Here is a 72089-nt window from a genome sequence, read left to right on the forward strand (position 1 = left end):
GACCAGAGAATTTCAGATTTGGGATATTTTTCAGATTTGAGATTATTTGCACACACACGGGCTATCCTGTGTATCTTAGGATGAGCCCCAAGTATGAGCATAAAATTCCTTCATGTTAATTATGTACCTTATATACATAGCCTGAGGATAATCTTATACTACATGTTTAGTGCATCTGAGTTTCACACTGCAACCCATCACAAGAGGTCAGGTGTGGTGGAATCTTCCATTGTGACATCACCTTGGTGCTCAAATTGTTTTGGATTTTGGAGCATTTTGAACTTTAGAACTTTTTTTCTTTTTTTTTTTTTTTTTTTTTTTTTTTTTTTGGGATTGGGCATGCTCGACCTCTCCCTCACAGGGTCACTACTATAATTAAATGATAAGTAAGTCGAAGGAGTTTAGAATAGGACCTGAGAACGGTGAGCAGTGTGTAAGATTAGGTTAGGATGATTATTTCTGCTACATGTTAGTAAGATCTTGGGAGACAAATCCTGTCATGCTGTCAATTCTCTTTAGACTGAAGGAGTTCTCAGCACCTATTATTTTCAGCTTTTAGGCTATTGCTACAATTCTGAGACGAAAGCACAACAACAACAAAAACATATTTTGTGTCCTGTTACACACATTATTTGGAAATATGGAGATAAATATAGAAGACAGAGCTGAAAGAGTTGACAATGATTGCCTCTAGAGAACAAGACCAGGGGGTGGCGGCCCCGCGACAGACTGTGGCTTCTCATTATAAGCCCATTAGTACTGTTTGATTTTTAAAAACTAGATCCCTGCATTACTTTGATAAAATTAATTCTTAATTTTTAAAGAAGAAAACACTCTGACACTACAAAACAGAATTCTATGTGTGAATTAGCATCTATTTTGTTTTGATTGTTCTTCAAGGGTGCCATGAAAACTCTGGGGAAAGGATCGATAACACCCAAGGACACCACCAAATAGGACTGTAAAACCTAAGTAACTCTCCTTTTATCCTCCCTTTTATTCTCTCATAACCAAAAGGGAAAAGAATGTTCCATTTTTTAAAAAAGAAAATTCCCTAAAACTAAACTTTCAGATAGTAGATCAGTACGATATTTCTTGGTAGACTTCCAAGTTGCATCAGATTTACATAGTAATTTCTTTAGGCTGTTCACTGCTTCCTGAGTTACCTGCCAAGTCCCTGGTGCTGATTTTCCTGCATGAAAATGCGGGTGTGTTCTGTCCACTTCATGGTACAGCTTTGGGAGACTCGGTGAACTTATCCTGTATCAGGGAGCCCTCCATTTCAAGCATGGATGAACGAATCACTAATATTTCACCTCGGTATCCAGTTCACGAGCAAGATCATAGGACTGTGGGTGTGGAGAACACAGAGTTACAGGCAGTTCTCATCCTCCACCCTGTGTGTGTCAGCTAGAGGAATGATCCCACAGAACACAGGCCACATTGCCAGGGCAGTTAGCTGGGAAAGGATCCAGAAGCATCCATCATGTTTAAACATGGCACCACCTTCCCCTCTGAGCCACAGGCCCCACCACCAAGTCTCACATTGAAACAATCCATTCTTCCTTTGGGTGGAGAGCTCTTTTGCACCTTGCAGACCTTCTCTGTAATTTACACTATTTCCTACTCCACCTTTCAACCCTTCCTTTCCCATCTTGGTCTGTGGGTGTGAGGACCCCACAAGTGACCCTGTCTGATTCTTTTCCCAGAAGACCCCTCAGTGTTGTTGCCCAGATTCACACTTCTTGAATTCCCAGCTGGACACGTCAGGAAGGGGAGGTCTCAACACAGTGTGAATAAGTTCATCGTCAAAGGAGTGGTGCCAGTGGTAGGTGACATCATTATGTGAGTTGTTCATCTGTCTCCGTTGAGATAGAATTTACCTATAATACAATTCACCTAGTCAAGTGTGCAACTGGATGTTTTAATAGTTGCATATACTTGTGTTACAATCACCACTATCAATATAGAAAATACATCCATCACTCCAAAAAGTTTTATTGAGCTCCTTAAGACCACCATTTTTTGAGGTAAAGTATAGATTTGTTTTTATGGAAGTGGTCAGGAAAGATTTAGTTGGAGAAATTGAGATAGGAGGAGGGCTGGACTAGGAATGAGAGTAAAATAAGAATGGACAGAGAAGGAGAGAAGGACCCCAAGGGAAGAAGAGTGGATCTGAAGGGCAATGATCCCACCCACTGAACAGGGGAGTCATGCATGTCCGTGTCAGAGGTAGGCAAAGAAAACCAGGATCTCATCACATCACAGAGGGATCTTCGTGCATGGCTGGGATTTACCCTAGGTACAATTGGGACCTGTTGTACTGAACCTGAAGCAATCAAACAAAAGTACCTAAATGATGTATATTCGATACAAGTCTGGATTGCTTTCAGGGAGCTGTAATAGTAACCTCCAATTGGGAGAAGAACAAGATCAATAAAACCTGAGTGGGCAAGTACATCTTGGAGGAGGAGCAGGATTCTGGACACTGGAGCAGCGGCTGTTATTTCTCCTGACATCCCTGAAGGAGTTACTTTTCTAAAAGCCACTCCAACCCTCCCCCGCCACACACTCATTATCACTTCAAACCTTAGACCTCCTACCTACACAGGAAGCTAAGTGTATAAGGTCCCACACCTTCCTCTCCCGTTCACACGGGGGATCTTCACCCAAGACAGTTCCTGCCTCCCAGCCATGAAGCACGGAGCTCTGCGGCTCCAAGCCAAGGTAAAGCACCTGAGTTGGGTCAGATAGTTCATGAGGCAGCTGATGCTCTCTGCATCCACAAATAATGAACTCTTTTGAAAGGTAAGGGGCAATTCAGGGGGAAAATCAACAGCGCTCCCTCTCTTGCAACAAAAAGACACTGGAGGATTCAAGGCAGCAGGGCCACAGGCTAAGAACACACAACACGCTCTCTCAGACTCATGTTAAACACCTCCGGGAGGAAAAGATTCTCTTTATACCTTTGGTTTTCTCTGCACTTCGTCTCTTCACACTTGTCCGCAAAAGACCACTGGGAAAAGGGAATAAAGGGGAATTCTGTTAGCACATTTACCTCTGCAGGTAAATGCATTTACCTCCTGCTACAGGAGTTGGGCATCTTTAGCATGAAATATATTTGTATATCCTGTAAAAGCCTCTAAGGGTGCAGACCTTTTCATGGAAAGGGCAAAGAGTGGGACTTGCCCTTCCAGGATGGGCCTCATGACTAGCTGACCAAAGTCAGAGAGCAAGGTCAGTGAGCAGGGAGGATCAAGGGAGATCAGGGAAGAAAAGAAAATGGGGATGGGGGTGGGGAGCAAAGTCGGAGGAGATTCCTACACGGTTCAAATCAACCACCGTGTTAACTATTTGATGCTAGACAATGTTCTCCAGACTTGGGGTTCATTAGGACACAGAGAGACAAATATATGTTAGGGTTCTCCGGAAGCACACCCCAACTGGTATATATAGAAACATATACAAGAAGAGTCAAAGGTCTCACGATCTGCTCTACGAAAAGCCAGATAAACAGGTCAGAAAAGAGAACAACTCAGTCCAAGTCTGAAGCATTGAGAAGCGAGAGCTGTGGTGTCCAAGGGCAGAAGAGGCACGGCTCAGATCCAGGTAAGAGAAATCCCAGCCCTCCTCTGCCCTCCCATCCTGTTGGTCCCTCAGTGGACCTGAAAGGAGCCACACACACTGGTGAGGGTGGATTTTGTTCACTCACTGATTCAACTACTCATCTACCCAGAAGCACCCTCACAAACACACTCAGATATAATGTTTTAGTAGCTATCTGGGCACCTCTTAACCCAATCAAGTTGACATGCGAAATTAAAAAACTATCCCCACCAACCCACTATGGCCACCTTTGGAGATGTCAGCTTGGATCCCAGAACACAAGTGGGTCTTGCCCTGATCAAATCTGTAAGTACAAACCATTCCTACTGCCACCCTCTGTCCTCACCCAGATAGCACAAACCAAGCAAGTCAGGCTCTGGCTCTGAGAATTCCCCAAGCAACGTCACTCTCCAGTTCCCAGCTAACTTCTTCACTAAAACGTCAATTCTAGACACCCATCACGTGGTCCCCATCGCAAAGGAGAATCAAAAGATGTCAAGAAGGCAGGGAAATGGCAGTCATTAACAGCAACTTCCTTTTCCTAATCGGAGAAGTTAACGTCTTCATGTTGCAATGTATCCGTGTGGATATTGCTGAGCAATTTCAACACACAGAAAAGTGCAAAAATAGTAAGTCAGCGACTCTGTGCTCATCACGGAATTTAAATAGGTGTAACTTTTCACTATGTTTGAATCAGTTCTTTTTTTTTTCCAAAGAAGTGAAGCACGTCATAGGCTCTTCTCAAGGTTTGTTCCACAGTGTCAAAAAGAGACTGCCTTTGTGAATTTTAAATTATATAACGATGATAATAAATTATACATATATTTTTGTATTCTGATTTCTTTTAATTCAGATTTGGGATTTTACGGTTCATCTGTTCAGCTCCTGTCAATCAAAGTCACTCCTTTCATTCGCTACCCAGGGTGGGTATGTCTGCCACCCTCTGCTCTTGCATCCCCTTATGGAGAAGGAGTTACTTCATGCTTATGTTTCGTACTTAAAACTGCGTGCTGGAGAAAACTTTGTACTTTCTTCCTCATGAACAAAAATCAGCATTTCTGTTATTTAAAAAAAAACATTTCTGTTATTAAATGATCTAAAAGCCTGCATTATCTTTCTATCCTCTCTTCAAGGGAACAATCAAGGTGGCATGGGGTGTGGTTCCTTGGTAGAGCCTGATGGCCTGCCCATGCCCTGGGCTCACTCCTCAACATCACAAAAAGAAAAAGAAAAGAAAGAAAATGCAATTGAAAAGGATTATCATATGAAGATCTGAGCAAAAAGTACGCAGTCCAGCCACGTCTGTCCTCCCAGTGGCTCAGGAGGCTGAGGCAGGAGGATTTCAAGTTCAAAGCCAGCTTCATATACAGGGGAAATTATCAGGGTTTACCAAAGAATTTCATGAATAATCATATTCTAAACTTTTGTGATATTTATGGCATTCATTACGGCATTTGTTGACACTTTAGAGATGCATAATTTGTTGGATTTCTTGCCCCTTCTAAGTCCACACTTAATTCCTTATCCGATTTTGTGCTCTTTTCCTGAAAGAGGGATCCTCATTGAGTTCCACTTCCGGACTCCTGACACCTCACTGGTGTCTTCAGGGAACTCGTCTCTTTGGAGAAGTCAGATTGTGCTCAGCTCTTTTGCAGATGGTGAGATGAAAGGTGGATCTATTGGCCCCAGGTCACACAGCAAGTCAGTGATGGGGACAGGTCGGGCCCATAGTCCCTGGAGGGACCCCAAGTTCTCTCCTGGGATCACCTGTGTCCTGTGTTCTCCCCCATCCGATTCCCAACCAGGACCTCGAAGGACACAGCTGGGTGACCAATGGCTTCCATAGGGTCAACCTGAGCCTGCATCTCCCCCATTCTGTGCCCGTCCCCAGAGCTGTCTCTGCTGGTCTCTGAAGGGGAACAGCCTGGTGATTTCTCAGTCTGTTTCTCTCTTCCCTCCACGAGGCATTACCTTCCTTTTGCTCTCCCACCAAATGACCTTTCTGCTCTCGCCAGCCACAAAATGCCATGTTATCTCTCTCAAATGCAAATGTCACCTTGTCTTCCTTGCTCAAAGCATTTCCAAGGCTCCTGCAAGGCTGCAGAACAAAGCCAGAACTCTGTCCCTGTGGGGGCCACCTCATCCCCAGCCTCACCTTTGACTTCTCCCCGTCTACCCACTCCAGAATCTGCCAGTCAGACATGGCCCCCTGCCTTCTCCTGGAGTTTCAACCATTCTTCCCAAATGGGTTTTTCTAGGCCCCAGACCTGCGGATGGGGAAACGGAGTCTCTGAGAAGCTGAGTGACTTGCTCACGTGTCGTGAACACTTTGTGTTGATTCTTACACTGTGTTAATCCTCCCTTTCTTTCTTCCTGACAAAAATCTTAATCCTGTTAAACTGTCTGCACTGGACCCGTCCAGCCCCCGACTCCCAGCTCTAGGCATACATAGTCTTTTTCTATAAAAGCATACATAGTAAGTATTTTAATTAATTTACATTTTAACTGACAGATGATAATTGTACATATTAATAGCACCGAGTGGTAGTTTGGTACTTGTGTACACTGTGAAATCAAGGACTCAGAATCTATAGTTCATGCCTCATCTCCTGCCTTAATCAGTCCCCTGTGATGAGAACATCAAAATCCTCTTTCCTAGCCACCCTGAGTTACACAATACGATACCATTAACTATACTCACCTCCGCACAATTGTATACCAGACCTCGTTGCGCCTATGTAAAAAGAATGAAATCCTATTATCCACAGCCACACGGAGGGGCCTGGAGGTCAGCATGTGAGGTGAAATGGAACAGAAAAACACACACTTTGTGGTTTCGTTCCTCTGAAGAATCTAAAACAGCAAAGCTGAGCTCATGGAATATAAAATATAGAGAAGTGGTTCCTGGAGGGCAGGGGAGAAGAAGACAGGGAGAGACTGATGAGTGGGCACCAAGAGAGTCAAGATTTCAGGGTGGTAGTTTATCTGGCCTCTGTTGCAACCAATCAACTCCGACATCGTATCAAGAAAGTAACCAACAGACTGCATGAAGAACAGAGTGTGGCTGTGTTTCAGTAAAGCTTTATAGATGACCACAGCAATCTGAATCTCATAGGATCAAATGTGTCGTGATAAGATTTTATCTCACCCCAGTCACAATGGCAATTATCAATAACACAAACTATTATGGCTGCTCTTCACACTCTCTCCTACCTGGGTGTCTCTGAAACCAGCTGGCTTCTCTGACTTCCACACTCTTCCCAGCTTGCCCTAGTCTTGTCTCTCTTCACACCAAGAAGGCAGCTTCTCCCACGTTCTGAACGAAGGCGGCCAAGGGAGGACGGTGGCCCATCGTTATCATATTTCCCTCTGAGAGCAGTCAGATCTCTCCAGGTTTTATGTGAAACATCTCAACCTTAAATACTGATACTTGAAATTCTTATGAACCTGGGAGGGTAAACAAAACACACATGTTCCTCCTTAGGCCCAGAAGGCACCTGGTAAAGTGCTCTCTAATGATAAAGGTAGTTCACACTTATTCAGGGGTCACCATGCTCCGGACACCTAAGTGATTGTCAGAAGGACAACACACAGCGGTCCCACTACCGGCCAGATCCAAGCAAGTGGGGGGGGGGGGGTCTGGCTAGAGGGGGCCCTTAGGGTCACTTGCCTTGAATCTTCAGACATAGGGCGAAGAGAGGACCCAAGAGGGGCCAGAAATGAGGAGGAGCATTGACAAAGAGTACTTAATGACAGGTGACCATCGCTGGCTCTTCTGATAAAGGTGTAGGAGCGCCAGGCTTAAGCCTGGAAATATGAATCCACGGGGTAAGTTGGTTATTAGGTAGTTTGAGTTTGGCCGCTGAGGGTGTGCACATAATCACCTGAGCAGGACCCTCCCATTTTGGTTTTAGAGGGGGCTTTTCCCCTGGTGGGCAATAGTAAACAAGTAGACCAGGTGTTAAGGAGGTAGGGTTTTGAGAGAGACTGGGGTCAGGAAGGAGCCAGTCTTGATAGCGCCAGAGTTCAGAGCGTAGATGGAAGAGGAGGGGCAGGGCACAGGTTTCGGAGATGGGTAGGGGTTCTGTAGGCAGTCCGGGAGGAGCGAGGGGACGGCCATACATGACTTCATAAGGTGGGAGATTAGAAGGCTTCTTTGGCAAGGCTCTAATGTGCAATAAAGCCAAGGGGAGCACCTTTACCCAGTCCAGGCTTAATTCCATGGTGAGCTTGGTGAGGGTGTCTTTAAGGGACTGATTGGTCCTTTCAACCTTTCTGGAAGCCTGGGGACAGTAAGGGCAATGGAAATGCCAAGGGAGTGATAGCGCGTGAGCCAGTCCCTTCTGAACCATTGTCTAATTGGATAGAAGTGGGCATACCAAAAGGGGGGATTATGTGAGTAAGCAACAGATCAACTACGGTAGAGGCCCGTTTGTTAGAAGTGGGAAAGACTTCAACCCATCCTGAAAAAGTATCTACCAATACAAGAAGATATTTTATGTTTTTTACTTGGGGCATGTTGGTGAAATCAATCTGCCAGTCTGCAGCCAGAGTATGACCGCGGGCCTCATGAGAAGGGAAAGGTTTAGGTTTTAATGGAGTATTCATATTGGTTCTCTGGCAGATCTGACAAGCGGAAGGGATCTGTTGTAGGAGGGTCTTATCGCATGGGGAAAGGGTGAAAAAGGAGTGAAGGAAAGTAGTGAGACTGTGGAATAGAGTGAAGAAACTGGAAGAGTTGCTGGGGATCTTTGGGCCGATCCCTGGTGGTAACAAAGAGTCGCGGAGAGGAGGTAAAGCTCTGTAGGGCGGCTGATGGAGCCACTTGATAGGCCTTGGAATTCCCCATAGTAGTAAGGGAGGAGTCAGGTTGGTGGGCCTTGCAATGGATTATTCCCATTTGGGAAGGCAGCCTGGAGGCTCGTAGTAGGCCAGAAATAAGTGTGAAATTAATGACTGCTGTCCCTCTGGTGGTCAATATCCCCCTTTCTTTCCAAATGGCTGCGTGGGAGATCAGGATATGGAAGACATATTTGGAATCTGTATATAGGGAGAGGGTTTTTCCCTCCGATAGCTCACATGCCCTTGTGACAGCTATGAGTTCAGCTTTTTGGTTGGTGGTATTGGGTGGAAGAAGTTTTGCCTCTATGATAGATGAGAGGGAAATGACAGCATACCCCGCCACTTTAACCCCTTCGTGTATAAAGGAGCTACCATTTGAGAACCAGACGAGGTCCGAAGAGGGCAGGGTCCCTCAGAAATGGTGGTAGGGCAGGGTAAAATCATCTCTAATACCTCCAGGCACTTGTGGATGGGATCTTGTGAGGGAGAAGATGGGAGGAGGGCGGCAGGTTTAGAACCCTGGAAGGAGGAAGTGACTGTAGCCCCTTGTAAGTGAGGAAATGCTTCAGATGGTGAGGAGATGAGATGGTTAGCAAGGAGCCAAAGGTAAGCTTATGCGCTTCTTTCTGGAGGTCATGGGCCGCTGCTAGGGCTCTGAGGCATGGGGTCCAGCCCCTGATGGTGGGGTTGAGCTGTCTGGATAGGTAGGCCACTGGTGCAAATGTGGGGACATATTCCTGACCCAGAACGCCCAGACTTTGTCCCTGTTTTCCATGTACATAGAGGGTGAAGGGTCGAGAGGTCAGGGAGATGCAGGGCGGGTGCCCGGAGGAAGGACTTTTTAAGGATTATAAAGGGCTTCCCTACTGCTGAGGGTAGGGGTTCATCTTGGGGGCCCTTGGCCAGATTATATAGCAGCTGGCGAGGAGGGAAAAATTAGGAATCCAGGCCCTGAAGTACCCAGCCAAACCCAAGAAGGAGAGTATGTCATCTTTGGTCTTTGGTGTAGGTATAGACACAATAAGCTGTTTCCTGCTAATGTAATGGCCTTTTTCCCTTGAGAGATATGTGACTTCTTTACATGCTATTTGGGCCTTTTGTGGAGAGGCCTGATATCCATTTAAGGCCAAGAAATTAAGTAGGAGAACTGTGTCATCTGTTGAGTGCCCTTTGGACGGGCGACAGAGGAGAAGATCATCAACATATTGCAAGAGGGTGGATTTGGGGCACTGTGGGTGAAAAGATTGGAGGTCGGAGGCCAAGGTTTGACAAAGAGGGTGTGGACTATCTCGAAATCCCTGAGGAAGGACAGTCCAGGTTAGTTGTCAAGAATGTCTGGTGGTGGGATCTGTCCAGGTAAAGGCAAAAAGATCTTGTGATTCGGGGGCAAGGGGGATGGAGAAGAAAGCATCCTTTAAATCTATGACCAAGAAGTGGGTGGCAGAGTGGGGGACCTGAGACAGCAGGGTGTATGGGTTGGGAACCAAAGGATGTATGGGCCTAATGTCCTAAGCGATAGGACCCATTGGGGTTTTTTTACCGCTAGTATGGGAGTAAGGGGAATGAGCAGCACAGAGTACCCCTTGCTAAGAAGGTCCTGAATAATAGGTTGTAGGCCCAGAAGAGCTTTTGTGGACAGGGGGTACTGAGCCTGATTGGGGAAGGTGTTAGGATCTTTGAGATAAATGTTAACTGGTGGGCAGGAAACGGTGGAGGGGGTGAGGGTATCCCATACAATCGGGTCAACCAGGTCAGTATTGGGGCTGGGGATGTGGCTCAAGCGGTAGCGCGCTTGCCTGGCATGCGTGCGGCCCGGGTTCGATCCTCAGCACCACATACCAACAAAGATGTTGTGTCCGCCGAGAACTAAGAAATAAATATTAAAAATTCTCTCTCTCTCTCTCTCCCTCTCTCTCTCTCTCTCTTTAAAAAAAAAACAAAAACAGGTCAGTATGGTATTTCGTGTCAGCCTCACAAGTGGGGCAGAATGGCCAGTCTTCTGCCAAAAGGGCCAGAAAAGATGAACAGGCTGATTCTGGGGCCTGACTGATGCCAGGAGCCCGGATGTTGATTGTTGTATTGAATTTAGAGAATATCTCAGCCAAGCAAAGGAACTGGACACTGGGGCATAAGTAGGAACGTCTGAGAGGTTGGGAAGTTGTCTATGGAACAGAGTAATAGGGGAGTCTTTCTTGGATAGATGGTCTTTCCTCCTACCCCGACAATAGGAGAGGTGGACGGCACTGTTTGCCCCCAGAATTCTGTCAGGACTGAGAAGGTGGCCCCGGTGTCAAGGAGAAAGTCAACCTTGCATCTATCCACCTGAATCCTCACCCTGGGTTCCTGTCTATTGATCGTTACGGCCAGGGACAAGGACCCAAGGCTCTGTCAATCTTCGATTGCTATGCCCAGAAGGTCGGAGGGTTCCCTGGCCATAGGCCTCCTATGGGATCTAGGACAGTCAGAGCCCCAATGACCTTGTTGTTGACATTTAGGGCATGGAGTACGCGGAGTGCGTGGTATGGGGCATGCCTTGGCCCATTGTCCCTCCTTGCCACACCTGAAGTAGGCACCCCGGGTGGGGGGGGTGGTGATGGGTGGTGACCCAAGGAAGCACCCTGCAGGACCTGGGCGAGCATTTGAAATTGATTGTGTTTAGCCCTGTACTTGTGGCGCTCGATTTCTTCATCCCAATTGTGAAAAACCTTAAAGGCTACCACCAAGATCTCAGTCTTGGGGGTGGCAGGGCCTTGTTCAAGCCTTTTAGTTTGGCCCAGATGTTGGGGTAGCTCTGCGAGAGGAAATATGTCATAAGGACATGATGGCCATCTGGGATTTCAGGATCTAGGTTAGTATACTGCTGAAGGGCTTTCGTAAGCCAATCCAGAAATTCTGATGGGGTCTCCTCTCGCTTTTGAATAATCTCTTGTAATTTTTGGAAATTGACAGCCTTATGTGCCGAGTTTTTGAGCCCAGCAATAATAAATGTGGAGAATCGGTCCCTACTCTGTACGCCAGTTTGTGTATAATCCTAGTCGGGAGTTTGATCTGGGGCAGCAAGTGGTCCCGGAGGGTGATTGGGATTAACTCGGTGAGTTTCATCCACATGGGCTCTGGCAAGTTCCCAGACTCTGGTATGTTCCTCAAGAAGGAGAGTGTTAGCCAATAACATACATATATCATGGTGAGTGAGGTTATAAAATCCTGGAGGACCCATTGAAACTCTCTAATGTAAATGGTGGGATCTGTGGTGAATGAGCCCAACCTTCGCTCTAGTTGTGTGAGGTCATTCATAGAGAATGGGACATGTACCAGGATAATGCCCTCAGGTCCAGCAACCTCTCTTAAGGGGGCCATGGTTTGTGGGACTAGGGAGCGGGATCTAGTTTGGGGGGGACTAAAGGTGTCAGGGGGAGCAGGGGGAGCTGACAGGGGAGGTCGGTAGGGAGGGGGTTCATCTGCTGGATCAAAAGGAGGGTCAGTGGGGTCATTAAGGTAAGAGCATAGGTCGGGGTAAGAACGAAGAAGAGAAAAGGCCTCAATATAGGGGATCTCCTTCCACTTTTTCGAGCGCTTGCAGAAGTTAAACAGATCTCTGAGAATTGCGGGATCTAGGGATCCTCCTGGGGGCCATTTTCTTTGATTGTCCAATTGATAGTAAGGCCAGTCTTGGGTGCAGAATTTCATGAGAGTCTTGGGATTTATATCAGGAGTGAGGGATAGCTGATCCAGATTAGCCAGGAGGCATTTTAAGGGGGAGTCTGCAGGGAGGGAAGAAGAGGCCCCCTAATGGTCCTTAAGAAGGAAGTAGGAAGGTGGGAAGTGTCTGGACCAGAACAGAATTGGATGAGTCTCCTCACAGGTGTCCCTGCAAAGAGAGCTCAACTAATATGACTCTGGAGAGTCAGGGCCAGGAGGACGGCCGAGTCGTCACCTCAGAGTCTAGTTGGCAGGCCCAGAAAGGCCGGAAGTCATGGACCACCTGGCACCAGGATTTTTGGGTTTTTTTAGGTCAGAAGAGGGACAAGGGTGGTTAAAGAGAGAGAGAGAGAGAGAGAGAGAGAGAGAGAGAGGAGTACCTGTTCTTCCACCCCTCAGGACCTCCCACTCATAAACCAGGTTCCAGAGAGTCCATTGTGACCGTGAAGGTCGTGGTGGGGTGCGTTCTCCTCCAGATTGGGCGTCAGAGGTTTGCCGGACGGTCATGGTCAAAGCCCCTGCATAGCCTGTCTGAAGTTGGAGACCTATAGGGGAACTCATCTCTGAAGAGCCAGTGTTGTGTGAGTAGTAGCAGTGCTCGAAAGAGTGGACGAGGTCAGCAGGCCTTGAGAGAGGAGGCTCTCGAGCAGTGAGGCAATCCACCCTTCTGGGTTTCAGTACCAATGAAAGAACTAACAAGGCTCGTAGTCAGAGAAAATGCCCGTTTACTGAGGAACAGCTCTGCATATTTATAGAGCCGGGGGTGATTTGACAGTTATGACAGTTTAATGGTTGAAGGGTTTGACAGTTGGCATGGGGTGCTTTCTGATTGGTGGGTAAGGATCATGTGAGCCAGCAGGGCTAGTCTGATTGGTGGGTAAGGATCATGTGAGCCAACAGGGCTAGTCTGATTGGTGGGTAAGGATCATGTGAGCCAGCAGGGCTAGTCCGATTGGTTGGTAAGGATCATGTGAGTCAGCAGGGCTCACCATTGGAATGGGGAGGTTAGTCTTTGGAGCCAGGGCAACTCCCAACACAAACAACAATAAATGTAGGTGAGGATGTGGGGAAAAAGGTTCATTCCTACATTGCTGGTGGGACTGCAAATTGGTGAAACCAATCTAGACAGTGGTATGGAGGCTCCTTAGAAAACATGGAATGGAACCACCATTTGTCCCATCTCTTCCACTTCACCCTTTATACTCAATGGACTTAAAATCAGCCTACTACAGGGACACAGCCACATCAATGTTTATAGTAGCTCAATTCACAACAGCTAAACTATGGAACCAACCTAGGTGCCCTTCAACATATGCATGGATAAAGAAAATATGGTATATATACACAATGGAATATTACTCAGCCTTAAAGAAGGATCAAATTATGACATTTGCCAGTAATGGATGGAGCTGGAGAATATCATGCTAAATGAAATAAGCCAATCCCAGAAAAGCAAAGGCTGAGGGCTGGGGTTGTAGCTTAGTGGTACAGCACTTCCTTACATATGTGAGGCACTGGGTTTGATTCTCAGCACCACATACAAATTGAATAAAATAAAAGTCCACCAACAACTAAAAAATATTTAAAAAAAAAAAAAAAAGGATGAATGTTTCTCTAATATGCAGGTGCTAACTCACAATGGGTAGGAGATGGGGACTAGGGAAGAATAGAGTTACTTTAGATTAGGTAGATGGGAGTGAAAGGAGAGGGGGTGTATAGGAGTAGGAAAAGTAGTAGAATGAATCAGGCATTATTACCCGTATACATATGTAACAATATGACCAGTTTGATTCCACATCATGTATAACCAGAAGAATGAGAGATTATACTTCATTATATATGGTGTACAAAAGTACATTCTACTATCATGTATAACTAATTGAAACAAATTCAATATTTTTTTAAAAAATAAAAGTAATCATTATGAAAAAAAACTGTGTCATGAAATATTCTTCTTGTGATTATTTTCAACCACTTGAAATGTGAAGCCCATTTGCTTATGGCTCATTGTCCATAGAAAACAGGTGGGGACCTGCACTTGGTCCTCAGGTAGGAGTTTGCTGACCCTTAGCTGGAGTCATTCTGGACATGGTTTCTCCTGGTAATGCCAGGGGAGACATGGGACCAGAGGGGACCCAGTCACGCTCATGGGAAGAATCTGTAGTGTCCATTATGTGGTTCCAAGAAATCCCTTCTCTTCCCACTCAGGTTGACTAAGGAAGCCATTGACTCTAGTGTGGCTGGTGTCTCCTTGGTGACTAAAGATGGTAGGTCATCTGGCTGGTAGGTTCAGGAGGTGGAGTCCCATGGGCCTCCCTCGAGTCACTCAGTTGGGAAAAATGAGGCCCCAAACTCTTAATATTATTCAGGATCTCCAAAGACACAGACCCATAAGAAGATTCTGCGCACACGTGCACACACATGCACACACGTGCACACACACACACACATATACATAGAGTGCAGAAGGGGCACGGAGTTTGAGGAATCGGCTTGTGCAATTGTAGAGTTGGCGAGTTCACGTCCTGCAGAGGAGGCTGGCAGTTGGAGACCCCAAGAAGCGTCCATGCTGCAGTTTGAGAGCAAGAGTTGCTTTTGGCAGAATGACTTCTTCCTTGAAGGAGGTCAGTCTTTATCTGAAGGCCTCTGACTGAGTAGATGAGGCCCATCCATGTGGGGAAGGTGCTATGGTTTGAAAAGTCCATGTATTGGAATCATAATCCTTGAAGTCGGGGGCTTGTGGTAATTGGAGGTGAGGTCTTTGGGACTTGGTTAGGGTTAGATGGAGTTAGATGGATTCTACACTACATAGCCTCTTAGAATTAAGCTGCTCCAGGATCTTGGAGATGAGGAACAGCGAGGAGAGCGGCAGGTGCTTCTCAGCCCTCATCACACACACCCGAGGCCCCCAGGGAGTCTCACCGACCTCACACACAGCGGGGGCTGTCCACTCCCCCACAGTGGGGACTGGCACAGAGGGCCATCAGCTCTTGCAGCGGGGACTGGGGCAGAGGGCCATCAGCTCTTGGCCTTTGCGATACATCTCTGGAGAGCTCATTTTGAGATCAAGCGGGGCCTCCTGGATCTCAGGACTGGGGAGCTTTGTGGGAACACAGAGTGACCCCCGCCCTCCCTCCTGGTCCTTATGGAGAGGCTGAGGGAGGGCCTGAGCACCAAGCTGAGACCATCCCAAAGTTGACAGGAGGCGGTGACAGTTGTGCTTCTGATGCTTAGTACAGGGCTGAATCGGGATCTTGATCCCACAAGACCATTTACAATTATCCATTCCAATCAGCTGCCAAACCTAACCTGCTCAGTAACGGGTCTCAACCCACTATCTGGTCTTAAGAGTATTTCATTTTAAAGTTTAATTTTATCTATTTATTAGCTTCATTTTATTTATGTAAATAACACTGTCTGGCCATATTAGGAACCAGCCACTTTGGAGAATATCCCCCACATTTAACTGGAGAATGGGCGCGAAAGCTACATGGTCTTGTGCACAAAGCCAGCAGCGAGGGTACCTTGGACACCTTCGCCAAGTTCTGTGCAAAGCCTGGCGATGGATGCCACCTTTGCCCTCTGGTGGCTAAGCAGACCCTGGTGGCAATAAAGAAATGTCTCTTGGGATGATCCTGTCACAGGCCTGTCCTGTTTGTGTGATTGTAAAGTGAAAACACTCAGTGGCAGCAGAAGGGGCTTGGGCTGCAGTAAACATGGAGGCCCCACCTTTCCGCCCCCGCCCACGGCACTGAACAGGGCAGGTTCTCTCCCAAGGTCAGTCACTAAATCACTCGCCTGGGACAGTTTTCTGCTGCTTTTCTAAAGGGAATATTTAGTGAGAAGCTAGCCCATGCTTCTCTACCCACGACGAGATTATCACTAATGTCCCAGGGAGGGGACATAGCCACAGGGACCAGCCAGAAGGCCAGGACTGGGCAAGCAGAGAGCTGGAGGTCTCAGCTGCGTGGCTTCAAGGAGGACTTGGCCTGGGAGCTTTTGAGAAGGTGCTCTGCCTTCAGGGCCCCTTGGAAGTCACATCATGAGACACAAGCCAGGCCACAGCACCTGGGCTTACAGAGGACGAGTCTCCAGGAGGGGTCGACATCAGGGAGGGGCTCTAAGCGTCAGTGAGCACCAGACACGCAGTCGCGGGCTTTCACGGAATCGCTGCACTGCAGCCAGGAAGGTTTGCAATGCCCATTGCACAGACCAGAAAACTGAGGCCTAAAGACACCAAGGACCTCGTTCCAGTCCTCGAAATCTCAACGGGAACATGGGAGGAATCCGTCTCCTGTTTGACTTCCCAAGTCTCTTGGTCTTTGATCCGCGCAGGCTGCCCTCAGCAGGGAGCAGCACAGCAACTTGCCCCCTTCTGCACAGGGCCAGGCCCAGGGTTTACTTTACTCCTTAGTGAATGAATGAGGGAATGGAGGCAGGGAGGAGGGAGAGGGAGAGGAGTCCAGGAGGAGAGCAGGCAAGGCGCATGCTCAGTAAGAAGCACTCCACTGTGGGATTCCCAGAGGGGACACAGGTCCAGGGCCCTGAGGGCTGGGCACGGCTGCCAGGGTTGTGGGCCCCCACCCTCCCGCAGCCGGAACTAAAGTGTCCGCATGTCTCAGATGTCCCGGTGGTCAGCTCCCTCTGGGTGGACCCCAGGGAAGCAGGCCCTGCAGACTCGGAGCCCGGGCAGGGAAGAACCCAGAGTAGCCCAGCTCAGGAAAGGAAGGGACAGTCGGATGGACCGGCCTGGAATAAGAGGAGATGGGCCTCAGAATTCCCCAGAACCAGGGCCTGGTCCTCTCTCTTCCCCTGCATTTTATGTCAGCCACAGGCCCAGCCATCTGGATCTCTACCTGTGGTCTGAACCCAGATGCAACAGTTCCCCAAATGCTGGTGTCTGTTTCTATCCAGGACAGCTGAGGACAGACACACGCAGCCAGGTGTTTCAGGGAAGGAAACCAGGATCCTGCTTGGGTGGGCAGGTAAACTGCCACCATGGAGCAGGGACAGGGTGAGCACGGTGGAGGAACAGCATGGCAGCTCATTCCCCCACAGAAAGTCCTCAACCATCAGCTCCACAGAGCTCCACGTGGGACCCGCCTCCGCCTCCTCCACGTTGTCACCAACCTACAAAGCTTAGACGCCAGCCTAGCTTCTGTGACCTCTGGTCCCTTATGTGCCAGAGAGACGCCATCTTGAATGCAGGTGGGGTTGAGGGGAAACAGCTGTCACTGCCGGGGACACAGAGACAAAGAGAACAAAGATATCTCCAGTCAGAACGTCCCCCCATCGACATATTCCTCACCTCAGCCATCGAGCTGAAACTTCACGCCCTTTGATCAGCGTCCTCCCCTCCCTGGCCCGCTCCCCGCTCCCGCATCTGGTAACCACCTTTGTGCTCCGTTGGGTGGGACTGACTTCTTTAGATTCCACACACAAGCCAAGATCATGTCACATCTGTCTTCCCGTGCCTGGCTGATTTCACTTTCATGAGCACGTCCATCAGGACACCACATCACAGCCCATAGATATGCACGTCGCCATTTGTCAATTAAAAATGAATTTTTCAAAAGAAAAAAAAAGGGAAATTTATCCATTCACTGCCCTCTCCCCCCACCCCCCCCAAAAAAAAAACCCTAAATTGGCGATGATTTATATAAAGAGGAGAAGGCACCTCAGGGGTGGGGGAGCTGGAGGAGTCTGTGACAAGCTGGTTTCAGCCTGTTTCAAATGCACACAGTGCAGTGGTGCCCCCTGTCCACGGGGGCCACGTGCTGAGATCCCCCACGGACACCTGGAACCACAGACACACCAAGCCCGGGACACACTCTGGTTTTCCTGGGTCTACACATCCTAGGATTCCATTGATGGTTTAATTGATAAATCAGGCACAGTAAGAGATTAATAATAACAATGATACAATCGAAAGAGTACGACAATACGCCAGGGTGAGCCCTGTGAGCATGATCTCTCTCTGCAGAAAAAGGAAAATCTTCATTTCTTACTGTAGTTTGGTAACATTTACCGTGATATTTTCAGACCCTGGGTAATTGTGGCCAAGGAACGTGAAATGGCAGGTGAGGGAGGGCCACGTGGCCGGGCTCCCCATGCTGACCAGGCACGGTGCACCCACACCCGTGGACACACAAACGTCCCTGTGGGAAGAGCTCTGGACGGGGAAGGTGACAAACCTCTGTGGCTCCTGCCTCTGCCTGTGTGAGTCTGGGCACCTCCCCGTGGTGACCTGCTAGGTGTGGAAGGTCACTTTGGCTCACAGTTGTGGAGGTTGGGGTCCATGATCAGTTGGCCCCGCTGCCCCTGGGCCTAAGGGAGGCGGCACTTCATGACAGGAGCATCTGGCAAGACCATGTACCTCCTGGCCAGGAAGAAACCAGAAGTGAGAGAGAAGACGAGACCAGGCCCACCCACCCCCTTTGAGCGCACCCCGCAGTGACCTAAAGACCTCCCACCAGGCCAGCTCCTGAAGGTCCCACCATCTCCCAAGAGCACCAGGCTGGGGACCAAGACTTTACACATGGACTCTTGGGGGACACTCCTGATCCAACCACAGCATCACCCTTGGCGGTAGAACATCTCTGCTTCATTCATGTGACATTCTGTGGAGCAAACGAAGTATCCCAGATGACATCCACTCCAAGACACACAGGCAGATGCACTGTGAATTCTTGAGCACAGTGAGGAGGGCAGATTTGCCCCGAATGTCACCTGGGCTCTCAGGTTCCACCACTCATGGTGCTGGGAGGTGCAGTCCCCTCTGTTCTAGGGAGCCCGTCGCCCTCGGTGCTGTGCAGGAGGGGCCTGATGTGGAGGGGCCTAAACGGGAGAAGGAAAACTCAGGGGAAGAGGGAAGTGCCAGCTGCTGCAGGGGAGCTGGCCTCCTCTCCCACAAACAGCCCCCCGTGGAGCCCCAGACCCAGCGTCCTTGCTGAGACCCTGCGTCCAAAGCCGCGGGCTGTCCAGCATGGGGCTGGTGGGTTCCCAGCCAAGGTCCCTCCTGGCAAAGCCCCAGTCTGCTCAGGTATAAAGGCCACCTGAGAATCGCCTGGAGAATCAAGGCTGGAGGCTCCACAGCCAGGCCACAGGCCATCTCCATCCCAGAGAGCCACGTGGGACGCCACAGATCACCCCTCCATAGCGGGGTGCAGGACCCCAACCCTGGGCTCCGTCAACGGCTCCTGAATGCTGGATGCCCTTTCCCACTCTCACGGGGAGCAAAGGACAAAGAACCTCATGCTGACGTCACCACCTTCTAGATTGTTCTCAGGCATTTACACTGTGCCCTAGAGGCAAGGACATTTGCGGGACAGTCCCTGTCTTCTGTTTGGGGAGGCAAGTCTCAAAAGCTTGGAAGTTTCCCAAGGGAGGAGAGGTATTCCAACATGCCCCCGAAGCCCAGCACACGTGTCCACTGGGACTCACCAGACGGGGTGGAGGGACTCGGGGCAGGTGGATCTTCTTGTGAGCTCAGCACAGTCACAACACAGGAAGCCACTGGGGACCCTCCTGTCCCCTGTGTTCTGCAGGGCCCTGTGCAATGCCCGTGGCCACTTGGGCAGACCAGCCCGGGTGCCTCTCCTCCCTCCTCCGCAGCCCTGGGAGACCTGTGGCCCCGAGTTGCTCCCTTTCCACGCTCATCTCTACGGCTCCCTCGAGGCGAGCTTCGGAACGGGACAGGGCATCCGCGGGTCTCCTCTTTCCCAACCGGGGTCCCCATCTCCCTGGTGACACACAGGGGGCTGCCTTTTTCATTTGTTTCAATTGAGATAAAAGTCCCATAACAAAATCCACCACTTTCGAGCAGGCAGGGCACTAGCACTGAGCCCCTCACTGTCCCCACCCTCACCGCCATCTGGTCATGGGGCACTGTCATCTCTCCTCAGGGACCCCTGTCCATCCAGCAAGCACAGCCTGGTCCCCCTCTCCCAGGCCCTGGCAGCCCTCAGCCTGCTTCCTGTCGCGATGGACGCACCGTTCTGAGGCTTCATGTAAACAGGTCCGTCCGGCCGTGACAGTCCCGTCTGGCTTTCCCACGGAGCACGACGTCCAGCCCCCTCCTGCTGCAGCAGCTATTTTTATTTTCACCTACTGTGTTCACCTGCGAGGGCTGCCACACCGGACGGACACCTCCCATGGAGGAACACGCACTTTTTCCGGGGTCTGGAGGCCATAAGTCCAGAGTCCAGGGTGCGGCGAGACTGCCTTCGTCGGGCCTCCTCCGTGGCTTGTCGAGGGCCTCTTCTTCCTGCGTCCCCCACCTCGTCCTCCATTTCTACCTGGGTCCAGACTTCCCCTCTGCATGTGGACACCCTTCATGTTGGACCAGGGCTCACTGCAGCACCTCATTTTACTTGATAACTGTGTAAAAACCCCGTCTCCAAAGAAGCTTGCATTCTGAGCTATGAGGGCTCAGGACTTCAACACAGGAATGTTAGGGTCACACAAAGTGACCCATAACACATATTTTTCTACTAAAGATCAGAGGAAACAAGTAAAAGCTCCCGAGATATTGCCATCAGAGACAAGTCCAACAGCTCTGTACCCTCTAATTGCTTGAACTTGAACTTGATGGTTTTCAGAAGCCCACAACCCTGAGTGCTTCTCTGATCTCCTGTGTTCTTGAAGTCAGTCTCTGATCCCCTCCTTGTGGCAGATCACATTTTTCCCCCTGAAGTCCTCCTTCCCAGGAATTTCCTGACAAGACTCTTGGGTGCCATTTCCTTGCCCACAGATACCCTCCTCTGGAGGCTGCAGCTTAGCCAGGATGCCCATAGCAGCCTCTCAGTCCCAGGACCCTTGCACATGCCCCCCATCCTTGACCTCTCTGTTCCGTTCTCGCGACTAAAAGGCTCAGGGGTCACTCTAGTTAAACTGGGCTAACTGGGCTGCACGAAATAACCACACAAGAGACACAAATACCTTTTTCTTTGGGGTCGCTGTGACGGCTCCTCTGACCTTAAGGGTCCCCAGAAAGAGAGAGATCGAGAGCATGCGCTGGCCCCTTTTATTGAGGAGAAGCTATTCAAATGAGGCAAGGGGTCAGGTTTCAGGGGGCTGAGTCTAGCTTCATGATGTCCACTGTCAGCAGGTTGACTGACACCTGGGTAGGCCACACCCAAGGGCAGAGTAAGAGAAGGGGACACACACAAGGCACTTCCATGGAAGATTCTATCCTAAACAGGGCAAGGGGTTATATTACAAAGGAACAGGTGAGCACAGCTTCACCCATGGGGCTGTAGCAAGACACACCCATTTCTGTGACTGAGCGCCTCAGTACCCAGCTGGGGAGTGTAACTCAGTCACCCGTAAGGTTGGCCTCCCACACCCCTCCCTCCCAGATCTCAGGGACCTGACCTCTCATCAGATCCTACCATGAAATAACAAGTCTAATCAATTCCGTCAGTCCTGGCCACCGGGTGGGCCTCACAAAGCAACCTGAGGTTCCCTGGCTACAGAACATGATATTGACAGGGATCCTGAGACCAGAGATTGATGCCATCCCCCAGTCTCCACAGCTGGGATCCTCTGTGCAGAGAAAGATGTGGTAATGATGCAATCCCAAGTCTCTTTCTTTGCCCTTTCCCTTCTGCAAGCACTTGGATTCTGATCTACTAAAGGGTAAAGGGACACAGCACAGGAAGAGAGACCAGGGTCCCTCCCTGTAGGGCAACCTTGAGGCATGACGGGGGCAGAGCAGGTTCAGCTCGGTGGGCCTCAGTTTACCCATCTGCCCAATGGGGCCAGTTCCAGCCTGTGTCTGTCCCTCACGATCGTGCCACGTGTAAAGGCCAATGCAGAAATGACAGGGCTGCTTTCCATTATTTATTCATTTAACCCTGGAATAAATATCCAATCGAGGTTCGTGCTGGGATGAAGCCCCAGGGAATGTTCTCCGAGCCGCTTTGCCTTTTCTAACCTCATCCAAACAATTTTTCTTGTTTCCATGAAAGAAAACCCAACGCTTCATTTAGCAAATTAACCTCCAATGTTAGGAATGATTTCTTCACAGCCACAGGGAGGCTGTCGGGTCATGTCAAAGTACGGTTCAGCGGGGGAGGCCAAAAGCCAATCTATTGGAAAAGCAATCTGGATTTATCTGAAAACGAGATTTATCCTTGGGAGAGCAGGAGGCCGAGCCGGGGATTGGAGGGGGCTCACAGATCAATCCTCTTTCGCCCTCTAAACTGTGAGTCCGTGTTCCATCATTCCGAGTGCAGAGGGGCCAAAGCCTGTTCTAAGCAAAACAATAATCGTCTCCTCCGTAGGAAAACAGATGGGGAGGAAGGAGTATGCTAACCAGCGCCGTAATGGGCGACGGCCCGCGTGCACAAGACGCCCAAGCCTGCTTCCTTGCCGCTCCATATGCTACATTAACTTTAGCCTCCGAGTAAGATTTCTACTCAGACGTGAAATAATTGTTCTTCTAACAACATGTGACAACAGGGAAATGGCCGGTATTAATACTGACACGTTTAAATCCATCCTAATGTGCATTGTGAGTGATTTCCCTAAACAACGTGGCAAATCTTAAAGGTGCAATCTCTCCCCAGTCCGAAGCTGAATTTAATCTATGTTACAAATTAGAACTCCAGTGCTGGAGGAGTAATTGATGCTTCCCTGCATGGGGGAGCGCTGGACGTTTCCAATTATATTTATTACACAGGCTAAATGAAAGGAGAAGGTGCTTAGGGGAAGACTTGGAGAGGGAGAGAACTATTCTGGTTACTCCAACTGCTCTGAGAGCCTCCTCCTGCAGTCCTGCCATCTGGCTGGGCTGGAGATTGTCTGACGTGCCCCTGTCTGCAAGAGTTCTGCCAGCTGCAGACCTGTGCTCTCATTTGTAGCCTCATCCAAGCTGGGGATGGGATTCGTCTAAGCCAGGACATTTACACTCGTGCACTAAAATGCAAAGAGTTTCGAGAAGGCTTCCCGTTTGCAAAGATGTTTCCATACCACCCCCCCATTTCAACATCCCAACAGCCACGGGATACGCACCAGGCTTCCCAAACCACAGCAGGCGTCAGATTCTCTGCAAGGCTGTTCACGGGGCTTGCTGGATCTTACTTTCGGATTTCCCTGATGTGGAGGTCTGGAGTGGGGGCCCAGAATGTGCGTCTGATTCGCACCTCCACCCCCCAGTGATGTTATGAGGTGTCTGGGAATCACACTTGGAGAACCTTTCCCGCCCATCCTTAGGCAGGGGCCCTGCACATACCTGTTGCTTCATCTGCTGCCATTACATCAGGAAAGCCCTCTTCTGTTTCCCCCCGCCTGCAGATAGGTGGTGCTGGAACCTTCCTGCCCCTCCTCTGGGAGATGCACCCTCCCTACCGGCCTCAGCTCCCCCAGGGAGGCTGCTCTTGCACCTGGGCTCAGCACAGTCTTCTCGGGAATTTCCCCCTTCCTTCCTCTTCAGGGTCTCAGAAAATGGTGCAGCCAGGGCCGGGCGCCATGCTGTGCCACTCAGTGTCCAGCAAGGTCTCCCTGAACGTCCAGACACCCAGGAGAGCCGACACCAGGTCCCTCGCTGTGGTGAGGCCCGTCCCCATCTCAGCTGCCATGGACCCCAGACTACCTTATTCCCAGTCCACTGTGTGCGCGGCTGGCGCTGAGCCCGAGCAGCACTTTCCTCCCGTGCCTTCTGCCCTCTGGGGAATGATCTTGGCAGCCCAGTCGGAAATGTGCCAGACACTTTGGATTCCATCAAACGGGACTTTCCTCCTGATGTCAGTGTGAAGGGTGGACCGTGTTTCTGTCACTTCTGCTTCACCCTAGCTCCGGGCCAGCTGGGCGATTCCTAACCACCTGCAGTCCACCCCAAGTCCCTCTGCTTCCTCTCCGTGCTCTCCTCTCGCCAGTCTCCTTCTGGAACATGCAGAGGAGAGAGGTCCCCTAGACACACAGGATGCTCCAAGTGGCCCCCAAAACAGAGTGAATGTCTTTGCACACATGCACACACACACATGCACATACACTCACACATGTGCACACACACACATGCATGCAGACATGCACATACACACACTCACACATGCACATACCCGCACACACGCACATGCACATGCACACACACGCACACACACACTCCACATTCCTCTTCCACTGAAGCAGCCATGCTGCTCTCTGTTGCGTTATCTGGGCTCCTGGGTAGGATTTTGTGGGAAGTGAAGACAGCACAACCCCGCTGCTGTGTTACAGACGTGGAAAGTAGGGACTCCGAAATCTGGTGTCTACACAAAGGGACAACACCAGCAGGTGACGCCTGCTCTCTCCTCCCCTGGTCTCCTCATCCTCCTCATTCTCACTCCTAATATCCTTTAAATACACTATAGTGCTTAATAACTTGTTTTTACATAAACCATTGTTAATAACTCAAGGTAAAGCAACTCTGGAGGCAGGAGGATCCCTGGAGCCCAGGAGTTCAAGTTCAGCCCGGACAACACAGTAAGACCCCATCTCAAAAAAAAAAAAAAATCACTTGGAGAAAATTTAAAATTTTTAAGCATATGAAGTCCAGTATAATGAGCATTCCCCGATAGTGTCCTGGGCTAGTAGTGTTCCCTGTTCCCTGGTCACCTCCCACTAGAATCTCAGGAGCCACCTTCCCTTCCAGCTCTGTCTGCACCATAAAGTCTACATCACAATGCTCGGAGTAAATGCCTTCTATGGTTTTCCTTCCCTGATGGAGTCAGTTTGGCAAGACAGCATCCATGGTGATGTCAGCCCTTGGTAGACCCACCTTCTTGTTCTCCAAGGGCATGGCAGAGAAGAAGACTCAAGCCCGGGTTTGGGCCTCCAGCCTCCCTGGCTGGCTCTGGGACCTTCCTGGTTCAATTTTACGTGGATTTCCCAGTCCAGAAGATTTTGCAGCTGACAGGGCGCATCCCACCTGTCTTGGAGCATCCTCCACCATGGTGCTCAGGATTCAGCCCCCAAGCATCCCTGCAGCATGCCTCTCAGGGATCCTGCCCATCTCGGGTGTCACGGGAGAGCAGACCATCGGGTTCCTCCAAACGAACCATTGGCTGGCCTCTGGAATCACTCTGGCCCCGCATCCAGGGCCCCGGGCAGACCTCCTTTATGATGACCCAGTTCTCTCATCTCTGAAACCTGCTTCTTCAAAACACAGGAACCTCCTCTCTCAACCTGTGTGTTCAGCCCAGACCAACAAATCTCGAAGCCCAACCTGCCCCTCTATGGGGACCAGGTGGATCAAACCCCCTCACTCTGTAGTGATATCTCACTCTTCACAAGCCCACAAGAAAGAGGGTAAGCTGATCACCTTGTTGTGGGGACAGGCTCGGCCACCTCCCTGCCACCCTCTTGGTGGCATCCTGACAAGGAGAAAAAGAGATGATAAGTGCTGATGCCCAGCCCCTGCAGGGCCATGGTGGGGACAGGCAGATGGCAGGCGGGGCTCTGGCACCTGGTCCTGCTGCTGGGCTCCTTCTGCTCCACCTCCTCTGGAGACGGTGCTGCCCTCCTCTGAGCACAGCCCCCCGCTCTTCAGGCAGCAGCAGATTCTGGCTCCTCCTTAAGTTTTTGCTACAAGATCATTATTAAGAACCAATTGCCTCAAGTTCCATGATCCCCATCCTCTTTCCCAGACTGGGTGCCTTGAGTGAACTGGGTGCCTTGCTCCTCCTTCCCTGCTCTGGGCCCTGAACAGACACGTGGAAGGAGCGCCCCCCACACCTACAATGAGCGGGTATTTCAATCTCATCGTATTATCTAAAACACATTCAGGACGTTCCTACAAAGGTACAAAGGATTCTTACCCTGGAACAATGGCCAAGCCCTTTGGACTGTGCCACGTTCTGGATTTTTTCCTCTTTTTTCCTCATTCTCCCATCTGTGCATGGCTTGGTCCCTTTCCTGGCGCCATGACACCTGAGACGGAGTTATCAAGAGCAGAGACCGATTGGGCTCAGTTCTGAAGGCTAGGAGGTCCAAGAACAGGGCACAGGCACCTGGCAAGAGCCTCCAGCTGTGGCAGAGGTCACGTGGTGAAGGGGAACAGGGCCAAGCTCACTCCACTAACAGTCGCACTCTCAATAACCAGCCCATGCTGGCAACGAGGCACTGACCCACGGAAGCGGGCAGAGTCCTCATGGCCTGATTTCCTCCTAGAGGTCCCCCTTATGGGCCCCGCTGCAGTGGCACTCCAACTTCAGCATGAGTCGAGGTGGGACTTTCAAGCCCTAGTGATGCTTTGGCTTTTTCTTTTGCACAACAGCTTCTGGAAGGAATGGGACGAATGTCAGATGCTGTCAGGGAAGGGGCACCTCGCAATGTGACTCACCAGGCTGCATGGGGTGGGGACGGGGATGGCACAGCCCACGCTGGAGATCTCGTCCCAGGAAGAATTCTGAGCACCAAACCTCAGCCCTGCCCCCAGCCATGGGGGCTGGGAGTGAAAGAAGCTCAATTGTGACACATTTTTATAAAGAATGCTAAATGATATGCCAGTGACATTAATAGCAATCAGGCTTGTGGAACTTGGGATCTAATGGCTCGTAAATGAGATGCAAGTTCATTTCTACAGACCCACTATAATAAACTAATTATTTTGGAACTCTCCAATTATGCATTTTTCAAAAAGCTGAATTGCATTAAAAACATGTTATGGCTTTATAGATCTTGTCTGTAGGGAGAGAAGGAGACACATCTGCTCCACAAGTGCCCAGAGAGAGGAGAGAGAAAGAAGAGAGAGAGAGAGAGAGAGAGAGAGAGAGAGAGAGAGAAGGAGAGAGGGAGAGTCCCAGGCAATAGATAAAGAATAAACCAGCTGCCAAGTGACAGATGTAGCCGAAGAGGACAAAGAGCTGTCAGTCTTCTCATCAATTACAGCTGGTCGCTAACCCACAAGAGCAAATTGCCACAGCCATCAGAGGTGGCTCTGTGAGAATTATGGAGCTGAGCTCTCTCCTGATTTATTCAGTGCCTGGGGTAGAGAAGGGTGTCTGTTGCTCTGGGATTAAGATTTCTGTGCTCAAAGCCATCCGGAAGCTCAGGGACAGCCCATCGGTGTCAGGAACACTCAGTCTCTGAGTCTCCGGGTGGGAGAAGATGTGTGACAGACCTGCCACATGAGACAGAGGAGCTGACATGCCCACTGAGGCCCGGGGGCAGCTGCAGGGATAGGGGGAGGGGCTGAGGCGCCAGCTACCGTCACTGTCAGGTAATTAACGGGAGGGTCTGTAGAAGGGCAGGGCCCTGCAGGTGCATCCCCACCCCCTCCTGGATTACCTGAGTGTCCAGACAGGTGGAAATCCCAGCCCCCAAGCTTATCTCCCACAGGAGAGCCCCATGCATTGCTTAACCTTGCCTGGGGGGGTGGTGGTGGGTATTGTTTAAGGTTTATTCTTTTTCCTTCTATAAAACATTAAATGTTAATTGTAAAATAATGGGTGCTCCCACTCCACAATCACACCATAAATAAGGCTCTCATTGCTTTTCTTTCCTGATTGATAACAGAATCTCAGAGGTGAGGTGTAACTCAGTGGTGGAATGGTTTGCCTAGTATGCAGGAAGCCCTGGGGTCCGACGGCAAAACAGATAGATAGGCAGGCATATAGATAGATAGACAGACAGAAAGATAGATGGATGATGATAGATAGAGAATAGATAGATAGATAGATAATAGACAGGCAGACAGAAAGATAGCTAGATGATGATGAAGATAGATGATAGGTGATAGATAATAGATAGATGATAAATAGATAGATAATAGAAAGATAGCTAGCTGATGATAGATAGATAAATAGATAGCAGAGCCTCTTCAGGTCTCGCTATCAGCATGACTCCTGCCATCTTCTTGAGATTCCTCCTCTCCCTGAACAGTCCAAGGATGCTGGGGACCATTTTCTTTCTGTGCCCAACAGTAATTGATACTGGAGTCTCTGTCCCAGGGGCTGCTATCATGCACATGTTCACCTGATAGAGCTGGCCACAGCCTCCATGCGTGCAGAGGGGATCTGAGGCTAAGGAGAGTCTCGGTCCTGCTACCTGATGCCAAAGTTGCTGACCAAATGCTGCAGCTGCTCCAGAAGAAAGAGCCTGTGCTCTCAGGGCAGATGTCAATCAAGTGCCCTGACATGGCTGCCCACAGTCAGAGACCCACACCTGGGCCTGGGGCTGCTGGGTGCTGTCAGGCCTGAAACTCAGCACAGACGGCTTGACTGTCAAAGACCGGCTCTCCCCAGTCTTTCCCTTGACCAAGCCCTGAAGGGTCAGGGAATCTTCCCAAGATTATTTTCTGATTGACAACAGAATCTCAGAGGTGGCGTGTAACTCAGTGGTGGAATGGTTTGTCTAGCATGCAGGAGGCCCTGGGTTCAATCCTGAGAAGCCTGAAGTGACAATAAGGTGCTTACAGCGTCCTGGTGGCCACCAGGTGTGAGCAGTGCATTGACATCCCCCTCTAGCAGAGAGGAAAAAACTCAGGGATTTGTGAGGCAGAGCATACTCGCCCCCACCCACGGATAAGGAACCCCCCCCCCCGAACAACATCCCCCTCTTTCTGTCTTGAGCTGCATATGTGAGGATGTCCTGTTTCTTCTGCCCCAGAATATGCATTATTTTCCTTTTTTTATAACTTTAACAGATGTAAAATTCAGATGTGTGTTTAATTGATCTATCCTGGCTTTAACATCATCAAATTGCTTTCAATAGTTACATTACATATTTTATAGGTATTATGATATTTAAAATCAATATCTTATTAGTACTGGAGGAATTTTAGAGTAAGTCTAATAAATACTTTTGAATAAATGTTGTTTATCCTCTCCCCCCCCCAAATTGGGATCATCCTGCTTACACAGTTTGTATTCCACATTTTTATTTATTATTATATCCTGAGCATTTTTATTATCATTAAGTATTCTTCAAAGTTCTAATGTCCTGCGTATTGGTCAAAATGTGCCCATGAATCATTGTGTACGTGTCTTCAGTGCTCACTTCTCTCTGGATGGGCATTAAGAGATTTTTTTCAGGAGAACATATATGAATATTGTTATATCTGAATCTTTGCCTGCGTCTTTGATATTTTCCTTTATATAGATTCCTAGCTGTGCTGTTGCTGTAAAATAATGTGGACATGTTAAAGACTCTTGGTAAATATTGGCCAAAATCCCGTCCAAAGGCCTTTTATTTATTGACGAGAGCGTGACATTACTTATTTCTCTGCAACTGTGCCAGCTTTGGGGATTAACATTAAAAAAAATAAATTTGCTCACTCAATAGTACAAAACAATCCCATGTTCATCTGCACTTCAATCCTGACTAACAAGATTGAGGGGTTGTACATGCTAATTTCTAACCAATTTGGTTTCCTCTTTTGTAAATTGGTGCCTGAGTGCTTTGTCCACTTACCTAATGACCACTATGTACAAAAATGGATACAGAAGCCCTTGACCCACGGCAATCACAGATACATAAACAGCCAGTTATGAAGAGGGTGATGGATTCCATGTCAACCACAGGGCTGGGCCTTCGATCCCTGTATCTCTAGCTGCCAGCCCCATAAATGTTAAACAAATGAATTAATTACCAGTAACAACAGCACCTTTTGGTGCCCTATGGGTGGCAAGTAATTTTCAGTCTAAACCCTTGGAGTCTCCCCCATCCAAGGGTCTGGGGAAGACTTGATTCTATTTTCTTGATTCTCATTTCCCCACTGTTAGCTGTTCTCCTCTAAAACTTATTTCTCTTGCTCTTAATGGAAGTCAACCAGCTGGCCGGGACCTCCAAGGTCCCCTTGGCCCCAGCACTTAGGTAAACAGGCGTGGAGGAGGAGGCCCGCCTTGCGGGCCTGTTTTCCTGCATCGGATGCCAATTGGCCTCATGGAGAGAAGCATTTTTAACAGCAGGCTGAGCTCCCTCTGCCAGGAAGGAACACAGTCCTCCGGGCTCAGTGTGGGGCTTCCCACTACATCAGTTGACTTTCCTCCCCCACAGGAGGCGCAGCCCAGCAGCCTCTTTATTTACAAAGGTTAAACATTCCTTAATTGGGTTGCTGGCATTTAAGCCCCGCCCTCTCCCCCTTTCTCTTTGTCCCTCTCTTCCACCTGGAGAAGTCGCTGAGGAGACGCCAAGGGAAGGTTTCCTTTTAATAAAGCAGAGATGAGGCTCAACCCCTTAGAGACTTAGGTTACAGCTCTGAGCCACCACAAACTAATGAATGAAATCACCAAAGGTCCCCAGCCCCAATCATGGAGCCTAGGAAATGTGAGAACTCTCTGGGCTTGGGGGTGGGGGGAGCAGGATTTGAAATGTGCATGGCCTATTCTCCAAGAAGCCCTTTGTTGTGCAGAGAACAAAGGTCACTGCCTGAGATGAAGGGCAGTGACCCTCTGAAAGCAGTCACAGCAGACACAGGTCACAGATACTAGATTAGCAAATCGCATTCCCAGTTTGTTCACCTCCAGGCTTTAGCATGGGCCAGCATGTCCATCCCTCCCTGGGCCTCAGGTCCCCCTCATACATAGCTCCCACATTCGCCAGGAGGCAGTGGCCCACGCCTGTAATCCCAGTGACTCTGGAGGCTGAGGCATGAGGATTCCAAGTTCAAAGCCAGCCTCAGCAACTTGGATCCTGTCTCAAATGAAAAGCGGAAAAGGTTGGGGACTCAGCTCAGTGGTAGCGCATCCTGGGTTCAATCCCCAGGACAGAAAAAAAAATTCCTAATTCTCCTCCCATCTGGGACTCCTCTGTGCCTCCTCTTTCCATCTCAGTCCTGCTGACCTCCGGCCGAGTCCATCCTGGTACAGCCAAGGAAAGGCAGAGACATGGGACATGGGCACACTCACATTCAAAAGCCAAAATTCCTCATACACAGGCTAAATATTCAGAAGGAAACCTCTTCCAAATCGGGTTCAGCTTCCTGAGATGAAGGGCGAGGAGCAAAGCATGAAGAAATATTCCTGCGAGGGAAACTAACACAAGCAGAAGGACCAACCAGCTACAGAAGGCGCGGGGTCCACTTGGGGCACCACCTCGCCTCCTGCGCACGCGCACAGCCGTCCCGGTTCTGCAGCTCCGGAGGTCCGCACGGTGGCCGCAGCCCCACCTTTCGCAGTGGACCAGGTGCTTCACAAGAGCTGAACTTCTCCTCAGCTGCGTGCACTTCCAGGACTTGGCACACTGTAGACAGTCGGCACAGATTCCTTAAATGAATATCACCCCCAATCCAAATAATGCTTGGTAGGGCTACACCACGGTCCGTGTCCCCCGGATCTGGCAGGAATGAGATGGAAGGACACCTCCGGGGAGATCATCCTCCCAGGACACAGAGCTGGGCAGACAAGGGCAGAGGGACAATCGGGAGAGGAGCAGAGGAGGACCAACACAGGTACATTTTCTGATGACCGCCCAACCTCGGCTCCCTCTTGTACTCCAGGGACGTTTGCGCAGGGCAGGACAGGTGGTCCCCAGACTTGGCCAGGCATCATGCATGCATTATACTCCTGGCAAACCAGATTCCGCAACTGCTCAAGAGCGTTTCCTGCAACAAGTCTGAGGAGGGAACTGATAGTTTGCATTTGTAACACATTCCCAGGTAATACTAGGAGACACTTTGAACATGACTGCACCCCTCATTCACATCGCCTGCTGATTCTTCCTCACACCATCCAGTTAGTACAACCTCATCAACGTAAAAGAGGAATGTGGTGCTCTGGGATAGTCAAGACAATCGGGAGCTCTCCACTCTGATGTGTCCTGGATCAGGTAAGTCAAACAGGCCTGAGGCAAATACGTGAGGGTGTACTGGGGTCTCTGCCACGTAAAGTAATCAGCTCATCATTTTTACTAACAAGGATAGGAAAAAAAGAAAATGTTGTTGGTCAACAGCTACCTACCAGCTGCTGGTTTGCTCTGGAAAAACTGCTCTAGAGGGGAGAAGAGTCTTAATTGGGGTTTCTAATTGGTGTTTAGGATGAACCTCCCTCGTTCTTCAAGGTTTGTCCACATTCTGTAAGGGGCACAGAGAACAATTCCGTGGTTGTGCAAGGACCACCACCACCCTGCCTCCGATGAGTGTCTTGTGGTGGCGGTGACCTCCGCCCTACCCCAGGGTGAGGATACTGCCTTTGATTTGCTGCCCTGGAAGGAAGGGGATCCTGGGGCCTGCATTTCTTTCTTCCTATCATATAAATATTCATTCCCTGTATCAGGAAGTCCATCTGGGAATTCTCTACTTAGTGTAGTTTACATGAAAACATTAAAATAATCTAGTTACTAGTCCCCATTATTCACTCCCTTGGAATAGAATTTTAGAGCCATTCCCTTGTCATGACCTCATCATTGGACAGATTGTACTTTCTTGCCTCGTGATTTTGAACTTAACCATAAAAAGGAAAACAACCCAATAAAAAAAATAGGCAAAAAAAAATTTTTAAACAAAAAAACCTTGAACAGACATTTTGCAAAGAAAGGTTCTATTAAAGACCATAGAACCATAGAACCATAGGATGGAAAGAAGGTACCATTAGACACTCATTCAAAGTTGGATTATAAAGACGAACAACCTAGACATTACTGAGATTGTGTTGCTGATAGGGTGCAGCTGGCTGGGAACCCTAATGGTGTCTTCTGAAGCCAAGCATGCACCCTGCTCCAACCCAGCAATCCTACTCTTAGGTACTTATCCCCCCAAAAGGCACTTACCCTTAAAGCATAAGACTATCGAAAGTTGTGTACAAGAATGCTCACAGCAAATTTTTTTTTTCATGATAATGGAAATCTAGAAGTCTAACAAGGACTTAGAGAAGCTGCATTAGCTGAAAGCACGGTCCTTGACTGGGGCCTGCAGATGCCCAAGGTAACGAAGCAGGACAGAGTTTGGCGTCTCTGCCTTCCCTTAGACCCTGTGTTCCTTGTCACTTTAAGCTGTGTGACTGGCTCAGCTCTGCAGGTAGACCGTTAACCACTTAAAGAGCATTCATCTAAAAACAACTAATAGAAGGTTGGTTAGCCCTAAATTCACCCAACCCATCTCATCCTGCTTCAAGACTGAGATGAGGTTTTCAGGGACACCCAACAGTCATCTGGTATGGCCTCAGCCCCTGGGGACGTGCCTGGAAGTCCCCATCATCATCTCCTCCAGGACCTGGGTCCAATAGACCCACATGCTGAGCAGCCAGTGGAAATTGTCCCCTCGAGTGAGAAGGACCTCTCTGGAGCCACCTGGAAGACCCAGAACTGAGAGAGCAATTGACCAGCGCACAGCTCGACCGAGGCCTCCTGGTCATGTGGGCCTCTTGCCCCCACCTCAGTTCTTCTTGTTTCAACCTAAATCTCCTGCCAGCACCCCAAGACAGGGCTGAGATGCTGGGACTCACTGTGCCTTCCCAGTATGGCCACACGGACTAGAGTTTCTTTTCTGCTTCTCACTGTTGCCTTTCCTTTTTATTTCGGGGTAAATAGTGGAACCTGCAACAGGGCCTGGGGCCTAGGACTAATAACAGAACGACACAGGTGTGTCATGACAGAAAGAAACCACAGTTCCTGGAAACTGTCCCTCCCTTCAGGACAGCAACCAAACACAAGTGTTCAGCAATAGGAAAACTGTTATAAAATTGTGGCTTTCGTACATTATTCAACAATAAAGAATGCTCTCCTGATACATATAACTACGTGGGTGAATATTAACGTTAAGTTTTAAAAAATAAGCTGTAGATCTCATTCCGCGGGATACCGTGTACGGGCAGGCCTCTGTGTCCATGATTCTGCGTCTGTGGATTCAACCAACCCCAGATCAAAACTATTGGGAAAAACAACACATCTAAGGTGAACTTGCACACTTTTTTCCTTGCCATTATTCTCTGAACCATACAATGTAACAACTACAGAAAACATTTCCATTGTATTAGACAGTGTCCTAATCCAGAGCTGATTTAATGACACTGGAGGGTGGGCGTGGTCTTCATATGCAGATACTAGACCATTTTGCATGAGGGACTTGTGGATCTGAAGATTTTGGTGTCCTTGGGAAGTCCTGGAACCCATTCCCAGTCAATCCTGAGGGACAACTGTATACAAGTTCAAGAATCAGCAAGCCTCATCTACGGTGATGACAATCAGACTAGTGGTCACTTTGGGGGTTGAGGATTGACTGGAAGGACAGGGGGGAGTTTGCTAGGGAGATGGTCATGTTCTTTCGTGTTAGCTAATGGCATATTTGATTGCAAAGCTCATGCAGCAATATTCTTAGTGTTTCATTGCATGCAAATTTTGTGTGAAACTTTTAAAATACTAAATGAAAAAAAGATTCAAATGGATAAAGACAGACCACTTTATCCCAATTGCTGTCTTACCATGAGCCTGATAAAGGTGGCCCCACTAGGAAGACGCAGTCCCGAGGACACAGGGCTTAACTCTCAGAGGTCAGTGCCTTCCCCAGAGGGAGGGAAAGATCCTGGCTTGGATTTTAGCTCCTATGCATACCCTCAGCCAGGTGCCCTTATGCAGTATACAACCTGCACACCTGTGTATGGAAGCCCTGGGCAAGGGAGATGGACATGCAGTTTACAAGAGGCCCCTGTTTCCACCAGGAGAGCATCAGCAGCAGGGATCATGACACAAAGCCACCCCAGAGCTGGTTCAGACCTGGCTCCAGATGGTGGCCTTGCTTCTGCTACCCTCTCCTAAGGGCCACTCTTGTGCCCTGGGCCATTCAGACCATGGATGACGCTCGTTCATCTTGAGGCGCAGGGATGGGGTTAGTATGTAGATATCACCCAGATATAACAGACAGTACAATATTTAGAAAATGAAGAGAACAAAAACACTTTTGATAGATCTCTGTTTCTTATGATCCTAGACTATTTCCATTTTTTTAAAGAGTTTTTTTTTTTTTTTTTAACAATTGAACTCAGAGAGGAGAGGCAATTCATCATTGGGCAGATGCTAATATTTACAACACATATTTCAAACAAAAAAAAAAAAGAAAGAAAATAGAGTGGTTTGTCTTATCTTGTAAGAGGGGGAAAAATCTCTTTTTATAGGACCTAGAATATTTGTCTCAAACCACAGCAATTCTTACGAAGTTCTACCTCTGGGAGTGAAAGAAGTAGAGTGAACATTTTTAATAAGCAGCTGAAAGAAGAGAACATAATTCAGAGTTTCTCCTGCATTTGATTATAGTGATCTAAAGGGAAGCTCATGTTCACAGAGTTATAATCAAACAATCATGTTCGGAAGATGAGGCGGCCAGTTGGAACCGCATCAGGCACCCATAGATCATGAAGCAACCCTAATTGCACATTAACCAACCCAAAGATGGATGTAAGCACTGTGTCATGTGTGCATCCCCCTCTTTGGAGCTGTCTTTGATAAGATGAAACAGGCCAGGTACCCAGCCTCCCATGGGGGCTGGGGTGGAGCTGGGGGCAGCCTTGCCTGGTGTGGGCCAGTACTCTCCAGTCTTTCCTGGTCTCCTCCTTATTGTTACAGTCACCAAGTGCCTTTGTGAAGCACTTGAATCTGCTTCTTCGCCCAGTGTCCTTCAAGCTCCTCCAGGGGGGCTCCATCGCTCTGGTGGGGCAGAGCCAGCTGGGTTGAAGGAACCTAGTCAGACCTTTGTCCCCAAGTGGCGATGACCAGCTGGTCATAGAAGGAAGCAGGTAGCACCCAACCTGTGATACTGGATTTGTCCAGAAGGATAATTCTTCAAAATCTCTGAGAAATGGGTTTGGACCAAATGGAAATGATGACTGGGAAATGGGGAATTCTTGTTTCAAAATAAAGATCCCCCGCATGGGACATAAATCAGGACAGAGGGACTGCGGTGTCCAGACTGTGGCATCCCATGAGTCAACTTGATTTTTACCTGACCCGCCGCATCAGGAAGCAGCATGCGTGGCCATCTTCAGAGCCCAGGAGGGCTGCCCCTGTTCCTGGAACGTCACTGGATTCCCACGTGTGGCCTGGCTTAGGGGGTCTTGATTTCTTCACCTCCACGAATTTCTTCATCAGTAAAGTGGGTGGGCGGAGGGGCTCTCCTGCTCACACCTGGGTCAAATGCCAATACATCAACATTTCTTTCTCAGAGGTGACCTTGAGTAGACCCACTTCTTGTTTATAACACCTACTCCTCACATCTGTATAACCAAAGCATGCATATTGTGGGGAGAAAAAGAAAAATTAAAGAAAAAGAAACTTTAAAATCACTCTTTAATTCACTGTTCCAAATTAAATACCGGTGATTATTTGGTGTGGTTTTCTTTCAGGCACTTCAAAAATATTTGATTTATTGCTTCTATAAAAATTGTCCTGATACCTTTTTATTTATAATTAGCATATCCTGGATATCTTTGTTGTCTACAAATGCTGCCTAAATTATTGTTTTAATTTTTAGTTTCATTATCACTAACTGAATCAGTTCTGTACTATTGAATATCCATTTATTTTCATTTTTGGTAATGTTAATAATGTTGAAATGCATAGTCTTTCCTTTTTCTTTTATTATTATTATTTTTTATTTTTTTGGTACTAAAGATTGAAGCTGGAGGGGCTGGGATTGTGGCTCCGTGGTAGAGTGCTTGCCTAGCATGTGTGAGGCCCTGGGTTCAATTCTCAGCACCACATATAAACAAACAAAATAAAGTCCATTGACAACAACAAAAAGAATTAAGAAAAATAAAAGATTGAAGCTGGAGGCATTTTACCACCGATCCACATCTACCAGCCCTTTTTACTTTTTATTTTTTATTTTGAGCAGAGCCTCACTAAGTTGCTGAGACTGGCCTCAAACTTTTGATCCTCCTGCCTCAGCCTCCCAAGTCACTGGGATTTATAGTCATGCTCCAGAGCACCCAGCTCGAAACACACAGTCTTATAACAAAAGTGTTGTGAATTGTCTTAGCAATGTCCTTAGAAGGATAATCTAGACCTTGATGTCTGTCTGGATCAACATCTGTGCATATTTTAAGGCTACTTTGCTATACCATCAGGTGATCACCCAGAAAGACAGTTGTTCTCAGCCGTGGTATAGAGTTGCCCACTCACACCCACACCTGGCCACCCCCGGCCATTACAGGTGTGGTTCAAAGTCCACCAAGTCAGTAGCAGACAAGGAGCGAGTCTCTGCTTTCCTTTGCATTCCCTTGAGCCCAAGCGAAGCCAAACATTGGTTTCTTGTGTTCATCAAGAGCTCTGCCGTGTTGAGTAATTTCGTTACATTTATTCTCTGCTTTGCATTATCCTTCTTTTTAATAAACATCCTATTCCCCAAGCTGCTGTGAAACACTTTTTTGTTCCCTCGGTAAGAAATGTTTTTTGGTTTTATTTCATATCCTTAATTAAAGGAGCAGCTCAGCAGCAGATCTTAAGCTGTCTGGTCCTCAGTGCTCCTGGTGAGTGAGTGTCCCAGCCCAGGAGGGGGCTGTGGGGAGGGGCAGGGAGCTGAAGCCGGCTCACACTTGTCCTCTGTGGGTGTTGCTCCTCCATGAGGCCCTGGCGCTGTCCTGGTTGCTACATCCCACTCTCCCTCTCCGGTATCTTTCCCCATGTGCAGAAATTCCTCTCATCTTGTCCTGCTCCTTCGATGAGCCTCTCTGAGATGGGTCACCCCACTTTCCTACCCTGGCCGCCCTTGCTCTCCTCAGCCAGCCACACGGGCCCCTTGGTCCACGCAGTCACCCTCTCTCCTCCCTGGCTGGCCTGTGTTCGTTTCCAAGGTGGCTGTAAGAGACATCCATGAACCAGGGGACTTAAAGCAATAAAAATGTCTCGTCCCACAGCCCTGGAGGCTGGCAGCCCAGAACTGAGGTTTTGTGAGGACAGTGCTCCCTGATGGTCCCAGGGGACAACACCTCCTAGCCTCTTCTGGCTTCTGATATTTGCCATCTGTGGTTGACCTTCTTTGACTTGTATCTGCCTCAATTTGGCCCCAGGGTTGTCCTTCATGCCTTTTCACAAGGACACCAGCTATGACGGATTAGAGCCAAACAAGTGCTTATTTCTAAAACTCTCAGATACGTAGAAACCAACCCCAGCTCTTTTTGAGTTCACACAATTTGGGTGAATCTTTAATAACTACAATTAGCTGAATGTTGGTTTAGTGAAACGGCGTCTTCTAAGTCACCATGTATAGAGGTTGACGTAGGCGGAATAAAAGTTTTATGATGGACTTTTCAACCATCATTACCAAATCCCAAAACCTTTATGAAAACTTGCCATTTTGGAGCATATAGAAAGATGTAAGAAGGTTTGCCGAAAACCTCGAAAAGTGAATCCTACCTGCTCAAAGCTCACTAAAAGCAGATGGATTTGTTGTTTTTTATGAGTTGTACTGTCAATACTGATACAAAACTGGATTTTTATTTTCTTTCCATTAAAATGACAAAGTTCTCTTGGGCCCCTGATTTACTCTTGATAACAGATTTTAAGGGTTTTTTTTTTCCTACCTTTGATTAATCTGCTTAAGAAACAAAGTTTCTGTGACTTCTTAGAATCATTTCCTGTTCTTAGACTTCATCACATCCTTGATTATCTAGGAGGACTGAGTCTTCATGCCTCTCCAAGGGGGTGTTTCCCTCAGGCACATCTGGATAATTTTTACCAAATCCATTTTCTGTCCTCTGAATTCCCTTCAGTATCTGCCCACAGCTCTCTGAATTAACATTCTCGACTTTTCTCCTCCTCTCCTGACTTGCCACTGCCCACGACTGAAATGTGGCCTGCAGTCCTTCCTAGGAAGCTTGTCTTGCAGTTGACTTTTCAGCTGAAATCCAAAGAAACTCTGAGATCTATAGGAACTCTGCAAGGGGAACATGGGTGACTTGAAGTCAAAGGAGGGACCAACCCAGCAGATCCCATGTGGGCCACCCACACACCTGGAGCTATGCTGGGTGGGCATCTCAGGACAATGCTCAACTCCAGCGTCATCCACAGCCTGCTCTAGGAAGTGACCTTGACCTGAAAAGCCCAATGGAAAAGGCCCCATCATTAAACCTGATGGTTTTCATCACCCAGCAAATCAGCAAACGTCCTCTACCCACAAGTCCCAGCAGATGGTTCAGCTGGTCCTGAAGGAGTGAGAGACAGCCAAAGAAGACAAGGGTTTGTATTCTTCAGAAGAAAGAAAAAGCTTTCTTCCTTCTTGAGCAAGAAGGACTGACCAGCTCTTTTCTTAACTGGCCCTCACCTTGGCCGTCCATGTCCGTCCTGCCCTGTTAGCAGAGTGAAGAATTCTGCTAAGTCACATTAATGAGGCTCCCCCGACCCTTCCTGTCTGACCACTCTTGACATTTGATCAAGTTTCTTATCCTCCACCTTTGGTAGTTAAGACCTTGGCCTGTGTTTAGCAAGAATTCCCAATCCTGGATGCCTCCTCTTGATAATGTCCATGAACTGATGCGTCACCCTGCTCCTTGAAGGTGACATCCACTCAGCCTTGTTGCATTTAGAGTTGACCTGATCCTGGTGGCTGTCATCTTTGGATGTATTCCTAGCCATTCTAAACAAGCGTCAGGATAATTTTCTTTCACAGTAGCAACTACAGGAAATGAACAGATATCTTTCTATTCAGAGTTTCACTTATTCATTTGCTTACTTATATCTTGGTGTGGCCTAAATGCACAAAAACACCCTGCCGCACAGTGTCCCATGGAACAATGCCACAGGCTAACAGCTTCTGCAAAGAGCAGGTCTGGTACACCATCCAACAGGACGGGCGATGGAGATGCCAATTTTATTCCCTTATAAAACAACAAGTCCACTCTTGTTCAGCCTTGATTGTCTCTCTTATTAAGACCCCAATGGAGGCATAGATCCAACTGCCATCTCCCAGAGGGCAGAAGGAGAAGCCCAACAGCTTCCCAGGCAATTCCCAGGTCTCCCTGGCTTGCTCTTCCTTTATCCTCTCATCCTGGTGGGGTCTTTCAGTCGGCCTTTTGCCACTGTCACCAAAAGACCTGCCAAGAGCAATTATAGGAGGAAAAGTTTATTTGGGCTCATGGTTTCAGAGGTCTCAGTCCGTGAACAGTTGGCTCCCTTCCTTGAGCTCAAGGTGAGGCAGAACATCATGGCGGAAGGGTGTATTGGGGGAAAGTGCTCCGGACATTGCCAGGAGGCGGAGACAAACTGCCAAACTGTCTACCCCAAGGGCACACCCCCAGTGACCCAGGTCCTCTAGCCACTCCCCACCGCCTACAATCACCACCCCGTTAATCCCTATCTGGGGATAACTCAGTGACCGGGCTGAGACTCTCATAAGCCAATCATTTTACCTCCAAACCTTCTTGCACTTGTGAGCTTCTGTGGGGCACCTAATATCTAAACCATAACATGGGGTGTGTGTCTCCTAGGCAACTTGTTCTGGGTGATAGCATTGTGACCTTCTGTCCCTCCCCAGCGTGAGAAACCTGTTCCCTGAACTTCCTCTCCCCTTCTCCTCCTTTCCTCCTCAACCCCTTTCCAAGCCAGTCCCATGTGGGACGAGCAGGTGGGGCTGTGGGAGCTGACCAACCACCACTCCTCCCTGGGAGTCAGACTTAGGACTCGATTAGCACCACACTCCTCCTGGGAGTCAGACCCGAGGACTTGGGCAGCACATACATAAGAGACAGGCCTGATTTAAACTGCCTTCATAAAACAAGGAAATTTATTACTGTGCTCAGAAATAAATCTGCAAGTCTGACCAGAGGTTCAACAATGGAATGAAGGGCCCAGGTTCCTCCCAACCCTCCTCTCTGCTGCGGTCAGTGTGGACTCTTTCCAAGGGCAGACAGGGCAGCTGGGTGGGGCAGGGTGGGGTTACACAGGAAGGGGGGTCTTGGGGCCGCCAGCAGTACAGTCCTGAGTGTTCTTAAAGCTACAGACCAAGGATTGGAAATAAAAGCCCAGTGGACGCTGCGTAGTCTGGATCTGAAATGTCTGTCAAAGTCGCATGCATTACGGGCTTGGTCCCCAGCCTATGGCCCTGCTGGGAGGTGGTGTGACTTTTTAAGAGGTGGGGCCCCCTTGGAGAAAGTTAGGTCCATGACGTGTGCCCATTACCCCTCTCTCTGCTTCTCAGCCACCATGAAGCAAGCAGCCCTCCTCTGCCAAGAGCTTCCTGCCACCACATGCTGTCCACACAAGCCCAAGTCACCATGGCCCAACACCTAGGAGACTGAGCCAAAAGAAACCCCGGATCTTTAACAGCTGATTTCTTTCAGGTATTCATGATAGTGATGGAAAGCTAACTCAGGTGCCAAATTTGAAAATGAATCCCCCAGTGCCCAAGGGATCCACCAAGGTCTTGACCATGAACGTCCAGTGGGGTCTGCAGCAGGGGCAGAGGGTAGGATCAGCTGAAGAAGTCAGCGCAGGTGAGCTGGAGTCAGGAGGCTAAGGAGGTTCCCATTGGTGCTCAGCTTTAGGGGTCGTGCCACTGAGCATGCTCGGCAGGAGGACCACCCCTGTGCAGGCGTTTTGCAGCACCGCGTGGAAACTCAGCTTCCCCAGAGTTCTTCATTGACACCTCTGACTTGCAGGAAAGGCCACTTCTTTCCATCCTTTCCCTGTTGAGCAAATGTGGCCGCCTCGTGTGCTATAGCAATAGATGCTCCAGCTCATCTGGGTCCCGATGACGGCTTTTCTGGTTGGAAGCAGACAGCTGCGGGGTATCTTGCCCGATCCCTCCACGTGCAGTGAGCACCCAGGGCCAAAGCAGCAGCCACATCCCTTCCAAAATCTGTGCCCATCTTCACCTCGCCCACATCTCGTCTCTCCTCTTTCTTGGTCCTTTGTGTGCGCAGCTCCCGAATTCTGGACTCATATTCTGCTCCTGGGCCTCTGTGTGCCTCTAGCATGATGAAGAGTTGACTTCTCCTATCGCATTTGCAGGAAGGAAGACTGAACACCCCTGGGCTGGACCGAGAGCCGTGCCACCCCCTCTGAGATGGCATTTAGCAAAGAGGCTGGGACACAGCCCACTCACCCAGCTCCTGGTGTCCAGTCAGCCAGTGGCACGTGCTTTCTGGCCAGTGTTTTGTTCTTTTCTGGAAACAGAGGCTGGCTTTGGAAAGGCCCCCAAATCCTTCTCATTGGTCACAGCCCCACCCCCACTGTGCCCAGCTGCTGGTCATTCTCAGCCCTTAGAAACAGAAGCTGCGAGCGTTGTGACCAACTCCAGTGGCAGCGGACCTCTAGAGAGAGTTTCAGACACATTTTTGGGCACCAGAGATCTGAGGAGTATCCCTGAAAAGACGGTCCAGTATTTCCACAGCTATCGGGGCTTCCTGTGTCCATCCTCAGCACCTGCAACTGAGAACTTGTTCCTCTTTAGTGCCGGACCTACACGACCCTTACCAGCTGGGTGTTGTAGGATATCCATGTCCTCCTGAGTGCCATAGAGTGTACGTCACCCTACACTGTGCCGCCTACATAGCCTCGCGCTCCAGAGGGGACGACGTGGCTTGTACCCTCACCGCAAGGAGGAGCAATTACATGCATCGATGACAACGAGGTGGCTGCTTCTGCAGGATTCACAAAATACTGCTCGTGGGAACAAGCTGAGAACCTTACCTTCGTGACTCCCTCCGGGCCCTGGAGGAGAAGCTAGCCCCGCGCAGGGACTCCAGGGCTGCACTGGGGAGCGGAAGTCAGGAGCCAGCAGGGGTCAACACGACCTTCAATGCGAGGAGCAGAGATGAGCGAGGCTGAGACGGACCTCATCCTGTGACCAGCCAGAGGAAGTGGGCGCAGTGACCCAGAGGGGGTACCAAGAGTCAGGGTGTTAAGGGTCGAACTGTGTCCCCCACCAAAAGAAACAGGCAGGGCCCTAACTCCCAGTTCCTCGGGATGGAGCTCACACAGAACCTGGGTCCGCGAAGGGCCACACAGGGAATCAAGACAGAAGGACGCCGTGGGCGTGGTGCAGAGCAGGACACATGTGAGTGCAGGACAGACAGCGACGGAGGGCACACAGTTCCGACCCGAACAGCCCACAGGACGTCAGCCAGGAGTTGGATAAACACAGTCATACAAAACTCACTGGTTACATGAGTGACAGGGTTCCTCCCTGGTCCTCTTCCTAAAGTTGTCCAAATCGTGTTCCTGACTGGTGCATAGTTCACCTGGGCCAGAGAGGATAGAGGGTTTTACCAACATTTGCTGAGGAGGATTTTTGGGTTTTGGGGATTTGGGGTTTTTTTGTTTTTGTTTTTTGTATCAGGGCCTGAACCTCAGGGGTGCTTTACCACTGAGCCACATCCCCAGCCCTTTTTACTTTTTATTTTGAGACATGGTCTCACTAAGTTGCAGAGGCCGGCCTTGACCTTGCAATCCTCCTGCCTCAGCCTCCCGAGTAGCTGGGATCAAGGCATGTGCCACAGCACTGGGCTGGAGGAAGCTTTTGAGATTTTCATTTGCCTGATTGTAGTTGTTTTGGGGTGGGATTCAGGGGTTCCTGAGTCCTTTAAGAGGCCTCAGTGGCGGGGGGGGGTGGTGGCAAAAGTTCTAGTGGCTGCAGGGCTTGGAGGGGGCTGGAGCGGGGAGAGAAAGGTCTTGTGGGGGCAAGAGGGGGGAGGTTGAGGTTTGAAGGTTGACATCAGGATTCAAGAGGACTGAAGGGAAGACTGAGGTGATAAGAAAAAGGAAGAGACCCAAGTGAAGGGTAGAGAGAGGTTTTAGAGGAGCCAATTCAGAGAGATCTAGGTTTTCCAAAGAAGCCACTGAAGTGTCCAGCCCTCCTTAGTGAGTCTTAGTGAGTCTTCAGCGTTTGCAACCCAGCCTCTGCACTCAGATTTAGGAACGACGCCTTCCCTTGCTTCAGCAGACGGCTGTCCAGAGAAATGGATGCTGCCGGGAGCTGGCCTCAGCCACGGATCGCCAATCCGCCAGTCGAGGGTGAACGCAAAGGCCTCGATGCATGCCTGGGGCCCCGGTGAGACAGTCAGGGATCCAGAGCTGATGCAATCCAAGTCACAGACACCCAAACTGTTAACCACAGAGATGATTCAATGCTTAAAATGTCCAGGAAGGCTTCACCCAAGTCCCCTGCAATGGGGCACTGAGTAGGGAACAGAGACCTTTGTCAACTCCAAACACTGCAAGACCTCGGGGGATTAATAGCCAAGCACCCAGGTGACAGCCAGTGGATGGGAAATTACTGGCAGGAGAAATCAAGGATGGGGGAGTCTCACTAAACTCCAGGGTGCTTCCTACAGACCGGGACAGGGACTCTTCAAGAGCAGGTGGAGTCTCTCCACCTGACTCAGCGGCTTTCCTGCCCAGACTGAGCACCGCAGGCCCCACAAGGACAAGGCGCCACGGGAGGTCAAGGAAGTGAAATCTCAAAGCCAGAAATCACAAGAGGCTGTCTCAGCACAACCCCTCCTTTCATAGATGAAGAACAGCAAGCCCTGTGGGGTCACCTCAGAGGCACAGGCAGGATCAGGGATTGTGGCCAATGCTGTGGCCTGAACCTGTCCTCCAAGACTCACATGCTAGACATTCATCTCCAAATGCATATGTTTATTGCCTTTGGAGGTGGGGTCTTTGGAAGGTACTTAGGATCAGATGAGGTCATGAGGGTGGAGCCCGCATGACATCCTCTGTAGGAAAAGAGAGACCCAACCTGGCACCCATGCCCTGTCTCTCCATGAGACGACCCCCTGCCATAATGCCACACGAAGGCCCTCGCCAGGTTCAGAGCCACGTTTTGGACTTCCCAGCCTCCAAATCATAAACCAAATAAACTTTGATTGGTATAAGTTACCCAGCCTCAGGCATTTTGTTATAGGAACAGAAAACAGACTATAGAACACCTCCACATGCTGTTTCCCCTGTTCTGGCTACTGGAGTCTCCCTCTATGTCATGTGACCAAGTCAGAAAAGGGTCTTGTTCCAAAAGCTACACTAGATATTGTGGTTTATTGAAGGCTCCTGAGTCCATCTTCCACTTCTCTCCGGTTTAAAGGTGACAGACCCTGTTGTCAATGGGTTGTGTGAGGAGCTCAGTGGGAGGACCTAGGAGGCTCTGTTTTGATTTCTGCAAACCTCCCAGTATTTGAATGGGCTCTGGTTCAGGGCCCTTGAGTCTTATCTTTCCCATTCTTGCAGCTCTATTTTTATAATGTCTAAAATTACATTGTATCAGATTTAGTCAACCGCTTCCCAGATCCCCTTAAAAGTATATAACACTGTTAAAACCATTGTTTTTAAAAAGTCCCTTTAAAACATGACATTTATTAACCATTATATTATGATAAACTATAAAGTTATCCCCAATATAGATGTTACCCTTTGATTTAAATTCCAACTTGAGTAAACCAGGCAAGGAACATTAAAAGCAGAATGGTTTTTAGGACCCCCTGGGTAATGCTAGAATTTGTGGCATGCCAAACACCAGCACAGCATATTTAAGCGGGTCTTGGTTAATCACATTTGGGGCCCAATTAAACTTTTCTGACTTACACTAGTTTCTACCTGGGCTCCAGCCAGGGGAACCCAGCAGGTGAAATTGCCAGAGGCGAAAGGAAACTTGAGCTCCGGCTGGGGAGGCCGTCTGCTGCTCATTAAGTGGGCTCTGGGCAGATTCTGAAGGACAGCTAAGAACAGAGCCAGAGAAAAGCCACCGAGAGGAGAAGCCAGGCCCTCCACCTGCCCTGCTCCTCCTTCCTGGGAGCCCCGACTTCACACTTGCCAGGAAGGGTGCTCACTCCAGGGGGGTCAGGCAAGCTTTGCCCTTGGTGGCCAGAGCCTGGGTCTCCCCAAGGTCATTGTCAGAGGTTTCTAGACTCACATGATCTGGAAAACAACTTTCCAGGTGCTTCTTGCAATCCCTTTGGACCAACAGATGCCCCTTGAAGGTGTTTTGGTTCCTAAAACTGGTGAGGGGTGTCTGACGTCACATTGGAGGAAAGTTCCGTCAGAACCTGGAGCAGGAAGCAGAGCCGGCGTCTGACCCCAGAGAATCCTCCAGAAGGTACTTCCCTCTGAGCTTCTCACGAGCTAACAGCTGGAGGTGCCTCAGGTGGGGGGAGACAGATTGAGAATGAAGGAAGAAGGGGCTTGTCTACCACCAAGCTGCCCACCAGAATTGACATGAAGCAGAGAAGCTACCGGAAAAATAGTGCAGATCAAACTGCTGCCCCTGCCTGCCTGTGCTCTGAGCTCTGCAGCTGGGCCTGCCCTCTCCAGGTTTCAGACCCAGTGAAACTTGCCCAGAAGGACTGGTGGGCAGTCTGAGGCTCCCACCTCCTGCAGAACAGCCTGGAAGCTCAGCTTCCCAAGTCCCTCTAGACCCCTGCAGTGCCCTCCTCTGCCCTGCCGCAACCTGCAGAAACCAGCAGGGGGCGACGGGGGATGAAGAAGAGACAAACAGACACACAAAGAGAGAAAAAGCTGGGGCCCGTGGTTCTTCATCCTCTGATGAGGGATGAACCACCCAGAGTCAGCTCAGCACATCACTGTATATAGGCTTTAGCATCAAAGGGGTTTTCTGTGAGAGAGTTTCTTCAAAGCAAGCAGGCTGAAGGACAAAGCCCAGTTATAATTACCTTTTTTGTGCTCATAATTCTCTACCCCTGGCAGCTGGTGTCTGAACTCAGGGCCAAGACTGACAGTCCTGGGACAAGCACAGAACCTCCTTTGAACAGGGCATCACCGCAGCAACTGGGCAGTCCCACCTCCTGCCTTTGCACAAGGAGTTCCCAGCCCAGGTGTGGTCCTGACACTGGACAATCAGAGACTGCCACTCAAATCACAACTCCTGACAACTCACGACAAGCTACTTACCTTTGATTCATTCTTCTATGGGCTCATTATTTCCACGAGTATTCATGGTACTGTTGGCTGTGTGTCGGAGACCATGGAGGGCATCAGACACGTGAAAAGTCCTTCCAGTCAAAGAACGTACACTCCAGTTTTGGGGTGGAAAACAGACCCTGCAACATAAATAGATAATCCCAGGTGATGAAAAACTAGAAAGAAATGGCTTTGGTGGGATGATAGGGAATAACTGAGGGGGGGCATGGGCATTTTGAGAATGTTGGTCGGAAGACCACCTTGAGGAAGGAATATTGGAACCGAGTCCTAAGATGTGAAGAAGAAGTCGCCATTTTAAAAAATGAAGGTGAGAAGGTTCTAGGCAAAGAGAACCACAAATTCAGATGCAGGTGCTCTTCAGCTCACCTTGGCATGAAGCCTGGTGAACACACTGCAAGCTGGGCACGCCCCAGAGACACCAACCTACTGAGCCCCGCGGCAGAGCCACACAGCAGCCCTGGAGCCTCCAGAGTCTGATCTCCACCTCGGCCAACTGGAGCCATGGCTCACGTGACCAGAGAGCCTCATGCCACGCGGGCAGCCTGGGGAAAGATCAGATCCCAGGCTCCAAGTACAGTTTCTATTTGTGTGTTGCTTTTGCAACATTGAACAGTTGAAAAACCATTAAGTCAAACCCCTGTAAGTCAGGGAGCTCTGCATGTGTGTGTGGAAGGAATGTGAGGAGTCAACACCAGGAGGCCCTGGGGCTGGAGAAAAGAGAGCAAGGCCAGGAGAGAAGGGAGGCTGCACCGAAGGAGGCCTCAAGTGCCCGCAGGCTGGGCAAGCTGTTTGACACGATGCTGTAAGTGCCTTAGAATGGTTTGAAGCAAAGCACTGGTGCAATCGAAGTCCTATTCTAAGAGGCTCATCCATGTGACAAAACAGGTCTGACAGGGACAAGATCAGAGACAGGAAAACCAGTGGGGGTACCACTGTTGTGAAGTAACTGAGATGTGAGGGAGTCTGAATGAGTGCAATGGCAGCCACAGGGGAGACAGAGGCACAAGGAGCTGCCCATGGAGACAGACCCTGCAGGACCTGCTGCTGAGGGGTATGGCCATGAGGGAAGGATAAGTTGGCTTCAAGCAGTAGGTGCATGGAGATGGGGAGGGCTGGGCAGGTAGCCGATGGACTTGGATGTTCACAGAGGGCAATGGAGGTGAACAGAATGGGGTGGCCAGGGCTTCCCTTTAGACGTGTGCAATCTGAGACATGAGACACCCGGACACAATGTCCAGCAGGCAGCCGGACGTGCACCTCTGCTCACAGTGGTAGATGTCCAGGGTGGCGACCTCATTCCTGATCAAGCCATGAGACAGCAACTTCCCTGTCTCTGCACAAGCTGATTATCAGGATGCACGTACAGAACCCTGGGCCTGACCTAAAGGGACCTTGAGAACCTGGTGCCATCAAGTCTCCCACAGCAGAGCCTGAAGAATGAGAATAGGGCCTGGCGGCCCAGAGGAAGAGCGAGAGAGGACAGCCTCGGCTGCAGGGCAGGCCAGAATCGTGGGAAACTGTGCTCAGTCCAGAACACCAGTCGTGCCCCGGGACAGCCAGTCAGCCCTCCTTACCCCTCTGCGTAGGTTCCCCTGCCACCTCCTGAGCAGAGACAGATTGGAGCACCCTCCTGTCACCTTGGATTTGCCTCTCTGCGCTCGCAGCAAGACCTGCCCGGTTTTGTCCTGTGTTCCTGTTCGGCTCATCTCCCTGAAAGCAGAGAGAAAGGTGTCCCAGGGCAAAACCTCTCAACTTCAATAACCAAGAGTCAGGACTTAAATCTTCTCTTGGTCACTCAATAACTGACTTGGGGCCAAAGCAATCACTCTAAACTCTTGCATGCAACCAGACATACTCTCTCGGCAATCCAACAGGTTAGGTGCTAACAGACACAAAACACCTTTGTTCCTTCTCTTTCCTGTTCTCAATGACTCTGTTCCTTCCAGGCCCGGAGCTTCCCTTTCCCGGGAGCTGGACTTCTGTCCCTAAACCAGGGGACAGCAGACATCGACTCTTCATGGGAACTTCTTCCCAGGATTCCCTTCAGGAATCCTCAAAACTCTAGCTTAGAGCCATGAGCTGCTGACAGGGGCCTGCCCTCCCAGACCCCCACAGACTTCCTGGCATTGAGCTCTGCTGCCCTGGAGCCACCAAGGGGACCCGTCCTGGTGGGCCCTGGTCTCTTCCCAACCTGCCTGTAGTAAGGAGTTGGCCTCTCTCTCTCTGCTTGTGTCCCCACCACTATTTCCTGAAACTCAGCTCCCTTCAAATCATTTCCTTGTGTGGAACCTCTGGGTGACCCCTTCCTGCCCACCCAAAGCAGTGCAGGATCGCTGTGGCGTCCACGCAGCCGGCCGCGTGTCCCCGACCCACATTTCAGAACCTCCCTTGGTCCCCTAGGGACATATCATCTGTATTTCAGCTGAACAGTCCTCAGATGTCTTTGGTCTCTTTACACCTTTAAAAATTATCGAAGACCCCAAGACGCTCCTGTTTTTGTGGGTGATAACTTGGATGTATACCACACTATAGATCAAGACAGACATTTGAAAGGAATTTATTAACTCAATAGCAACGAGCCATGGCATGATCACATCAATAATGCATTCCCTACAGACCAGCCATGTTTTCCAAACAGAAACTGGGTGAGAGGAGCAGCCTTGCTTGGGTTTTGAGAGTCTCTGGTGTCTGGCTTGGTGGAGGGCAGCGAGTTCCATATTCTCTGTTTCTTGACTCAGTCTGCAAAATATTATTTTGGTTAAATTGTCTTTAGAAAACCCAGCCTCACACAGATTTGCAGGTGGAAAGGGGAGGCCCCTGTGGGACCCCGAAGGGCAGGAGGCCTGGGATTCACTGGATTCAGAGCTGGGCTCTGGCCTGTCCAGGCTGTTAAAACACTCCCCTGAGATGCCCTCAGCTTTCCTCCTATGCCCTGACCTCACCCTGTTCTCTCTCCTGAGACCCCTCCTCACCCTCACTGACCTCCCCAGCCCCTCAGCGGGACGAGGGTCTGCTGAAGAAGCCCCACAGCCCGCAAGGAGCCGGTAGAGTGGCATCAGGTAAGAGAGGGCCCAGCGTGTGCACCCGGGGCTGATATTCCAGCAGGGACCCCGCCCTGCCAGCTGCCCACAAGCTCAGAGCTGGCAGAGCTGGCAGCTGCCTCCAATGGCTCCTGGAACCTTGCAACAGTCAGCTCAGGCTGCCGTAACAAAACACCCAGGACTGGGGGGAGCAAACACCACGTGATTATTTTCTCCTGGTTCTGGAGGCTGGAAGACTGGGAGCAAGGCAGGGGCTGCGCTGGGTTCCCCTGAGGCCTCTCTCCTCGCCTGGGAACTCAACGCCCAGAAGCATTAGACGGCTGAGTTTACCTATGTTGAGACCACCTCAGAGTTAGTCAGCCTTTCAACACTGACCAAAATACCCAGCAAGAACAACTCAGAGGAGGAAAAGTTCATTTTGACTCACAGTTTCAGAGGCTCAGTCTGTGGCTGGCTGACTCCATTGCTCTGGGCCTGAGGTGAGGCCCAACATCATGGGGGAAGAAAGCTACTCAGCTCATGGCAGCCAGGAAGCAGAGAGAGGGGAAAGAAGCCGGGACAAGACATAATCCAGGGACATGCAACCTCACCTGTTTCCTCCAGCCACACCCCACCTACAGTACTCTAAGTAATCCATTCAAATTATTAACCCAGCAAATGGATTAATCCACTGATTAGGTTGTGCTCTTGTACTGTTTCACCTCTGAACTTTCCTGCCTTGCCACATGAGCTCTTGGGGGAACAGGTCATATCTTAACCACAACAAACTCCAAAGCCGGAGTTCTCTAATGTGACTTCCTCATAGAAAGCAATGTTTAACAATAGATAGTGATAATTATAATAATATGCAGATTACGTATTGACATATCACATTATTAAAGCTCAGAAATTACTGGAACAATGACCTGGAAATTAGACCAACAGAAGTTTTCACTGACAGCGTGATTTACCATTGCCGGTGCAAGGTGATAATAAAAAGTTGGCCAACTTCCTGTAAATTTTATTGTTTTTTTTTAATTCTCTATGAATTTAAAAATGAATTACCTTATTGCTGTCATCCAAGGTGGGCCCTCCCACTATCCTGCCCTGAATATGCCACTGGCTTTCTTTCTACCCAGGTGCAAAACTCCCTGTGTCCCTTAGGTCATCTGAGTGTCAATGAAGATCTTCCCGGGCTCAAAAGACCCTCAGACGGGGGAGTGTCTGGTGCCAGTATGAGGTTGTGGGAGATGACACAACACAAGTGCCTACTTGTGTGAATTGTCTGTGCAGAAGGCTGAAGCCCAGGTGCCTGGGACAGCCAGAGAAACCAGGGAGAGAGGAGTCCAAGCAGTGTGCTGTCTGCTTTTCGCCCAGACCCTTGGACTGAGCCCTGTGCAAAGAGAAGAACATCACAGACGGAGAGCAGATCCCCCCACACTCATTCCTGAGCTGGAGCCGCCATCTTGCTAACTTCCAACCAACCCAACCACACTCCCCAACTTGGCTGCCACGCAAGCCCTCAACTCATCCTGACTTATTTCCAGCCTGACCTTGCTTCTCAGCCCAGTATTTCCCAGTAGAAATCCATGATTCCTTCTCTTTTCATAAATCGTCAGGAACTGCCAGCACCCTGTCTGATCCAGCACCCAGCTTGGATCCAGGCCTCCCCGGCTAGAAACACTCCGCCCCACCTTTCCCCGAGAGACGTCTCTTTTCCCACAAGGTCCCAAATCTGCCTCCCTGTCCTCTGGTCCATCCTGTCCCATCACTTGTCCCTTCCCTGTGGCACAAGCAGTCCACAACTCACAATGGTTTCATGGACGTTTTCCACTTCCCGGTGGTTTGCAAGCCAGCCCCGTTCAGTGGCATCAGGAATCTGAATTTTGAACCTGGCTGCTTCCCCAGGGTATTTGTATAGGGAATGATACTATGGAGATGACAGGCAGCTGTAGCCCCTGTCCACCCCACGGTCACAAGGAAACCGCACACACACTCCACTGTGTTCTGTGCTGCTGAGCTCCGGGGCCTGGTAGGTTAGGTGTGTGACATTCATTTTCTTTCCACTTGGGATTTTTTCAGCCTACAGTCGGCTTGTTGGCTTTTGGGATTGGGGGAAGACATATGGCTTCATTTTTCACTCCCTATATAAATTTCAGCAAGACCTGTCAGGGTCTCAGGTTCCTCTTGTTGAAAACACTGATAACCTGCCCTCCCTGCATGCCCGCTGTGAGGGAGACGGAGGCCACAGGCATCCAGAGCCCAGTGCAGGGCTGCGGGCAGAGGCGCTCAGCAATGTGGGGGTGGGGGGCACCAACCCACGCTCACCTGTGGGCTGCCAGGCTGCCCTTGTTGTCCTTAGGCAGGAGTCGCCTCTGGGCTACTGTTAGAAAGACACATCTGGACCTTGGGACCCCTGCGGTCATCGTTCTTTGATCCAATCAGCAGCACTGACTGGCCCCCACTCTATGCCAAGGCTCATAATTAGTCACCAGGGCCCCCGTGAGTGAGCATGTCGTCCAGCTAATTCTCCGACAGAGGGAGGGCCAGAATGCAAACGGAACCAGGAAAGGCCAGCACAGAAGCTATGTGGCAGCCCCCATACTGCCTGCGTACCATGGGGGTCTCACAAGTGTCCCCTGCCACTGACTCGTCCCGGGCATGCCCACCAAGACTCGCCTGAGTCTCAGTTTACCCACCCTGACAATGGGGTGCTCTCAATTCCCAGAGTGACTGCAAGGAGTCCAGGAGACCTCACCAGCGCAGGTCTGGCTCAGAGATGAAGGCCCTTGGGGAGGGTGGAGTCTGCCTCTGACTTGCTCCCAAAACAGTCCCTGAAGGCTTTTGGTCTTAGCAAAACACTGCTCCTGCGGATTTCCACCCATGCAGTTAAAATATCTGAAAGATCAATTTCCCCAACAACCAAACAGAAGGCGTGGCACTAGAAAGCCAGGTTCGCACTTCCTGGGGCCACTGGCTGGAGCTGCCCCTGGCTCTCAGAGGCGGGATGCCCCAGAGCCCTGCTCCTTTGTAGCTGGAGCTCCGGTGTCCTCTGCGGTGGCTCTGGGCTGTGTACTCAGAACAGCTTGCTTTGTTTGAAGCCAGCGGATTCTGCCTAAACATGCCAATCGTGTTAGCTCCGGAAGCACTCGCTGCTTCTAAGTAGGGAGCAGGGAGGAGGCTAAAGGAATAAAACCACCTCTGAGAGGCGATTACAGGTTCCCAGGGCTTCTGAACAGCAGCTTTAACGTGAGAGGCACATACAGGGAAAACTCAGTGCCTCGGAGGGCTCAAGGCCTGTCCCTGCTGAGCCAAGGAAGCAAAGGGGCCCTGGGTGTTCTGCAACAGCCTGGTCCCAGTGTGTGGGGACTGGCCCCGGTGGCCTGAGACCCAGGAGAGGGGCAGACAGGCCCAGGAACGCAGACGGACTGGCAGAGCAGGTCCTGGGCTGCAGCAGGAACAGATGGATCCTGCCATTCGGGTCAGAAAGACAGTGTGTGTGTGTGGGGGGGGGGGGGGCGCTAGGGCGGAAATGGCTTCACCTTGAGCTACCATCTAAGAGGCAGGCTCATCCCTGAGTCAGAGCCGTGTTCTAAAGCACAGTACGCCTTGCCCACAGTTTGCCTATTTATAATTTGTCGGGGACTATGCAGGAAGAAAGAGCCAGGGCTATGCCAGGGCAGTCACGGTGGCCAAGACTCAGGATGGCCGCGGTCGTGCCACACTGAATCCACGCACTTGGTCTCTCTCCAGAGGTGGCCACAAAGGGAGCAGAGGGGACACTTCCAGGTCCCCCAACGTTGCAGGTCACCGAGCTCTTCCAATAGAGCCCCTCATGCCCAATCCACAGCCTTTCTAAAAGGTGAGGTTTGTGTCAAAACAGGGTCTGGTTCCAAAGGCCACCCAGGTCCTTGATGCTTTCTCAGTGAGAGGAGGGGACATCTTGTCAGGAGGCAGAGTCTCAGGCCACTGATGGCCTTATGCTAGCTCTTCAGCCCCCAGACTGGCTGCCATCAGCCCTTTGCATAACTCAGCAAGGCCACATGCCTTGCACATCAGACCTTGGGTCATCACACTTGGGACCCTCCATTCAAAAGAGGAGGTATCCCCTGTGCTCCTCAGAAACCAGCCCTTGCCCCGCTTAGGATTCTGTGCCCCTACTCGAGTGTGCTTCATGGTGTTCAGATGTGTTTATTAATTAGTACTCATTATTGACTTGACATCCTGCTGTCACTTAAATAAACTTGGTGAAATTAATGAGGCCCCTAATAATATTCAGCCTTATTGTGCTAATTATTTTTTTGGTGAACAAATGCATTGTTAATATAAATAGCAGTATTAATCAGGCCAAGAATCAATATTTGTGCAGGAGGTGAGCCCCAGAGCCTTAGAGAAAGGACACGGTAACATTGGTGGCTCCCGGGAGTCCCGAGCCTGGCCCAAGGAGATGGCGGGCTCACCTAGGAAAGGGGCTCGTGCGAGCTTTATTGATGGTGGGGTGGGAGGAAGAGGAGGAGAACTGCCCTCGAAGGCAGAAGGAACCTGAGGTACAGAGCTCTCTAAGGCTCAACCACCAACATCAATTTAGAGCCAACGAAGAATCTGCTGTTGTCTTCACCCTCATGTTCAGCTGATCCCCACAACCCCACTGATCTGACCAACCAGTCACTCCTCAGCCAGTACCTTCTGGGCTGGGCTTCCCACCCCTGCTTTGGTTGATGTTCTCATCATCACAAGACCCTGCCAGCTCTGGTGCTTCCTGTCACACCATGTGGGGCCAGTTCTCTTTCTGCCTCTCCACCATGCTGTGACACAGCCAGGGAGCCCTCACCAAGACTGGCACCATGCTGTTTGGATTTTCCAGCTGAGACAATCATGGGCCAACCAAATATCCTCAAGTATTTTTGTTTCAGCAACACAAAATGTACTAAGACATCCTCAAATCAGGCCTCCAAAACAGAGACCAAAGGCCAGAGGAGAAAATTTCCCCTTGGCGAAGGAGTTTTCTAGGGCTTTTGAATGGCTAAAGTTCTGTCCAAGTCCCTTCTGCTGTGCAGATTCTTTTCATGAAGTTCAAACTCTCCAAATCTGAATCATCCTTATCTCCCAGCCTTACATCTCACAGGCACAAAATGCTCTAGGAACTCACTCCCCCGACCCCACCATTGCTGCTAGCTATCCCTGCATACTCTGCCCTTAAAATCACACTTGCTGTGGGGACCTTCCCTGAACCCCTGGCCAGAGACCCTCTTCCCCTCCCATAACTCCTGGGGTTCCCACTTTTATAGCTCTTAACACACAGACGATAATTTTCAGTTCATGCACCTTTCTTATTCCCTGGTCTATGAACCTCCTGAGGGCATGATGTTTGCCTGATTCATCTCAGACTCTACAAAACCCAGTGGTCCATAAATGTTTGATGAACAAACAAGTGAATAAGCCCTCGTGGGAGGGGGGTCAGGGGATCAGGGGAAAGACTGAGAATCAGTAGGAAGGGAGGCTGGGGATTTGGTCACAGTAACAAATGGAGACTTAGCTTATGGATGCATCTGGTGTGGCCTGCGGGGCTTTCCAACGCAGTGGACGTTCCCCAGTGAGTGGACTTGGTGTGGATGAGGGATGTTTAGAAGGAGGTGGTAGAGAGAAACAGGCCACAGTGAGACTCCAGCCGCCAGGTCCAGCGATTCCTACTGATGCTGGCAGAAGACACTACCTGGAAGAGTATGGAATGGTTACCACCCACGCTCAGCTCAAACGGCACATGAGAGAGAGTTGAAAAGGGTAGGCTCAGACAAACAAGAACCATCTCCAGAATGCATATTCCAGAAGGTTCCAATGGGCAAGAAGCAGCCCCGTGATCAAGGAGAGAGAACCAAGTCCCCTTGGATATCACGCAGGGCCCTTTTCAGTGGGTTGGCACCTCCTCTTTTGGGAGATGTGGGGTGTCTTGTTGAAGGAGAGGGCCATTTTCCTGCAGAGCAAACTTGTGTCAGTGAATGGTCAGGCCTCCTGGGAAACTTCTGGTTCTTTGCCAAGCACACTTGGAGCCTCCACATCCTACCCATGGAGGAACACTGGACCATGTCAACAGATTTCCCAGGGTGCAAAGAGGTGGAAGGTCCCATAACCCAGCCCTCGAAAGCTCTGGGATCACACAATCACTTCTCAGAGATTTGCACTAAAGTTCCTTGCCCGATGACGATGGGTATACCCCTTACATCCAAAGAGAAATTCATTGATCCCCTCCCAGGTACCAGACCCAATTCCAAAGGCTCCATCTCACTAAGGCCTTTCTGCTCTGAGGAGTTTCTAAAATGCATCAGTCTACCTTACAGGAAATCTCAGGAAGCACTGTCTGGGAAAGACTCCAAGGGCTGTTAAGCCGGCCCATAATTTTTATCTCAGGATTTTTGGCAGTCTCTCTACTCCTCAACGGGAAGTAGGCCAATGTTAAGAATGGAGGCTCTTTTTCACCATAAAATTGGAAGATGGTACAAGTAAGTGAAGCTTTATTTGAGTTGAGAATCCAAAAACTCTCTACCAAGTGGAGAGAGTCCAGCGTGTCAGAAAGCTTAATGCCCTGGGGAAACAAAATCGCATTAATATTCAAAGATGGTGCAATCTTTCTTCAAGTTTCACAACTGATACTAAATTAAGCTGTGAAGTGCAACCATGCTAATTGGCAAGAGGCACATGACAGACAATAATGGGGTAAAGGTTCACTTCTTATTCCAATTAATTACAAAAGAGGATTTTTTTAATGAAGGAACAAACTCCCACATACACCATATGGACCCTGAGCACCTAGATTGACAAGCACCTCTCTGGCACAGTGGGACACCGTGCCGCCATCTTGCAAAGACCTGAGGGAGATGAGGTCCTCTGGCCTATTAGCATGTCAAGATGTCATATTCTCAAGTCCAATGAGGTGCCTTAATACATTTGAATACCTCTTTGGGTTCACCTATAGTGTATAGCAAAAATCCTTCAAATGAAGTAAATACCACTGAGTTAGAACTCTTTACGGGGTGCTCTTGGCTGTGGTCGTTGGGTTTTCTTGGGCGTAAGATCTGTTGGAGATTATGAGGCATACAAACTCGCCGTCCATCTCCACCAGAGTCTAAGCCATGGGGAAGAAACACGAGGAACTGCAAACAGAAGCGGGCAACCCACTGTATTGAAGTCCTCAAGGATTGCCAAAGGACGAGTCCATTTGAACTTGAGACAAGGCTGATAGGAGGCCAGAGTGAGGACGTGCTGTTCCTGCCTGTCTTCACTTGAATTCTCTCCAAATGCAGGTCTGGGGTGTGGGCAGCCTGTTCGTGGGCTGACCTCCAGGAGCAGCAGCGAGAGGCGGGTGATGGGGGGCAGCAGGAGAAACCCACACTGGGCACATAATCGAGTTCCCTGCTCTGTGCATCCAGGCTCTCCAAATTTCCACCCCGGCCCATCAGCAATGTGCATCCACTCACTCCCAAGGCCCCTGGTGGAGGGGAGCACCCACCTCCAGGACAGCCATGTGCACGGTTGAAGGTCAAATGGTCCCCAGAGGCCTATGTGCTCATAGCTTGTTCCCCAGGTGGTGCTCTTGGGAGATAGTAGGGACTTTAGGAATTGGGGGTGCTCTCGGTTGTGGCCTTTAGGAAGTAGGGGCCTAATGGCAGGTTTTAGGTCACTGGGAGCATATTCTCTAAAGGGATTGTGGGACCCATCTCTATTTCTATTTTTCACTCCACCACCATGGGGTGAACAAGTTTGCTCCGCCGTGTCTTCCTGCCATGATAAGCTGCCTCACCACAGACCAAAAGCAATGGGTCCATTGGATCATGGACTGAAACCTCCCAAACTATAAGTAAACCAAAATACACCTTTACTCTTTGTAAGTTAATGACCTCAGTTATTTTGTTACAGTAATGGAAAGCTGACTAACACAGCATACCTGCTTGATGAATTTTCTCCCACCAATGTCAGGAATGTCAAGGATACATGGGGAATGGGAAATGGAAGATCACTGTGGGCTCCTAAGAGAAGCTGCTATTGGACCAAGAATGTCTCTCCACAGCTGTGACCAAAACTAAATGGGAGAACAGCACAGAAGTTGGCGGCTTCCCCCTTCAACGCAGGTGCCAGCAGCACACAGGCACTGGATTAAATACTCCTCTCCCTTCAGAGGACACCTCAGGGCCTGACCCTGGGTACAGGGGCAAGAAAGGATCTATGACTCCTCTTACGAATGGAAAAGGGAAAGACTGAAGGTCTTTCCTAATTGTGGGCCAAAACAGCACTGGATTGGTTCAGCAAGTTCTTGTTAATGTGAAAATTCCTAATTTTAGAAGATCAACCTACTAAAATAAAATCTCTTTCTCAGATTGTGGGCTCCAGGCTGCCTTCCCCACAGTTACTCAGAGACCCGAATGCCTTTCGTGTCAGGGTTCTGCCATCTTTAACATGTGGACTCGGCTCTCCATGTTGGTCTGCATGTTGGCCATCGCTGACTCCAAGGAAGGCTGGGGACGGCTCCAGACATGTAGGATAGACAGCGTCCACTCTTTGCATAAATTCCCTCCATTGGTAAAGACATGGCCCCAAGGATAGCTGGGTCTCAGCCATCAGATCCACCAGCCCCCTCCCTTAACAGGTGGAGAAGGTGAGAGAAGGACACCTCCTGCTTTGCACCAGTAACCCAATGACAGGGCACTCTCCTAGTGCCTCCACGAGATTGTCACGGAACTTCACAGCAGTCTTATGCCGTGGACAGGATCATTATTCTCATTTTACAGACGAGGAGACCAGGCAACAGGTGGAGAGTTTCCAGAGGTCTCACAACCAAGTGGCTGCAGAGCTAGGATCAGACACAGCCAGAGGGCACCAGAGTTCGGGCTCCTGCCCCCCATGTTATGTTCTGCTCTTCCCTCTTCAAGGTAGTTGGGTTCCCTGGCTGATGGTGTCAGCCTGTAGCCATCACCATAGAGATTCTTTGTTGCAGATTTTATAAAGTCCACAAGCTCATACGGCATGAGCACTCTGGATTTTTCTGCATGTGATTTCAGACCACCCCAGAGACACAAAGGATACACTCGATTTTAGTAAGCACGCTTCTCCTTACTAATGAGCCAGTGGTGTATTTTAAGATACAGAATATATATCATAATTTGTAAAACATTTATCTTATATTGTAAAATGCATATTGGGTTCACTAGCATGTTGGGAATGTGTGTGCCTCTGCCCCCCTGCCAAAAAAAAAATCCATATATTGAGACCCTAACCCCCAGTGTGAGCTAGGAAGAGGTGAGGCTTTTGGAACGTGATCAGGCCATGAGGGTGGAGCCATTATGAATGGGATTTGCTCCCCAAGAACAGAACTTCCTGACAGTGTGAAGTGAAGCTAAAGGATGCTGTCTGTGAAGCAGGAAGCACCCTGCACTCACAGAATCTGCCCAGTCTTCTCCTTGGACATCCCAGGCTTCCGAACTGAGAAGTAAGTCTCTGTGGTTAATAAAGCACCCCGTCTGTGGTAGTTTGTCACAGTTGCCCAAACACACCAAGACAGCAGCCAAGGAAACCGACCCCACGTTGTCACCTCCTGCCTTTTGGCCAGTCAGTTCCGCCCTTCAGGATCCTGTCGCCGTGAAGGAGCTTCAGGGCTCTGTGTCTGCCTTTCCCCAGGTGCAGACTTGGGGGTCACTCTGCTCAAGCAGTTTTGTGGAAAGCTTGGCTGGCCTCCTCAAAGGCATTGGTCGGGTCAGGCACCTTCTCAAGGCACCAGCAAGGACCTGTCCTGCATTCCCAGTCACTGGCCCTGGCAGCGTGACACCAGTCGCTGACTCTAGTTGCTGTTCTTGCTGTGTGCATATCTGTCTCCAGATCTCCTCATTTATTAGGACCCAAGTGGTATCGTTTAGGGGGCCCCCACTCCAGTATGACCTCATCTTAAAATACCTGCTTACATCTGCAAGCTGAGCACCGGGAGTTAGGACCTCAACATAAGAATCAGAGAAAGGGGGACCCTAATCCATCCTGTAGAACTGAAGAAGAGGTTCATATGCGAGCATATTCAGCACCCCACATATGCACCAATCCAAACTGAATTCAAAGGAGAGCGAGTGTTCCCCTTCCCTGGAGGGATTCAGGATCTATTTGAAGAGAGAAGTTGGAGTCTGTTAAAAGTTCAGAAAGAGGCCCAGTTCTGAGCCATGTGGTTAGCCCAGCCCTTCATTCCTCATGGCAATTCCTTTGTAAGGTGTTCTTGTACCCCAGCCCTATGGATGGGGAAACCGAGGCCCGTGGAACTGAGAAACTGATGTGACTCCATTTTTGAGAAACCAGCTTCTACCTCAAGGGCTGTCCTAAGGAAGAGGGTGTGATCCTTGTCCTTGGAAAAACCCACCAAGCACTCCTAGGCACATACCCACCCTGCTGAGTTGTTTGTCTGCAAATAACAGGAGAGATCTGCAGCACCAGGTGTCCCTGACTCAGTTAGGCTAGGTGAGGACCCATAGCAACCCCCTAGCAACCTCCAATCAGCATGAGACAGGGAAAATACCTGGGATGCCAGATGACCCCCCAGTAGTTTATGGTGGTTGATAACATGTCAGGAAACCATATAGTTTAGCACGTACACCCCTCGTGGTCTAAACCAATCAGTTCAAACAAATCCCCCCTTGTACTAACCAATCACCCCTACCCAACTTGTTCCCACCAGTGAATGTGCTAATCGATGTTAAGAGTTGTTGTTTGATTTTCCCACGGTGTGGAATGATTTGCTGTGTGATGTTATGACGCATAGTGTATCCCCCCAAAACCTATAAAATCTCACTGAACAGAGGACCGGGACTCACTCCCTGGGACCACTGCGTCGGCAACGGTTGTGAATCCAGGCTCAAGCTTGCAATAAAGACTCTTGTGTGATTGCATCGGATTCAGCTCCTGGAGGTCTACTGGGGTCCCACAAATCTGGCATTACAGAATCAAGTAACGGATCTGCTCGGATCTAGTTGCAGAAAGCGCTTTGTCTAAAGTACAACCTGGAAGAAAATAGTCAGGGGAGTGAAAATTGGGCTTGTCCTTTATCTTTGACTTGAGAAGGGCTGTGAGTCCCAGCAGAGGGATATCCATGCCAAGTCTGTCGGTGGGTCAGCAGAGCAGCAGTTCCCACCGTACTGGGAACCAGGGAGTGGGGGCCCTTCCTGTAGGGTGTCCTTGTGCCAGGGCTTCCTGTCTTTACAAGGTCACCGGTGGCACTCAATTGCAGCAACCCACCCTGAGGACCTCGTTTTCACTTGATTATTCCTATGAAGACCCTGTCCCCAAGTCAGGTCACATTGAGTAGCACCAAGGGTTAGCACTCTAACATTTCCTTTGGTTGGGAGGGGAGGTGACAGAGTTCAGCTGATATCTCCAGGAGGCACCGGAATTCTCTGCATCACTGAGGGAGTCATCCATTGATTTTAATAGGAAAGTAAAAGGCTCAGTATCCACCGTGGAGCCAGTCCCCAGGGCTCAGATCTATAAACAACCAGCAGGGTGACCAAATTCATCCCTCAATTTCAGGGAATGGGGTCAACTTCATATCTTCTCAGTTCAGAACTCTCTCAAGGGCAGGATCTCCCTGGGACCCCCATAATTTGGAGAGCCGTTGGTCTGCTGACCTGGAGCCAAAGTCCCCCTGGTTAGGAATTCCCATCACTTCTAAAGTCAATGGAAAGGTCAAGGCCTATTTCCAAAGAAAATGTCACATTCTCCTTTCTATTTTCTTCTGGGTTGTATTTTACACAAAGCATTTTCTGCAATTAGATAGCTGTAGCTGTGGCTTATTTCCTTTACCATTAATCTTTTATAAACTGTGAAATTAACAAGCCTCCCCATGACCAACCTGTGAAATCTGCCATCTCTCACTGCCATTTACTGCAGGTCTTAGCTGGAAGATGCTCCACCGATAGCATTTGGGCAATTTTGATGAATGTTTCTCTCTTTCTCATTACAAGAATGCTAATCTTCTGACATCCCTCTCTATGTACATTCATTAAAGGACTCCAAGCCCTCCACACTGCGGTGGAGATGAGATTCAGCCCTGTACTTGCTGACATTACAGTGGTCGGCTCACACGGAATTATCTGATGATGGGGTATTAAAGAATTAGGTCAAATAATCTGGATCAACCTTTGGGATTAAAGGATCTGTGGTTGTCTTGCTGACCGATATTTTGAAAATCTAGTTATACCCAAGCACACACAGTGTATTCATTGTTCAAATTGTGATGTGAGTGAAATGTTAGGAATGCTGTAGGCACTGGAGAAATAGAATCCTGGCTCTCCAGGAATGTGCAGCACAGGGAATAAATTGAGGCCAAACACATTAACAAGTGCTGTCCTCCCCGGGAGGACAGCAGGTGGGATGATAAGCTCCTCATCCCACTGGAGGGAAAGCACTTTTGCTCACAGGAGGCCTACGACGTGGGGATGAGGAAGAAGAGGTTGTCAAGAAGCACTTGAAAACTGGACACCGTCAAAGTTCTCCAGAGAAACAGACCAGTGGTAGACAGATAAGGATGTCAACATATAGAGACTTATTATCAGGAATGGGCTCCTGTGGTCCTAGAGGCTGAGCAGCACCAACCCCTGTAGGCAGCAAACTGGAGATGGACAGAGCTGGGGTGGAAGTGCCAGTAGGGAGCTGGCAGCCTACAGACCCGAAAACTGATACTTCATTCTGAGTCCCAAGGCAGAAAGAGACTTGTCCCAGCCCAAGCCATCAGGCAGAGAGTCAGTCTTTTTGATATCTTCAGGCCTTTAGCCAGTTGGGCGAGGGCCACCCATGTCAGGGAGAGCCATCTGCTTCACACAGTCTACTGAGTCAGAAGTTAACCTCACTGAAAAACATCCTCACAGACTCAGCCAGAATAATGCTTAATTAAATATCTGGGCACGCCATAGCCCAGTCAAGTTGACTCATAAGTTATGCATCCTCGTGGAATTAGTGGAATTGGTGGCTGTGGGGAGTGAGTTGAGATTGAGTCTAAGGTTTGCAGATCAGGCAACTAACGCGGTATGTAGAATGGGCTTAGGAAGAAGGGCATTGTGTGAATCTGCAACCAGTTGGTGAAGCCCTCCCCTGTGTCTAGTGGCTGGTTTCTCTGAACCTTGACTTTTCTCTGTTGGGTGCACTTCCGTGTAAGATCTTCACAGTGATGTCATGTTCAGGATTGACAGATGGCAAATTTCTCAGTCACTTCAAAAGCACATTCTCAGCCTGGCTGGGAGATGCTTTCCATCATCTTCTGCAGAAGGCCTGGGCAACCACGCTGTGCGCCAGGGATAGGAATTGTGGGCAGCAAAAGTGTGTTGTGGGCGGGAACTAGGAGTCGACGGGGCCTGGAGAGAGAGAAGAAGGCTGGTGTGTGAGAGGAGCAGAGGCAGAGTGAGGTCCAGGTCCTCTCCATGCTGTGTGAGGCCAGAGGAGCCACCTGCACAGGGCCACCCATTCAGGCGTCTGGAAGAGGGCTTGATACACAAAGATGACTAGAGGCAGTGAGATCCCTGCTCATGGGAACGCTGTGAGCTAGACCCACAGATGCTGCAGGCCAAGTAGAAAATAGCATGATGCAGAGATGAGCCCTGGAACCCGTTGCTAGTTGCAGCAGACGTTTGGGAGCAGAGACCCTGAATCAACCCCACCCGTAACAGAAGGAACCAGAAAGATCCAGGGTGTGGCTGTTTCCACTCCACCCCAGGGCTGGCCCCACAGAGCTTCCCAACACTGCCACACGCCCCACTTCCGAGGAAACCTGAGTGAGGGTCTGTTTCCTGTCAATAGGAGAATGTGCCAGGAATCCACGGGGATGGCCAGAAACCTGCCGCGTTACAAGAGCTCGGCTTCATCTGAGAACCGGGGACAGACACTGTGGCCCCTGGAGACGCGAGTCTCTGCCCACCCATGAGGGAGGTGAGGAGCCTGGTCTCTTACCCAGGCTGGGACTCTGAGCCCTGTGCCTCCCTGCCGAAGGTACCCAGAGGAACCGTTCCCTCTCTTCCTCGGGCTGGCCCTGCCCCTCCTGCCAGCGCTGTCTGTCCCAGGAAGCCCCGTCCTTCCTGAGCCTGCCTGTGGTCGGGACAGAGTCCACCCAGCTCCCCCAAGACAAGCCCACTGGCCCTCTCTGGAGCCTTTTCCTGTGGCACAGCCCAGCAGGGGAATGACAGACACGTTGAATTCACACACCCTTTGGGGACCCTAGCCTTGCAGTCCTTGACCCTGTTCCCAGCCTACCTTCCGGGACTCTTCCCAGCATCCCCAGCGCTGGGGGCTTTCCCCCCACTGACAGATGCCCCCAGCCCTCAGACCTGCCACTCAGAAGACCACCCAGCAACACTGTCTCCTCCAGCAAGGTTTCCAACCTCAGGGGGACAGAGGGCAGGCAGGATGGAACAGAGTGGGCCAGCCAGAGGCCACGGTGGGACCCCCATTCTCGTGGAGCTCATTGGCTCTTTAGAGACCCCCACCCCATCGTCCTGGACTTTGCCTCACACAGGAATGTCCCTTGGGGTTCTCTCCTCACCCTGCTTCTGAGGTCTAGAGGGGCTGGAACCATAGGTAACTTAATAGCACCCCGTCTCCCAGTTTCCCACGACTTACTCAGGGTGAAACCTGAAGCCTGGGACATTTTCTTTCCTTTGCCCCGTAGCAGATGTGTTCAGCAAGCGGTCATCCTGCAGGATGTGTTGGTCTCGCTCCAGGATCTCCTGCTTCTGCAGAATTCCCTGCAGGGAGGGGCTTTCCTCTGGAATCCTGGGGCTGCCTCAGCAAAAGACCTTGAAGGACGGCCAGCTCCCTTCTGAAAGCAGAGAATGGTGCACAGAGTGTGGTGCTCCTGGGGTTGGCAAGCGCTCAGCCAGGCCTCAGTCCACACATGTTTACTAACCACACAGCCTGGCACTGCCCTGGGTGCCGAGGATGGACGGTCAGTGAACGAGACAGGTAGCATCTGTCAGAGTGCACAGGAAAATTCCTTTATGTCCTTGAGCACATGACCTTGGGCAATGTGCTTTATCCCTCTGAGCCTGCTTCCTCTCCTGGTATATAAAGATCATGGTGTGAACTTTCTGGAATGTTAACCTGAGGAACAGATGGAGCCACCCACGGTACGGTGCCTAGCACTTCCAAGGCATTCAGAAGCCTTTAGCAGACACGTACAGCTTTCCCGTCGTGACCTGGGATTCCCAGGAACACCCTCAAGTGGAGGGGAATCACCTTATGGCACCATCAAATTCAGATTGGGGGTTTGTGATCCAGACTGAAAATACTCAAAGTATAAAAATTCACAGATGATGGCAGAAAAGCAAATATAAACCTCTTTATGTGGTTCCCCGGTTAATTTATTTCCAACTTTGTCTTAAGTGATATTTCTCGCCAATATATATGAGATGGAAAATATCTAACTAGAGTTAAAATTCCTGGTGAATGCTCCAGATCTGAACATGGGCTCCCGTGGGTGCTCCCGAGCAGGTTGGTGGTGTGCTACTGCCCCCTTGTGTGCAAGCCTGGCCAGCAAGATCCGGAAGCAACCCAGCAGGCTTTGGCAATTTTTTTTTTTTTTTTTTTTTTTTTTTTTTAGCAAGAACACTTAAGAAGGAGAAAATGGACTCTCAAAAATCCTCTTTATCCAAGATCAAATAGAATAAAACCCAATTAAGTCAGTGCAGCTGTCGGCTGTTTAACCAACCCAAATGGCACATCCTCCCCCTCCCTCCCCACGGGCTCTTTCTCTCCCCAATGTGTATTGGACACCCAGCTCCATTTACAGGAAATAGATCCATTAACCCCAGAGACAGGGGGAAAATCTCAGGATGAGGCACAGGGCTTGTGAGTGCCCCCGGATGGCCATCTTGAAGCCTGGTGAGAGAGATTGCTAGGGATCATAGGCTCTGCCCAGAGCAGTCTCTGGGGCAGTGGGGCAGTTGGTCTGAGTTCTGTTCCCTGGCCACTAGGAGACTCCCAACCCCTCTGCTCAGGCAAGGAGAGAGTTAAAATTGAGTACTAACTGTACAATCCAAACAAGCCACTTCCCTCTGGGGGCCTGGGTCTTCCCCTCTGTCCTTTGTGATGACCAATGGCTTTCCCCTGGGGTCTTTGTGTTGTTTGGATCAAAAAACCAACTAGATTGGGTCTCTGCTAGGAGCCTGAGACTTCAGTATCATACAATCTAGAGGGAGAAAGGAATCGATGGGTTAACTGACAGCACAGAACTGGACAGAGGAAGCTCAGGTACTGCAGGTCACAGAGAGGGCCCACTCCCAACCCAACAGAAAGTTGGGAAATGCCTCCCTGAAGAGTGACAGCTGAGCTGAACCTTTAAAGAGGTGTCAGTGACTCAGCCAAGAAGCAGGTAGCTGGGAGCCCCGCGCAGAACTCACACACCTCGGGGAGCAGGATGGTGTTCAGCAGGACATCAGGAGGGTTTGGGCAAATGCGGATGTCACCGCAGTGACCAGGGGTTGGATTGCAGAGGACATTGCATGCCAGCCAACAGACACGTCCTGGAAGGATGAATCATGGGGCTACAAGGGCCCTGACATTTACCAGGGCAACAGGGGCAGGTACATCAGAGGGAGGGGACTGGAAGCAGAGATCCCAGCTGCAGGCTGGTGTGGGGTTGGGCAGGAGAGACCAGATGGAATGAAAGCTGAGAAGAGGTGACTGGAGAATTATCACAATGAAAATCATTAGGTCTTAGAGATGGTGTAGCGGCCACCATCCTCCTCCCAGGAGTCCCAGGGGAAGACAATACTGCAGGGCTTCTGCATTCTGGGGTTATCTGGCTCCCAGTTGCCAAAAATGGTCCTCCTGCAGCCTTACTCTGTCTCTTGCTTCTGAGGATAGATGACCAGAAGGTCTCTGCTCTTCCCACCTTTGCATGTTTCTAGAGGATTCCAACCCATTGCCAGAAGTGTAACAGTTCCAAGTCCTACGCAGTGAGCATTTCACCAGGGTATGGTCACCTGGACACTCAGAGGTGAGGAACTACGAGGCTTTGTAGCACAACAGTAGCTGGCTCAACCTGGCCCTGGGTCCAGAGCCCACCTATTCAACATGGCCACAGGTCCAGAGCCCAACAGCTCAACCTGGCCACGGGTCCAGAGCCCACCTGTTCAACCTGGCCAAGGGTCCAAAGCCCACATATTCAACATGGCCATGAGTCCAGAGCTTACCTGCTCAACCTGGCCATAAGCCCCGTGCTCAACCTAGCCATAGGCCCTGTGCCCACCTGTTCAACCTGGCCATGGGTCCAGAGCTCACCTGCTCAACCTGGCCATGGGTCCAGAGCTCACCTGCTCAACCTCGCCATGGGTCCAGAGCTCACCTGCTCAACCTGGCCATGGGCCCTGTTCCCACCTGCTCAACCTGGCATGGTCCAGAGCCCACCTGCTCAACATAGCCATGGACCCTGTGCCCACCTTCACAACCTGGCCATAGGCCCCATGCTCACCTGCTCAACCTGGCATGGTCCAGAGCCCACCTGTTCAACCTGGCCACGGGCGCCGTGCCCACCTGCTCAACCTGGCCATGGGCCCTGTGCCCACCTGCTCAACCTGGCATGGTCCAGGGTCCACCTGCTCAACATAGCCATGGGCCCTATGCCCACCTTCACAACCTGGCCATAGGCCCCATGCTCACCTGCTCAGCCTGGCATGGTCCAGAGCCCACCTGCTCAACATATCCATGGGCCCTGTGCCCACCTGCTCAACCTGGCCTTAGGCCCCATGCCCACCTGCTCAACCTGGCCATGGGTCCAGAGCCCACTTGCTCAACCTGGCCATGGGTCCAGTGCCTACCTGGGCCTGGGTCATCACCAGCTGACTGCTCTGTGGGATGTTGTCTTCCTGCTCAGAATCCCTGGGTCTTATCAGCAATCTGTTTAGGGGATGCTGGGAGGTGTCATGTCTGGGAGTGAAGAGTTAGACTGAGTGCTATGTGTATCCTGTGGACAAGCCACTTCTCTCCCAGGGCCTCAGTGTTCCCATCTGTCCATTGGGATGGCAATGGTGTCCTTCTGGGGCCTCTGTCAGGAAAGGACAGGTCATAGAAGGGGTACATGTGCTTCCAAGTTCAAACCATCCAGTGGGTGGTTCTGATTGCTTCCTTCTAAGTGGACCTTCATGGAGACCGAGACTGGGGAGTCCTGTCCCTTTCCCACTCCTAAGGGAAAAACCTCCAGTTGGTTGATCCCCCTATACACTTTAACTACTGTGTGACCATTTGAAAATACCCAAATATCTTTCCTAATTTTCCTACAACCAAAATCTGTGCAACCAAGAAAATGGTAGCTTCCAGATGAAAGTGCATATATCCACTGGGTGTGGGTCACCAAGGAGAGAATTAGGTTTAAGTGGTTAAAAAATGGATTATTTACTGTTATTCTCAACCACATGGATGGGTTTTACAAACATAATGTCAAATGAGAGAAAATAAACACAAAGCTATACACCACACTGTCCTGTCCATATAAAGTCCCAATACAGGCAGAAGCAATCAGTGCTGCTAGAAATTAGGAGAGTAGTTATTCTGGAAATAAGGGCAATGACTAGAAGAGGGAGAAAGGGGCTCCGGGGACCTGGTGCTCTTCTTCCTCTTGAACTGGGTGTCAATTATGTGAGTGTAGCCAGTTTGTGAAATTATATAGTACTTCATGAAATTATATAGTACTTCAATATTCATTCTTCCTATAAGATAAAAGTCTGCCCGTGATCACCGTCCTGAGCCACACCCAGCTTCTCTAATGATGGTGCTGATCCTTGTATGTATCACTCTGACCACTGACGGGATTCCGAATGATTTCTCTCAGACTGAAGAACGAGTCAACCAGAAAAAGTCAATGCAAGCAGCAGCCCTTCCAAGCATGCAGAGGTTCATCAGAGGCTCCAAGTGCTGTTGGGGACTTCGCCAACACACACAGCCGTTCAATCCCAGGGCTCTCCGTGGATATCGCCACAGGCCTCTCTCCAGGGTCGAGTCTCCTTTGACTCAGAGATTATCAACAAGGAGCGTTTCCAAAATGAGTTCTTAACACCCAGGTCAGAGGCCTGGGTTAGCCCAGAAGGAGAGCTACCCAAAGGGCAGGTCCAAGGAGGAAGAAGAGGTGGAAGGTTGAGGCACGAGATTGAGACGCGAAAGTGTTCACCTTGGCAAACTGCAGCATGCTGGCTGGAGGGAAGCAAGGAATCATGGGAGAGGAAGGGTCAAAATCAGCTGCAAAGTGGGTACTAAGTCCCAGACCTAAGGGGAAGAGAAACACCGAAACGAGGGAATGAACTTCCAAATGGAAGTCAGAGGATAGAGAAGAGAAGGTACAACGGCCGGCAGCGAAGGCATGAAGTGTTCAGAACTAAGTCTGAAAACAAGCGGAGGAGAATTCCTGTCTTAAGGAATGCTTCATGTGTTGGGAGGTCAATTAAAACAAAGCGACAGGACAGGCCATCCAGAGATGCCGCATCTAGACGAACAGCCAAACTCTGAGAAATAAAGCATCCAAACAAATCTTTGCCTCCTGTTTTGTTTTGTTTTTTCCAGAAGGGGGGTTCCTCTAACCTAAGTTCATCCCCAGGTGCTTTTGGGTCTCCAAGGAAGAGTCTGGCCTGGTGAGATCTGGAGAAATGAACTCTGTGAGCTTACAGACAATTACAGAAGAGTATTCTGAGGAACATTAAGGTTCAGCAGAGGATGCTCACTGGGTTACTGAGCTTAGGGACCCTCTCCTGGTTCCAGGGACAAGAGGAGCAGTGTGATCCTACTCACACAGGCCCAAGACCAGCCCGAAACCTCAACATGAGCCCCACCTAGGATCTTACACCATGGTTAACCCCAACATAGATCTTCACAAAACATTTGAACGGAATCTTAAAGTTAATCCACGTTTTTCTGGAAGATGAATTCTCTCGAGTGATGTTTGCCAGGCCAATATCGCAAGTGAAATTTACTGTACAGGCCAGAAACTGTTCAGAACGTCACCCACCCAACAGAACAAATATTGACCCAATCACATGCCAGGACAAGTATCTCAGACATACAAATATACGGAAAGAGTGTGCCAATAGAAGTCCAGGACATCAGAGCTATAAGATATCACAGAAATATTCTTTCTCCTCCCCCAAATCACCCTTTGGAGGGCTCCTCTGTTTTCCAAAATTGACATCCACCCCACACATTCTGTTTGCCCAGAAGTTCAGCTTAACAGGTTTGCTTTGGTACAACAGAGGGATTTTTGTGTTTTGCCCATGGGCAGTGAGTTAATACTATTAGGAAACATAATTACACAGCATTTTGGTCTAAAATCTATTTATTGAAAGCAAGCTGATCTGAGTCTCCTTCCAAGGATAAATTACGATGCCAGACAGAGACACGTACCACAGTCTTGCTGAATGGGAAGGCCTGATGGGGTTTTGTGCTTGGGATCTAAAGATCTGTTCAAGATAATAAGAGTCAGAGAGGCACCAGGGCAGATTTCTCTGCTGGGCTCTGGATTTGGATTCTGAGTTCCACGGACAATCTTTCCTGGCTGGAAAATCAAGGCTTTAAATGTTGAAAGATAAAGACATAGAATGGGATCCCAGGCCACAAACTCAGGAAGCAAAACCACTCAGAGTGGAGGCCTTCCACGGTGCCCAGAAGGCAGGTCTGGGTGAGGACTTCCTGCTGGGGAAGATGGAGACCCAGTCCTCCTCCATTCTGGCCTCCATTGTCTGGCACTGGCCAAGTCTCCTAGTTGGTCTGACCATGTGCCAGGTGAAGGTGCTCAGCCAGAGCTCCCTCCTGTCCACTCAGAGATGGATCAACTCTGATGCCAGACAGAGACACGTACCACACATGGGATTTTTCATGGTCATACAGCTCAGTGGGGAGAAAAAGCAGGAGCAGAAGGTTTGGGGGTAGAAAGATCTGGATCTGGTCACGGCTCTGAGCAAAAAACTGTTTTTCACAACTTAAAGAACCTTGATGTGCAGCAAAATGAATAAATGTGACAAACCTTACTTTTGACCAAAGCAATCACTTGATCGAATGAAATGGTGATTAGAACCAGAGAACTAAGATAGTGACCGCAGTGACCCTATGACTTAGGCCATTTGCCTGCTGTGCCGAGTGTCACAGACTGGGTGGCTTACAAACCACAGGAATTGATGCTCATGGTCCAAGGGCTCCACCTCTAAACGCCATCGCACTGGACACTTGGGGTTAAACATGCACAACCTGGGAACACCCTGTTCAAACCACAGGTCAATGAATACCAAAGTCTTACTCCTTAGACCTGAGCCACAGACGGGGCACACACTGGGCCAAAGCAGCATTTGCTGTGGCGGTGTTCCTGGAACTCAGGTTAGTGGAAGTGTGGACAGGGTGTTGGATCCAGGACAGGGTCCTTGGACCTGAGGCTGTGTTCCACGAAAGCCTCTCATGTTCTCTGGTGTGTAACAAGTTTAAGATTCTAATTCCTTGCCTCACACCAGCAGGGAACTTCCCGACCAGTCCCATCAGAAAGCAAGCAGAGTCCCTGAACATATCTTCATTGAAGTTCAGCGCCTCCAGGGACTGTGGTGAGTCCATGCCTCACTATGAGAGGCGGGCACCAGCCCTCCGACGGTGGGGTTTCATGAATAGTCAAGGGTTTTGTTTGAAGAAGAATATTTTGCTACTTCTCATTTTTTTTATTTTTTTGCATTAAACTATATTCAAAATTAAGGTGGCGGTATGTATACTTCTTCATGAAGACCGGGCTCTTCAGTGTATAAAATGGGCATTCATAGTTTAGCAAGGCCTCAGCAAAAGCCAACGTGGTCAGCTTCCTCATGGCCAATCTTCTGATTTCTACCTAGAGTCTCTTTAAAGTGCTTCAGAGGCATCCAGAGAAGACATCCCCACTACCCCAAGATCCTCCAAAGTTGTTATGGCTGTCCTAATTGGAAAAAAAATATTTTTAGCAACTTAATGATATTGACACTTTCACAGATATTAAATGAGATTTATATACAAATTTCCTTTCTTTTTATACTCATACCGCAACTCTTTACATAATAATTAAATCGTGTATCACAATAAGCGAAATTGGCACAGATATAACTGGTAATAAACAGGCATCCTACTCCATTGATAGCAGCAGTT

At 49.8% G+C, this 72089-nt stretch overlaps 1 long non-coding RNA gene across 1 annotated transcript; it reads right to left on the minus strand.

Moving 5' to 3' along the window:
* Positions 1-43165: 43165 nt before the first annotated feature.
* Positions 43166-48622, minus strand: LOC308651452. Its single transcript, XR_014022557.1, has 3 exons — positions 48501-48622; positions 46897-47045; positions 43166-43232 (listed from the first exon to the last, which is right to left on the minus strand). It is a non-coding gene; the product is annotated as an uncharacterized lncRNA (long non-coding RNA).
* Positions 48623-72089: the final 23467 nt, after the last annotated feature.

Source organism: Spermophilus citellus (assembly GCF_964194105.1).
Source record: "Spermophilus citellus genome assembly, chromosome: 6".
NCBI classification, from domain to species: Eukaryota; Metazoa; Chordata; class Mammalia; order Rodentia; family Sciuridae; genus Spermophilus; species Spermophilus citellus.